This window comes from Crotalus tigris, unplaced genomic scaffold (assembly GCF_016545835.1).
Source record: "Crotalus tigris isolate CLP2741 ecotype Arizona unplaced genomic scaffold, ASM1654583v1 scf7180000017541.2806704, whole genome shotgun sequence".
NCBI classification, from domain to species: Eukaryota; Metazoa; Chordata; class Lepidosauria; order Squamata; family Viperidae; genus Crotalus; species Crotalus tigris.
The window spans coordinates 2,730,679-2,802,767 of NW_024096462.1; positions in this window are offsets into that span (position 1 = coordinate 2,730,679).

Sequence of the window (72,089 nt, forward strand, 5' to 3'; positions counted from 1 at the left end):
CAAGCAAAACCTCAGAACCTGCACAGCAACAGCACACTGGCTCTCATGACTCATCTGTTTCAGAGACTGAAGACCAAAAAATAAAAAAAAAAATTCATTTTGTCACTTTCCCCAAAAGGTTTGTCCCGCCTTAGTGCTTGAATGGGGTGCCATCAAAAAATCCCATCAGACAGTAGATTAGATTGGGAAGTTGAAAAAAATGACTCAGAAAAACTCAGAAGGCACGAATGGCAAAGCAGTTCTGTATGGTTGCTGAAACAAAATTCTATTAACCTGGCTCAGGATATTCACTGTCAGTTGAACTGATTCAAAAGAGTATTTACATTTATATGAATCATCATATGCTTGGGGAATTTGAATGTTTACAGGAAGTCGTGTGTATATATATTCTCCTACTATTTGCTATAATTACTGAGTATAAAATCTTTGGATTCAGAAATAATTTCAAACAATAAGGTGAGATCAGTGACCAAATGGCTTTAAGTTTTAAAATTGTTTGCTTTGGCCTGGTGTGTTGTATAAACCCAATTAATTGTGCATTCAATAAACTGCAATTAAACAAAGTACGGCATACTCCAGTGTATGTAAAGCTAGTCACTATGTGAGAGATCAGATTACCCATATGGTAGAAAGCCTTGTCTGTGCTTTAATATAGGGATGAATAATATACCTGATAACATCTGTAAAGAACTTAAGAGAGGCAGTTTGTCTAGTGATTAAGGCACCAGGCTAGAAACTGGAAAATTGTGAGTTCTAGTCCCACTTTAGGCATGAAAGCCATTCTTAGTGACTTTGGTCCAATCGCCAGGCGATTGTGAGTTCTAGTTCCACTTTAGGCATAAAAGCTGGCTGGGTGACTTTGGGCCAGTCCCTCTCTCTGTCAGCTCAACCCACCTTACAGGGTTGTTGTTATGGGGAAAACAGGAGGCAGAAAGAGTATTAGGTATGTTTGTCACCTTACCTATAAAAACTTTTAATTAATTAAAAGCTTTGATTAACTAAAAACATAGAAATACCTAGGACTTCAAAATGATTATTGAGTCCTGAGCCCTGTGCATAAATGAAAGATCATTAACATTTTATTTCTCTAATATGCGTGTCTGTCTATCTGTCTGTCTGTCTGAGTGTGCATTTCTGACTGGTGGCAGAGTAAAATACACAGCAGAAAATGATGTTGTCATTGGCCTACGATCAATTCAAGGCGCAACAGAGCTTCCCTGTTCGCTCTACAAGATGTAACCTATTTTGCAGAGTCATTTAATGTGCAAACAATTTCCTGATTTTTTGCATGTGTCATTTTGTAATGGAGGGTCAAAGAAATAGAAGACAGATTACACTGGGCAAATGACATTGCCCCGGCTGTTAAAAGATAATTGGCAAAACGGTATGAGAAAATAGCACTAGAATGGCAGGATATTATCTGCATATGTATAGAGTGAGAAGTCTCAGGAGCATTGGGGAATGGTAATTGATTGATTTATTGCTGGAATTGCAATCAGTTATAAAGCCAACAGAAATGTCTCATCAATAAGGAAATTGATAATAATGTCGGGGAACTGGTACTTATTCTGGAAGGTACATTTCTTATTAGTTGTAAGGGGGGGGGGGAACCAGTAACAGCTATGCTTGACAAGCAGGAGGGAAGTAGAAAAAGAGAACTCAAGAGGTAAGGTAGACAGGATCAAAGGGATTATAAAACTGTCACTGGAAGATCTAGAGGTTATTACTAATGACAGGTTGAGAAGATGAGCTTTTGAGCATGGAGCCATCAGGAATGAGTTCAACTTGATGGCCCTAACTAACTGGCTAAGACAGAAAGACAAGATTCATTACAGTAATTTACTGGAAACATTGCAATACGAAATCCTACATAAAATATAATCAGGCAGATTTTTCTCAACCAATGTATTGTACAGAGGTGTGAAATTAAATTAACATACCCTCAACAATGATGGCCCTGGATGGGGAATTCTGGGAGATGAAGTCCACACCTTTTCCTAGGTTGAGAAGGCAATCCTGAGTGGAGTATCAGATCAATCTATCGCCGTACTCAGCGAGTGGTCCTCAATGGAACTGCATCTATATGGAGGGAAGTGTGTAGTGGGGTGCCCCAGGGCTCTGTTCTGGGCCCAGTACTCTTCAACATCTTCATCAACGATTTGGATGAAGGGATAGATGGGGAACTCATCAAATTTGCATATGACACCAAGCTGGCAGGAATAGCCAACACTCCAGAAGACAGGCTTCAGATACAGAAGGATCTGGACAGACTTGAACACTGGGCACTAACTAACAAAATGAAATTCAATGGTGAAAAAAGCAAGGTTCTACATTTAGGCAAGAAAAACCAAATGCACAAGTACAGCATAGGTGGCACCATGCTCAATAGTAGTAACTGTGAGAAGGACCTCGGAGTCCTAGTAGACAATCACTTAAATATGAGCCAGCAGTGTGCTGCAGCTGCCCAAAAAGCCAACACAGTGCTAGGCTGCATTAACAGAGGGATAGAATCAAGATCACGTGAAGTATTAATGCCACTTTACAATGCCTTGGTAAGGCCACACTTGGAATACTGCATCCAGTTTTGGTCACCACGATGTAAAAAAGATGTTGAGACTCTAGAAAGAGTACAGAGAAGAGCAACAAAGAGGATTAGGGGACTGGAGGCTAAAACATATAAGGAACGGTTGCTGGAATTGGGTATGTCTAGTTTAACGAAGAGAAGGACAGGGGGGACATGATAGCAGTATTCCAATATCTCAGGGGCTGCCACAAAGAAGAGGGAATCAAGCTATTTTCCAAAGTGCCTGAAGGCAGGACAAGAAGCAACGGGTGGAAACTAATCAAGGAGAGAAGCAACCTAGAACTAAGGATAAACTTCCTGACAGTGAGAACAATTAATCAGTGGAACAGCTTGCCTCCAGAAGCAGTAAATGCTCCAACACTGGAAGTTTTTAAGAAGAGACTGGACAGCCATTTGTCCGAAATGGTGTAGGGTTTCCTGCCCGAGCAGGGAGTTTGACTAGATGACCTCCAAGGTCCCTTCCAACTTTACTACTATTACTATTACTAAGTATACAGTAGATTTTAATGGTAATCTACACATTTATAATGATAGCTGCATATTTTGAGCAAGAACAATAATGCAACGGACAGGTAATCCTCGATTTACAGCCATTCATTTAGCGATCCTTCAAAGTTACAATGACATTGAAAAAAATGACTTACAATTGGTCCTTGCATTTGCAACTGTTGCAGCATTCCCGTGGTCCTGTGATCAAAAGTCAGGTGTTTGGCAACTGGTATATATTTACCACAGTTGCAGCATCCCAGGGTCACAAGAGAACCATTTATGACCTTCCAGTCAACTTCCAACAAGCGAAGACAATAAGGGAAGCTGGATTCACTTAACAACCATGTGATTCACTTAACAACTGCAGGGATTGACTTAACTTGGGCAAAGAGTTGTAAAATCAGGCATGACTCTCTTAACAACTGTTTTGCTTAGCAATAGAAATTCCCAATTATGGTTGTGACTCAAGTACTACCTGTAATATATCACACACAGGTTCAAACCGGAGCTACAGCTTGTCCAGGGTCTGAACTTCAACCAAACCATGGGGATATCTGCCCACACATCATTTGCTTCTAGGAAGAGAATGTCCTCTTAGAGATCAACACTCTGCTGTCTCTTCCATCTCTTTCATCCTTTACTTTCTCCAGTTCCTTTGAAGGTACGGGTCACTGAGTCCTGCTGCTAACCATTTGGGGGGATTGTACTGTACAATACATATCTGGATATACAGATTTGCCAACTTGGCTTCAAAACCAGGAATAGCAGGACTAGCCACCTGTTTAATTGTGATGCTTCATGAAGATAAATGCCAGGATGAAAAATTTAAACTATTACTGAAAAAGTAACACAAAATCAGCAGCAGGGACTGAATACCCTTTTTGTGAGACTATACGTATAAACTGAAGTCAGTGTTTCCAATTTAATTTGAACTGTTTACTGGAAAATTCTGCATTTATAACACAATAAATCTGAATTAAAAGTAAAGTCTCTTTCTGTCAAGCTCAACTCATGCTAACTTCACTTGCACAACCATGCAATTTTCTTGACATTATTATGGAAATATTTTTACCACCTATCTTTTTCTTGGATTGTTTTTAAATTTCCAGCCTTGGATTTTCTTGTTATTTCCCATCTGGACTAACATGTGTTGGCTTATGTGTCATTAACGAAAAACATTGCTAATATGATTCTGGTCTTCGTAGGTGCAAACACTGAAAATACACACAAATAGGAAAACTTAGCTTTTGACATTTTTAATGTTCAACTAAGGCATATTAAGTGTATTGTAAGAAATATCCAGAGATATGCCCTCCAAAAGATTATTGAAGATTTTACTTGATCTCAAATGCACACCTATAGCAAATACGGATCGATCCAGCTGAGCTTTTAATTATATGGCAGGAAATATGTATTCAAAAGAAAAAGATAAGTTTCTTAGAAGCCACCTAGACAAGTTGAAGTTCAACCCTCACAAATTAGGGTGTAGCTATTGTATCTGAAAGCAGATCTTCGTTTTTCTTTTCATGTACAGAGTTCCTCCCACCCAAAAACAGTCAAAATCCACATTTTTACAACAGAGCGGAACTGCAGCCATTATTATTCTATGCCTGTGTAATTTGCGTCTGAAAAAGATAAGAAGATTTTAAGAGGCATAATCAGACATCAGATATCTGACTCAAAAGATGCCTTTTTTTAAATCTTTGCCAGGATAAAAATAACTGAAAGTGTAAAAAGTACTGGTTTTATACATTCCTTTCACCAACACTTTGAAACAGTTGGCTTAGTTGTTTTCATAAGCTATTCTTAAACAGTAGCCAGTTTTTTGCCTGCTATGTTCATCTTTCAATTTGGCAATGTTAGCCTTTTCTTTTCTTTTCATCACTCTATTACTTTTTCATTTTTTAGTCCAGAACTCTGCATTCTTTCCTTTCATCCTTCTATCACACCCTTCTCCTGATGAGAACTTGCGGATTTCCTTAAATTATTTCTTCGGGAATTTACTGGTCTTTTATTCCCTCCCCAATCCTGCATAACCTTTTTGTCTGTGGGGAAAAAATGTACGTGCAGCAAACTGTCGTGCTTCCCCCCCCCCAAACCTCATAACCTTTTGATACCCTTTGTCCTAATGAAGTAGCCAGAAGGTCATCCACTTTTGACTTAATGCCTCACCTACCTAAACAGATAATATGCTTAAGTTCCTTCCTATCTCTTCCTGTCTTTGTCAGTTCTTTCTCCTTTTGATCTACCTGTATTTGTTCTTACCTGGTCTTTGACCATGTAATGTATTACTAGAAAATAATTGCTTATATGAAGGAATTTTCCAATGAAGAAACTTTATGTCAGCATCTCATGGTTAAATTTATGAATGTAAAATGTCAGCATTTAATGGTAAAACCTATGCATGTAACAAGTATATAAGAAGCAATAAACTCAGAGTTTGTCAAGCTGTGTCCTGCAGCTTCAAACCTCTGCTCAAGACATGCCTGTGTCTTTTTCTTAGCGTCTTACATTTGTCTTTCTTCAAAGCTCTTTATCATTTTACCACTCCTTTGTTCCTGTATTCAGATTTTAGGAGTTTTTAAGTGATGAGAGTAGCTTCAAAGTCTTGTCATTTAGCAGTAAATGGGTTGTCTTGATTTTTTTTACTACAACAGTTAAATAATTCAGATAATCTTTCAAATAGCCAAGATTATTTTATTCAGAAATAGAATCTAAGGTTTAAAAATCATGGTAAAAGAGGCAGAGGAGTGGGGAACAGCTTTATCTCTGGATCTTATTCCCATGGATGCAGAGTCATTTCACACAATAAGACTTATTAAACTGTTATTCATTCACGGCTAGGTTCACATACTGCAGTCCATTAAGCAATGATTTTGCCAGTAGTGTTTTGAGTAAGCCATAATTGGCTGAGTTATACACATGGTATGCCATGAACTATGGTTTACAAACCACAAATCCTGATCCATCTTCAGCCACTGGATCCCCTCCTATTCACAAAAATATCTCCATCCATCTTGCCTCTGTAACTCTCTCCTTGAAAACCATTTTCCCAAGCCTGATGTTCTCTAGGTAACTTTTGATTAAAACTTGCAAAATTCCTTGAAATGCGTAGTGCCAACAATCAGAGGATCTCAAAGTGGAGAAAACTGAGCTACATGAGGCCATCTTTTTTGGAATGTGTGTCAAATCCCTGCTTGTAACCATCTCCAGACTACAATAAAGAGTGTTTTTGTCACCAGACTGTATGAAGCATAGAGCTGGAAAGGATAAATTAAGACCGAGTCCAATCTCCTGTTCCACTGTCGTCCTCCACCTCCTCCTCCTCCTCCTCCTCCTCCTCCTCCTCCTCCTCCTCCTCCGTCCATACTGTCTACTGTACTATATCAGTACTACTATCAAAATGATAAGCTCCTTGGGATTTGAACTTGCCTGCCTACTAATGTTACCCTGTAAAATGCCACATCCACCAACAAGGTCTAAGAAGCAGACTTGGAGAAAAATCAAGGTATCAGTCCCACAATGCATCCGTGACAGCTCTCATTTAGGCTGCACTTCTGTACTGACTTGGGAGGCTGGTTAGTCAGGCATAGCAAAACCCGAGGAGGGAGATGGCCCTAAAAGCCAGCTGCATCGCCCACTTTTCACAGGCCACGAACCCAGGACTTCCCAGAGACCAAGGTAGAATCAACGCCGCAATTCCAAGCAGGGGAAGAGCAAAGAGGAACGACCCAAGACTTGGAGGCGATGGCGTGGCCTCTGTCGGGGGTGTTGGGAGACTCAGCTGGAAGCAGGGCTGGGGGCTGGGGAGTCCAAGGGGTGGAGCGTAGCGATGGGTGGGGATGAACCAAGCGAGGTGGAAGGTGGCACCTCGTTCATTCCGGCCGGCGGAGCTTGGCATGAAGTCGCCCCAGCCAGTCCGGGAGAGCGAGGGGCGAGCCCGAGGGGGGGGGGGGCATCTCGCGCCCGGCGGCCGGCAGACAGGCGAACGGAGCGAGGCCAATTAGGAGCGGAAGGCGGACCGCAGGCGGAGACCAGCCAGCTCCGGTCGGCGGGAGACCCCTCTGGAGCTGAGCCCGCGGGGCTGTGCCAGAGCCGCCCGGAAGAGAGGAAGCCAGAGAGGAAGAGGAAGGGGAAGGCGGCGCGATGGCTCTCCGGCGCGAGAGCGAGGCTGCCCGGCGGGTCTGAGGCTGCAGCGCCAGGGAGGGCTCGCCATTGTTACCCCTACTTTGGAAAGGCGAGGGCGCGCGCGCACGGAGACGCGCGCACAGACACGCGCCTCTGCCGCCGCCGCCGCCGCCGCCGCCTGCCGGACCTGGCGCTGGCTGCCCGTCTGTGGCTCTCGCGCGCCCTGCGGACTCCTCTCCCCGCGCCTCGCCCGGCGGGCGGGCAAGCGGGCTGCTGGCGAGGCGGGCGGCGGCGGTGGCGGCGGCGTGACGGCCCCGCGCCGCCTTCTGCTTCAATGCCCGCCGCTCTAGCCCCGGGAGGAAGGTGCGGCGCCCTGATGAGCGGCTTCTCCCGGCTCTGGCTCTTTGTTTTACTGCTTGAGGTAAGAGTGAGCGCCTGTCCGGGAGGCCGAGCGGTCCCGCCGCCGACTCGCGGCCACTTGCGCGGAGAGAAGCCAGCCGAGGCTCTCCTCCCCGCTCCCTCCCGCCCGGAGAGTCCGGCTTCGGGGCCACGGCGACCCAAACCCGCCACTTGGGGGGGGGGCACTGCGATTACAGTATTCCCCGGCGTGTCCTCCCCCCCCTTTTTTTTGAAGCGTGGCTAATGGGTTGGGTTCGGCTTCCCGGGGTGAAATGGGGTCTTTCTCAGCACCTGACTTCATTCTCTGACAATAAGGCCGATGGAGAGCCGGGAGGGGAAGGAATGGGGAGTGAAGAACCGCCCGAAAAATGAGCCCAGCGATGAGGCTGCTGCTGCTGATCCAGAGGGAGACAAGGAGCTGGAGGGACGGTGGGAAGCTGAGAATATTGGGGGGGGGGGGAATCTTGGGCTTCTCTCCGGACCTGTTTTTCCTCCCCTTGGTCTGTAGTGAATGAGTAGGTGGGTGGGTGGGTGGCAAACCGATGTATACTGAGGTCAGGGAGAGCCAGCAGTTGGCTTTCTGGTGAGGCGAATCAAAGTTTGGAATCTGGCTTTTGGCCTGTTTGTGCTCAGCATCTTTTTAGATCGAGAGCTACTGTTTAAAGGGAGGAGAGAGGGGGGGGGATGGATGGAGGGAGAGAGAGAGATGGAAAGAGGAGAGAGAGAGATGGAGGGGAGAAAAGAGAGAGAGAGATGGAGAAGGGAGGGGAGAGAGAGATGGAAAGAGAGAGAGGAGGGAGAGATGGAGGGAGGGAGAGAGGGAAAGAGAGGAGAGATGGAGGGAGGGAGGGAAAAAGAGAGATGGAAAGAGGGAGGGAGGGAGAGAGAGATGGAGGGGGAGAAAAAGAGAGAGATGGAGAGAGGGAGGGAGGGAGGAAAAGAGAGAGATGGAAAGAGAGGAAAGGAGGGAGGGAGGGAGAGAGAGGGGGTGAGAAAAAGAGAAGTCTCCCTGGAAATGAACTTAACCCCCGAACACCATCCTTGCAGTTTTCTGGACAGTGTTACGGAAGGAGTTTGCTGATGCCCTCCTACCCAGTCCAGTCTACAATGGTGCGATATCTAGTAGCTTCCCTTCAAACAATTTCTTTTATTTCTATGGATGTGCTCCTTATCTTTGAACTGTGAATAGCTAACACTAACACAACCATCAACAAAAGATTAAAAATTGTAGAATTAAAACTTCTATATATCAAGCAAAAATATGATTAAAAGAATCACAGTGCAATAATTGGAGCATTTTTGGTTTGACTTGGTTAGTTTCGGTTAGTTCTTGCTGGAGCCCTAGACAAAGGAAGGGTGCATCCAGTTGGACAATCTGGCCACCTCCTACAAAGCTATCTTCCAGGTCTATTGGAGTACCCCTCCCTCATTTCCAGCCTAAATTGTTATAGGAATTTGGCCAGTGGATTTTCGCCCTCCCAGTTAAAGCTGGCCAGCTATTTATGTACCTTTCCCCCTTGCTAACCCCACCCTCAGTACTTTTGAAGAGAATGCTCTTGAAGGTTATTTGACATCTAATGAAAAAATACTTTCAAATAGGTGATTTTTACTTTGCTATCTAACATCTGTCCAGATTCCAGAATGTAAAAAAGGTAGGAAAACAGATTATCAATAAAGCAAAGAAAAATATTTGGGATTATTTTAAGACTCACCTTCAGTTTATATTAGCTGTAGGATTGGTACAAATGTTCACATATGCCATGCAAACCAAATACACACCCGACTCTTTGCTTTCTCTCTTGGTGCTCAGTTGTACATTTGAAAGTTCCAGAGTAGTTTCTTAATCTCTCCAGGATCGGCAAACATGCCAAGAGAGCTGTCAATACATTTCATTAAACAGAATTACTGAGAGGCAATTTCTTTGTGATGGAAGTCAAATTGTTTCAGGAGTTGAAGGATTTCTTTTGTTGCTCTAGTACTGTTTACTGTTGTTGAACGGCAACGTATGGCAAGTTGGAGTGCTGAACGGATAGCTCCCTGATCTTAGTTCTTCCTGCTGATAGAGACGCTCAACACAATTCATCAATTCTAAGGGCTTTGCACTAGTGTTTGCCAAACCTGGGTAAATTAATAATTTTTTTTTGTAAAAGTGTTTTTTCTTTGGGTATTGTTATACAAGAGCCCGTTGCCCAATCATAACCGGGACATTTAATTCGTTAGATTGTTTTACTTTGTTGTTGTTGTTAATTGCGAAGTTGTGTCCGACCCATCGCGACCCCATGCACAACGTTCCTCCAGGTCTTCCTGTCCTCTACCATCTTCTGGAGTCCATTTAAGTTCACACCTACTGCTTCAGTGACTCCATCCAGCCATCTCATTCTCTGTCGTCCCCTTCTTCTATTGCCCTCAATCTTTCCCAGCATTAGGCCCTTCTCCAGTGAGTCCTTCCTTCTCATTAGGTGGCCAAAGTATTTGAGTTTCAACTTCAGGATCTGGCCTTCTGAAGAGCATTCGGGGTTGATCTCTTCTAGGACTGACCGGTTTGAACACCTTGCAGTCCAAGGGACTCACAGGAGTTTTCTCCAGCACCATAGTTCATAGTTGTTTTACTTAAATTGGGTAAAAGGGACTTTCTGATAAACTGTTTTAGGTAAGGAAGGAAAAAAGTTTGGGAAACTCTGGGTTCACGCATTCAGATACGAATTCATTCTCTGCAAACAAATTCAGTTAGATACAATAGAAATTGTTTGGGATTAGCTTGTGAAATTGCATCTATAAAGTCCATCTAAGAGAGAACTGTTTAATTACAGCTTTTTTTGAGTTTCAGTTGGGATATTTCCTAGCCTTACCAAGAGATGGTAAGGATTGAACCTGCTGCTTTTTGAATGCAAAGCAGGTCTTCTGAGATAGGGTTCCTTTGGTTATCCCAGATGAATGAGATAACAAAGAGTGCCTATGGAGGTGATGAAGACTGAACAAGTATTGCCTTTTTGAAGTATAATCATCAAACGCTGTCAGTGAATTCGAGTGTAAAAACTGGTGTTTCTAGAAATGTAAAGCACTTGTGACATTTGGAATCCAGGATGTGGTTCCTTAGGTATATTTATTTACTTGATTAAAGTCTCATTTGCTTCTTGAGAAATAAGCAACCAGAGTAAAAAAAAAAAAAAAAAAAAAAAAAAAAAAAAAAAAATGTCAGGGAAGAGAGAGAACTGTCAACTATGGAAGTGAAATTCTATTTAGAAAATATTAGGATTTGTATGGTTGATAAAGGTCAATAGAGTTGCTGTATGAAAAATCTCTGAGGCTAAGCTCGGAGGGAGTTTTCTTAATCTAAAAGAGGCAGGCTAAGTGGTGATTTATCTCGGGCTGCTTTGAATCTCCTTGAGACTCGTACAGTTTTTTTCATATATCAGCATATTTTTTCATAATATTGCAGTTTATTAGATTCCAGGAACTGATCAGTTTGGGAATATGGCCATTATAGCCCTTGTAATCTATGGCCACCCAGCAGCAGGATTTTTTTCTTCTGAGTCATCTGTCTTGTAATTGTCCCTGATTGTGTAAAGTGCCATTTATTTTATGGGATAGTCACTCCAGGGACATCAGAACCAGTATTAATTGCCTTCCATTTCCCGTTCAACTTCTTTGCATGCCCAGTTCCTGAACTGTTTTTGGGGCAGTGTATGTGTTCTTATTCTATCTTTTTTTTTTAAAAAAAAAAAAGTAGATAATAATAAGATACAGATGATATGTGGAGTGTATTAGGGATTGTAGCATTCTAATTTTTTGAGCAAGGTAAAACTAAAACAAATTCAAGCTTCTGAATTTTGCATATTAATAGATAACAGGAGCTCTGTTCTTGTATAGGGCTATACATAATCCTAGAGAAATAGCTCCATCTTTGACAATAGAGTTGCTTCTGATTCTGCCTGCTTAATTCTATGAATATGCAAAAGGATTTTGCGCACCACATCAGCTACTTACTTATAGGCCCCTTGACTGTATTTGCAGCACATATTTATACAGGTTCCTGTAAATAAACAATCGCTTATGTGGAGTCTTTCAACCAAACTATATGCACAGATGTCAAGGATACAGAGGCAGCTATGTATTCATGCTTCTTCTGGATCAAATTAATAATATTTACACTTTTAGTCAATGGCTTTGACATTCTTTATCTCTGTTTATAAAAGAGAATATACTAAAAGCATGTTTAGCTTGTTGTGGATGTTTTATGCAACAGAGAATCATGCTTTATCTCCATGGTTTAATTCTCAAAGCCCTCAAACCACATTCATCCCTTTAAAGCAGTGTTTCTCAACCTTGACAATTTTAAGGCATGACTTCAACTCCCAGAATTCCACAGCCAGCATTGCTGGCTGTGGAATTCTGGGAGTTGAAGTCCACATGCCTTAAAATTGTCATGGTTGAGAAACACTGCTTTAAAGCTTTGTGTGCAGTTTCAGGAGTCTTTCTCTCAATGGTTACAAAATTATATCTTTTAATATGATAGTAGAAAAGATTATTAATTACCTTGAGAGTAATCATTGAATGGATTCAATTGATTTACTTCAATTAAAATTACGCTAAGTGCATTCAATTCTTTTTCTAGCCTTGCCCAATTCTTTATCCTGGACTCCATGTAGCATCTACCTGGAAATATTTGGATATATTTAATTGAGATGATAATGCTTTATTGTTTGATTAATTGGTTCTTTTGTCTTTGGGAATTTGCCTAAAAGAGTTGCATTTCTCAAATTTAGAATAGAATAGAGCTGAAAGGGACCTTCTAGTCCAGCCACCTGCTCAAACAGGAGAATCTATATATACCATCTCAGACAAGTGACTGTGTATACTCTTTTTAAAAATCTCCAGTGATGGAGTGCCCATGATTTCTGGGGGCAAGCTATTCCACTGATTAATTGTCTTCATTGTCAGGAAGTTTCTCCTTAATTCCAGGTTGCTTCTCTCTTTGATCAGTTTCCAACCATTGTTTCTTGTCCTGCCCTCTGGTGCTTTGATGAATAAAGTGACCCCCTCTTCTTTGTGGCAGCCCCTCAAATACTGGAATACTGGTATCATGTCTTCCCTGTTTCTTCTTTTCTTTAAACTAGCCAAACCCAAGTCCTGCAGCTGTTCTTCCTATGTTTTAGTCTCCAGGCCTTTGATCATTTTAGTTGCTCTTTTCTGAATTTTTTCCAAACTCTCAACATCTTTTTTGTGATATGGTGACCAAAATTGGCTGCAGTATTCCAGGTGTGATCTTACTAGGGTTTTATAAAGCGGTACTAATACCTCGCATAATCTTGATTCTATGCCTCTATTTATACAACCCAGGATTGTATTAGCTTTTTTGCCTGCTGCTGCACACTGCTGGCTCATGGTTAAGTGATTGTCTACTAGGACGCCAAGGTCCCTCTCACAGTTACTGTTTTTAAGCCAGGTCTCACCCAGTCTGTACTTGTACCTTTGATTTTTTTCCTGCCTAAATGTAAAACTTTGCTTTTCTCCACACTGAAACTCATTTTGTTGGATAGGGCCCATTGTTCAAGTTTGTCAAGATCTTTTTGGATCCTGAGTTTGTCTTCTGGGGTGTTGGCTACTCCTGCCAGTTTGGTGTCATCTGCAAATTTGATGAGTTCCCCTTCAATCCCCTCATCTAAGTCATTGATGAAGATATTGAAGAGTACTGGGCCTAAGACGGAACCTTGTGGTACCCCACTGCTTACTTCTCTCCAGGTGGATGTAGTGCCATTGAAGACTATTCATTGAGTAGGGTTTGCCAGCCAACTACAGATCCATCTGGTGGTGATGTTGTTTATTCCACCTTTTTCTAGCCTACCAAGGAGTAGATTGTGGTCTACTTTATCAAATGCCTTACTGAAGTCTAAATATGCTGTGTCCACAGTATTTTGCTGATCTATTAGTTTAGTCACTTTGTCGAAGAATGAAATAAGATTGGTGTGGCATGATCTGTTTTTAACAAACCCGTGCTGGCTACTGGTTATAACTTTGTTTGCTTCTAGTTGTTTGCAGATCTGTTTTTTATTATCTTTTCTAGGATCTTCTCAGGTATTGATGTTAAACTGATTGGTCTGTAGTTTTCTGGGTCCCTTTTTCCCCCTTTCTTAAAGATGGGAATCACATCAGCCCTTTTCCAATCCTCAGGTATTTCCCTGGTGCTCCAGGATTTTTGAAAGATGTGGTGCAGTGGTTCTGAGGATAACATCTGCCAACTCTTTCAGAACTCTGGGATGTAATCTGTCGGGTCCCTGTGATTTATATTCGTCAAAGTCGGATAGGTGTTTTCTTACCATTTTCTTGCTTATTTTAATTTTTGTTTCTAATTTGCCTTTTGCAGTGTTTTTTTTTGGGGGGGGGGTTATGTTGGGCTATAGTTTCTTTTTCTGTGAAGACTGATGCGAAGTATGAGTTAAGCAGCTCTGCTTTCTCCCTGTTGCCCGTTACTTCCTTGCCATCTTCTCTCTTTAGTGGACCTACAGTTTCCTTGACTTTTTTCTTGTTGTTAATATGTTTATTAAATCTATTGGTGACCCATTTACCACAGGATAACTCTAAGTTTCAGAGTGCCTAACTATCATGCCACAAAAGGCTTGGTGAGCGCCAAACCCTACAAATGCACCAGTGAAAGTAACGCTTGACAAGAGAAAGATCTTGACCCCGTGGCATCTATATTACCTTCGCCATTCTAGCCAACTATTTCCAATTATTGAAGAGTGGAGTCCAGGTAGTCCTTGACTTCTGACTACAACTGAGCCCAAAAATTCCATTGCTAAGCAAGGCAGTTGTTACGTGAGATGCCCCATTTTATGACTTTTTTGCCATGGCTGTTAAGCAAATCACTACAGTTGTTCACATAAGTAAATCATGTGATTGTTAAGTGAATCTGGCTTCCCCTATTGATTTTGTTTGTCAGAAGCTCTCTAGGAAAGTTGCAAATGACAATCCCAGGATGCTGCAAACATCGTAAATACTTGCTGGTTGCCAGCACTTGAGGTTTGATCACTTGACCATGGGGATACTGCAACGGTCATAAGTGGGGGAACGAATCATAAGTCATTTTTTTTCAGTGCCACTGTAACTTTGAACAATCATTAAGGAATGGTTGCAAGTTGAGGACTACCAATATTATAGGATATATTCTTGATGTATTCAGGCCTTCATGTTCTTCTTAACACCACAAGCTTGGTTGCACATGACATTTAAGTCAGGGTGCCTGTTGTCCCTTCTCTTTCTCTCTCCCTCCCCCCCCCCCGGGGTACATTTCTTATGCTTCATGAAACATTGTTAAATACAAAGCTGACAACCATTCAAGCTTTGCACCATTGATTCCAGTGAAGATTGTGCTCAAAGGATAATATCGTTAGCATCTTGTGTAAGCAAGAAAGGAAGAACCCTTTCATATATATTTTTGCAACATAGTTGCAGTCTCTATCCTTAGAGAAAAATTGGTTTGCAATTTTCATAGGACTAACTTTACTCATTGGAAATGTTGGGAAGTGCATGGTGGATTCTGCCATCCTTGAGTTACTGCCATCTTGAGGTAAGATGGCTGGCCTATAAATATTATAAATAAATAAACCCTAAAATCTTCGGATCCTCTGGGGATCTCCAAAAGGCATCCATAGTTATCCCAGATTAAATACCAAATAAAAATAAATTAAAATTTACCCTGAGAGTGAAATGGGTGATTTCTAAATTCAATAAATAAATAAAGGACTAATCTTTAATGAAGTCACCAGATTTTCGCCTGAAGTTGGGTGTTTACATGAGATTTTGAAGGACGTATTTTGTATTTATTTTGGGAATGGTTACAAGCTAGTACCAAGTTATCCAAAACACACTATTTAATTTTATTACATACATATGTTGTACATCTCACTCTGTAAAGTGACCGTTATAGTGATCATGAGAAGAGCCATGGTGGTGCAGTAGTTAGAATACAGTATTGCAGGATAACTGTGCCAATTGTCAACAGTTCGATCCTCACTGGCTCAAGGTTGACTCAGCCTTCCATCTTTCCATGGTCAGTAAAATGAGGACCCAGATTGTTGGGGGCAATATTCTGATTCTGTAACAACTTAGAGAGGGCTGTATAAAGCACTGTGAAGCAGTATATAAGTCTAAGTGCTATTGCTATTATCACCAAGGAAGAATTTGCAGAATTTTCTGCCACTGCTCCTTCAAATAACCTATCTAGACTTCAGTTATTATGCATTTTACTTGGAGGAAAGGGAAAGTTGATACTAGACCTCACATAGCAGAAATCTTTGGGCTAGACTTATTAAATCATATAACTAAGCACAGTCTAATCTTAAGATTTGGAGGGAGATGGTTTGAGATTGAAGAAAAGAAACAAGTTAGATCAAGAGGGGAGAGATGGGGACACAACAGAGTAGGACATTTCTGCTAAAGATGCTGATTCTTTGGGATGTATTTTCTGCCAAATGGAAGGCTAGAAGAAAAATTGAGGAGAGTGTTTTGTTGTATTTGTCATTTTAACATTTAGCCTTGAACAGCTCAATAATCTATGCCAAAGGTAGAATTCAGGGCAGATTAGAATTGAATGGGTAGAAGGTACCTATGAAAAATATTACATGTATTCACACAATTTGCTTAACCTGAGTACTGAATTAATCATTTATGGGTTTGCACAATACACTAAACTACCAGTTAATCAAATGAATAAGATTGCAAGTAACCAAACTGCAGAATGATGGAGTACTAATTATATTTCTCTCTTCTCAATTCTATCGTCTGTAATTGAACTTTAGTGTCCATTGCCTATAATTGAGAGCTGATATTTTATTTCATGTTTATTAACAGCATTAGGTGACAGGCAATATTCTCTATTGCTGAGAATACTGTATACAGGTAGTCCTTGACTTACGACCACAATTGTACCCAAAATTCTGTTGCTAAGCAAGGTAGTTGTTAAGTTAGTTTTGCCCCATTTATGACCATTTTTGCCACAGTTGTTAAGTGAATCACTGCAGTTGTTAATAACACGGTTGTTAAGTGAATCTGGCTTCGCCATTGACTTTGCTTGTCAGAAGGTTGCAAAAAATTATCACATGACTTCAAGACATTGCAACCATCATAACTGTGAGTCAGTTGCCAAGTGTCCGAATTTTGATCATGTGACCATGAGGACGTTGCACCAGTGGTAAGTGTGAAAAATGGTGATAAGTCACTTTTTTCAGTGCCGTTGTAAATTTGAACGATCACTAAATGAACTGTTGTAAGTCAAGGATTACATGTACATTGTGTGTCTCTCCTCTCCACACAAAATCTCTAGCTCCTAGCTTTGGTTGACTCACAGCTTTGATTTTCTATTCATTAGTCAGAAAACAATTCTGTGAAATTCGATTGCTTTGTGTGAACTGAGGAGCAAAAGAGTCAAGCTGTATCTTTGCTGTGAATAGCACAGCGTGTGCCTCGAAGTGTAAAGCAATGGGCAGAAGGGCTGGATATATGCTGAAGCTAGCACAAAGCTGTGAGTCCGATATCCAAGCAGTCAGTGTCAAAATAATAACATGTGCATTTCTCCCCATGAACTAAGTAGAAAAATCTCTCTCTTTTTTTCCCATGGAGGAGACAAGTGTTGGAGAATTAGAAGATGTGTCAAGCTCTCTTAGAAGAATCAGCCACATTCTTTCGGCAGGAATGTGCAGTCAGAACATATTAAAAGAAGAAGCCACATGCTAGCATGTCACTTGTGAGATTTATAGTGTTTTCTTTTAATTTGTCCCAGGTCCTGATACTTGTCAGAAATGCTTATCAAGAGGACTGAAAATTCAGAGAAATATTTAGCATACCTTGCTGGGTGGTCTATATCATTTGTGTTCAGAAAGAGACAAGAGCAACTTAATTGGAGAGAGAGAGGGAGGGAGAGGGAGGGAGGGAGAGAGAGAGAGAGAGAGAGAGAGGGAGAGAGAGAGGGAGAGAGAGAGAGAGAGGGAGAGAGAGAGATTATAACAGACAAAATGAAATCAATTCTAGGTTTCTGTTGGATGTGAAACAAAGTAAGCCAGAAGTATACAGGTAGTCCTCGACATACAATCATACTTCTTGCTTTCAAAACACCCAAGAATCTTAAAAATCAAGAAATGTAGGATGTGGGATGGAATTAGGGTTTTTTGGGGGGGGGGTGGGCTCCTGTCCATTGCATACAATATTATTAATATTGTTGTTCTCATAGTCATCTTTCAGAAATGTTCTAGTGGATAATGAACAAGGTTCCTTTCAATATTTCTTTAAAATCAGTGATTTTGTAATTAATTAATTAATTAAACCAATTTATATAGTGATCTATCTCACAAACAGTTAAAGCAGTGATGAAAAAGTAGGACCTTTGCAGGTCTGTAAAGCAAAGGAAAACTGAAGGAAGGTCATAAGCACGAGTGAGTTGCCGATCCAGTTGTGGTCACTAAACAAGGATTGCCTGTAGTTGGCAAAATCTACTGGCTCCAAAGAGGATTTCTTCAGAAGCAAACAGACTATTGCCCTTTTTAAGGCTGATTCTGGATCCATCTAATTCATTGCATATAAACAGAGAGCAAACCCCACTCCCTTGCATCTTAAGAAGACAGAACTCTTGGAATATTTCTTCCAACAGGCATCTTTATTAAGAGAAAAAGGTTGCAGGCGTTCTAGACAGGATCTGGGGCCCAAGCCCTACAGTTCAAGATTTTAAGGGGTCCCCAGTAGCCCCCCCCCATCATCTTCCCAGCGACAATCCCAGGCTCTACATTTCCACCCCCTTTTGCTCACTGCCGGTGGAAGGGAGATTTCAGAGAGGAACAGATCAAAGCTGATGGCCCCCATTCTTATGCTTAGTCCTTTTTTGGTGATACCCACATTCAAGTCCTTTGAAATTGTACTGAAGGAAGTGAGGGCCATAAAACCTCTTTGTTCACCCCCCTTCCCCTTCATCGTATGGCAGAATCCAGAGAGGGCAGAAATGGGGTTTTCCATAGTTGATAACTAGAGATGAAATATAATTGGATTCTGACAATGTTACCTAGTTGGGTAATGAAATGTCTGCAAGAAAACAACCAAGCTCAGAGAGTATCAAGGGTGTCACAGTTCAACCCTGAGCTATAACTTTTGTCTTCTGTTGGCAAAGTGAGTTTTCTTCCATAATTAGAGAGTAAATGTTAGTTGTAACTGTATTTATTTTTCTACTAATATATATCAGAAGCTTCTATTCCAATGTTTCTTGAGAAACATTGGAAGCCATTCTCTTTCTGCACTATTTCCTTCCTTCCTTCCTTCCTTCCTTCCTTCCTTCCTTCCTTCCTTCCTTCCTTCCTTCCTTCCTTCCTTCCTTCCTTCCTTCCTTTACTTCTTTGAATCTTGTGTTAGTTTTTATGTTCTTTGTAAAATGTTTAAAAATTATATACATACATTATATATATCACATATTTTCTCATTCCCTTACTCCCTTCTCTCTAAGATTTTTTCCGTTTTATTTTTTAATTCCTTCTCAAGACTTCCCTAAAGAGCTTTTGTTTTCCTTTCAACTTATTTCTTCAGGGGGTTGAGAGCGCCTTTAGGAGAGATTTGATTAAGCTTTTTCATGAGAGTCAGAAGTCTTTCCATATTCTTTCTATCAATCAAATCCTGCCTCTCCCAATCTTTGTGGAACTAGACAAATTAGATGTCTTTTATACCAGGACTTGTTGACAGCCCATAAAATAGATTTTCCCAGCATTATCCTTCCAGTGATACCAGTTAACATCACTGAAACTGATATCAATCAATAGCAAGCTTTGAAAAAAACACTCTTGGATTTGCAGCAGTCAGTACCATCTCTATAAGAGTTTCTAACTTAAGCTGGCTATAATAATAATAATACTTTTGCTAGAATGAAATTGGTATGTCCTAGGTCAGGGGTAGGCAACCTTGGCTCTTTGAGGACTCGTGGACTTCAACTCCCAGAATTCCTGAGTCAGGCTGGCTCAGGAATTCTGGGAGTTAAAGTCCACGAGTCCTCAAAGAGCCAAAGTTGCCTACCCCTCTCCTAGGTCTTATCAGCTGCTAGACAGAGCTCAGGTTATGGATTTAACATATACCTTTATGGCTGATACTGGAGGATTATGCTCTGCAAGGATGCTCCATGGATGACTTTTTGAAGTTATGCCTTTTAAATCAAGGCAAACATTTTGCAGCTAGGCACTGAATTGTTTTTTATTTTAAAATAATTGATACATAATTGACAGTGAGAACAATTAATCAGTGGAACAGCCTGCCTCCAGAAGCAGTAAATGCTCCAGCACTGGAAGTTTTTAAGAAGAGACTGGCCAGCCATTTGTCCGAAATGGTGTAGGGTTTCCTGCCTGAGCAGGGGGTTGGACTAGATGACCTCCAAGGTCCTTTCCAACTTTACTACTATTACTATTACATATAGTAACATTTGAGATATCTATCATCTGTGTATCAATCAGTCCATCCATCCATCCATCTGCAGTCCCCAGCTTAGTTCTGATATCACCCCCCCATGATCATGTGACCACATTTTGCGCACTTGGCAACTGGCCCACTTTTATGGATATTTGCACACCTCACAGTCACATGACCATGATATATGATATTTTTGCTAAAAATTTCCTTTTGGTTTCTGGAAAAACTGAGCCATAAGGAACAATAGGTCCACTTAATGGCCATTGCATTCACTTAATGACTGCCACATTCCCTTAATGACACTGCAGAAAAGGCCGTAAAATTGATGTGGTGATGTGGTGACTCATTTTACGAGCATTATGATTTATGACCATAATTGCCAGGCTCAAGTCTGGTGGTAATTCAAGGATCACAGTACTGAAATTGGCTCTCAGTCCAGCAGTGACTTTGTGGGAGGTAAAAATTATTTTAACTAACATTCCCCCCTTCCCTACAACACACACCTGTCCAGGTTTCTTTTCATTTTTGGAGAGCTACGCTTTCCTTATTTCACTCCTTCTTATAACTTGGCATCTTTTAATGAAAAACTTCTGTGTCTTCTTATGCAAAAGGAAGTGATTTATAATATGTGTCACTGGAATGTTGTCATGCAGAGAGAAGATTAAAACGCATAATTTCAGGAGCAACAGTATTTAGAATTCAGAATGGCCCATTTAATGCTAATGTTCTGACTTAAATATTGTGCTTTGTCTTAATTAGACAAAATAATCCTTCAATGCTTGGATAGTTCAGTAAATTGCTGGCTTCCTCCTTCAGATTTGGGAACATACATTGCTTAATCCTCACGGATTCTGAAAAGAATGGGAAATGGAAAGAGATTAATATATTTGCTCATGTTCACGCTCTGGGCCCATTATGTATCTGTGTTTAAATCATATTGCATAATCCAGATTAAGAAGGGTAAAAACAATATCTGATTTAAGGGGCCCAGCCAGAGGAAAAATGGTAACTGAATTTCTGCTAACACCCAAGCTGCTTATGACAGCCTGTGAATTATTGGGGACTAGTTAAGGAGAGAGGTAAAGAAAAGTTATCTGTTTCCAAGGTTTGGGTCTTAAGTAAATCATAATAAAACTGCATCAATTTATTTTTCATTTTGACTTTTACAAGTAGATTTACATGTAAATTATATGAGAAGTATATAAGTATTTGTGTAAATTCTCCCCATTTGTTTTCTCTCTTTCCTTTCTATTTTTTTTTTTTTTGCCTTCAGCCATTAATAATCCAATTTTAAAATGAAGATAATTATTTGGGTTAAGTGAAAATGACACATAGTAATGAAAGACAGAGATGGAAAGGAATGAGTTGCAGATGGGTGAATTTGGAGAAGTTGAATTGAGTTAATTTATACTTAAACTTATTTTTTTTAAAAAGCCCAGAACATCAGAAATAAATGATTAATTTAAAAAAAACTAATCAAAGCCTAATCCTAATCCTTATTCTGAATGCATACAAAAAAATAAGGGCCCTGCTAGTTGGGAATTAAAGTGTCAAATGCAAGAAGTCAGGAACCAGGATAGAGTACAAAAGTAGCACAAATTTATTTTACGCTATCTATGCACAAGAATCTGAACTATTAACAGTCAAGGTGAAATGGAGTCAGATAAGAGTCAACCTACTTCAAGGGGGACTGGACTTAAGTCTCGTATGAGGATGTAGAGATTCCAAACTGATGATGCATTTGACCCCACCCTCTGGCTCAGCTTGGTCATCTCTACATCAAGAGCTACAGTCCAGGGTGGGCAAAAACAGAAAGGGATTCAAAGGAGGTTTTTCAGATGTAATCTGAATGGAGGTGATGTTCATTGGATGACCAGTGGGCAGTTATCTAGCTCAGGAATAAACAACATTGAAAGTGTGCAGTCCAGCCTTATCACCTTCTGAAGGACTATAAAAGGAAATCCATTGATGAAATGGTACCACTGAAACAGGCATAGCTAAATAGATTTGGTCGTTTTTAACTTTCTTGGGTGGTTTTAAAGATGAGGGTGAGGGTAAGAGGTCTTCAGGAGACAAGGCAGTTTCTTTTATATCTTTAAAGCCCCTTGAAAGCTTGAAAAAGAGTTGGCCCATTTTGCTGTCAAAACTCTGTGGTGACCTTGAGATGCTGGACAGGACAGAAATCAGATATTAGTGTATATGTAGCTCAAGATGTAATGGGTTGCTCAGTTGTAGTGTATCCAGTGGTGGGATTTAGCCTGTTCGCACCACTTTGGCAGAACTGGTAGCTAATTTTTTGTTGCCCAGGTCCAGAATGGACTTCCGGAAGTGGCATCCATACAGAGAACCGGTTGTTCACATATTTGAATCCCACCACTGAGTGTATCGATATACAAAACTTTAGAAATGTGGTCTTCTGTCCTATTACTCTTCCTATCCTTGTGGTCTTCCTTATTTTTCAGGAAAAAAAGTTCTACTAGTGAAGGATTTAAGACCATTGAATTTGTTCAGGGAATATAGCTGGCTCTCCACTGCATTCATTTGGAATCTACTGTGTGAAAGACTGTGGGAACAGATCATAAACAGCTGAAGCCATCAGATTAAGCTCACTTGAGTATGAAATTCTAATTATGGCTAGTCCAATCTCCTAATCTGCTTTAATTGTGGTCTGTGAATAAAATGAGAGTGGGAGGGTCAGGCATGCTACTGTAGAATTGTTGTTACTGTTACATGGCCCGTGATCCAGAGACTCTTGTGACAAATTATAGTTCGTCATTCCAGCCAAATAGCCTGTATTGGAGGGCAACAGTTTGGGGATGTCTACCTTAAGTCATCATTCTGCTAGATTGCCAACTGGCAGGTAACTATGCAAAGAGCTGCAGTTCTTAGGCTTGTAGATCATGGCACTTCCTGGCAGGCAGACACATTTACTTTCAAATAACCGCACCATAAATCTGACTTTGTTGTGCAGCCTGAGTTGAAGTTGATCTCATTGCTTGGAATAACCATCACATTTCATTGTTTCCAATCAGATCTTCTGGGAGTGATCATTTGTGGATAAACAAAAGGGCTTCCCATTACACTTATTTCTGATACTCTCTTCTGTGCTGAACCACTAAATTGCCAGCTTGCAGAAAACATAAGTGTTTCACTATCTCAGATATACAAAGCTCTGTAATTTCCCAGTAATGACTGCTTAACAGAGAAGACCTGCACAACCTGTATATCGGAAGACTATTATCTCATATTTAGAATATAATATGATTATCTGTTCAGTGCTCTTCTAATTGATTGATTCACAGGGTGACTCAAGAATATTTCCACCCTCCATTATTGCTAATAATCCTCAAGTACACTTAACATCTAATACAATCATGTTTGAGATGGGGGATGGGTGGGGAAGAATGAAATTTCCATTGAAGACATTTTTGACCTATATCTTCAACAAGGTTTAAAAAATATTTTGCAGTTATTTATCAGAGCATCCTCTGGGTTACTCATTGTCCTTAAATCAGTGATTCTCAACCTTTCTAATGCCGTGACCCCATAATACAGTTCCCCATGTTGTGGTGACCCCCAAGTGGGTGTGGCCACCAATAAGAGAGAGTAGGACAGCTAGGGAAAAAGGAAAAAAATGGCGGACAGCATGGTTTGGTGACCCTCATGAAATGGTCATTTGACCCCAAATGGGGTCCCGACCTACAGGTTGAGAACCACTGCCTTAAATGAAGAAAGCAAGTTCAATGAACTTTTACATATACATTTGTTGCTAAAGAATGCAAAAAGTATTATATGGCATGGCTTAGTTCATAACAATACATCTAATTTGGTTAATGGATTGAGCCACATCCCTACAATACATTGAATCAAAGAGGAAACAAACAGGCTGGTATTGCCCAGCCTTCTAAACCACAAACATTTTAGCAAAACTAGACAGTAGCAAAATTTAACAGACTGTCTAAATGCGGCTAATGGGTATTAACTGGTCTGATTTACTGTAGTCCATGAATTTAGTCTGTGGGGTTAATTGAGTGCAGAAAATGCTGGCCCTTTTCCCATGAAATACTTAACTGAGTCGTGGCATGGGTGAGTGGGGTTTAATGTGACAGAAATAGCGATAAGGGGGAACTGATTTAATAATTAATCCCAAAAGAGTTAAATCTAGTCCTACACAGATTACCTTGTTTATGTTTAAACCAACTACATTTAATGAGCTGCACTAAGGAATATCAATACTTAGTCAGCTGCCCCATTTTGCCTTCCTAGCCCACCAGAAGAAAGAGCTGAAAACAAAGAATGGTTAAAAAAAATAGAAACTTCTCTGTTGCAGAATTCTTTGCAAGACTTAATAGCACAGAACTTACTTATCAATGCTGAATCTGAGATCAGACTTCTTAAAGAATCTCTCAGATGTAAGAAGGGGAAATGTCCTTCCAGGTCAATATAAAAATGCAGTGGAAAATAGAAAACTAACACTGATGAAAGATGGTATCGTTGACTCCAAATAATCTCAAAGATGGTAGCATAATGATAAAACATGGTGGATAAATTCAGCAATGCCACCATGATGGCTGAGACAAACCAAGTCAAGGACTACTCAATAGAATCACTTCCAGGGTTTGTTAGTGATTCAAGTCAGGGTAGATTGAAATGGGGAAGTAAGATTTTCAGACAAATAGAGGAGGGATTGAGAGAGAAAAACTTGCTCAATAATATTAATAAAATAGTAGAGATTGAACAAAAACGAATACAAACTGAAGCATTCAATGAACTCTGGGAAGAGTTAGAGCAAAGGCCAGGTATATTTCAGAGAGTATGGAAAAAATACCTTCTCTAAGAGAACAATTAGGCAACCTCATGACAGAAAATAAGGTTTATAAAAAGTGGGTGGGGAATCCAAAGGACCATAGCATAGGGAACTACTGAAAGTTCAGCTTCCTCCTCCTCCTCCTCCTCCTCCTCCTCCTCCTTCATTTTCATCTAAATCAAACTTTAAGCTGCCAGAATGAAGCCACCTTCTTGGCTTTGTTGTTGGCCCAAAATAAATAATTATCGAAACATGTTTCTGGTATTAACTGATATATCAGCAGATGGGCCGGGCTCTGTGTCTCTCCACATTCACACAGCATGTTGTTATCTGCTAAAAGCCTCCACTTGAGCATATTGGTTTTATATTTAGGCACTCCAACTCTCAACCTATTCGGGGTCCTCCAAGTGGTATAAGGGAGATCCTTCAGCCATATCCTCCTTTAATGGTATTCCTTGCTTCATGTCTCCATCCTCCATCTTTTAATTTGATTTTGTTCTTGTGTACACTTAGGAATATTTATTCTTGCCATAAAGCTGTTCCTAGATCTGAGTGGGTGGGTGGGGGACACATGTCCATTTAGAGGATGTTGAGGATCGCTCTCTTGCTTAGTTCCCTCAGCATCTGCTGGTACTTCTCTCCTGATCTTAGGTGGGATAATGCCAGTGAGAAGATATATTTTCTCATCTCAATTGGTGTAGGCTTGAGACAACCTGTCACTAAGCGTATTGCCTCATTGACCGTGATATCAACTTGTTTTGTATGTACAGATGTGCCCCAGACTGGAGCAGCATACTCTGCTACAGAGACTTCAGCTATCACCCCTGTTTCAGTAACCAAAAATAACAAAAAAGTAGATGAACACTTACTTGGAGAATGAAAATGAAGCACAAGGCTTGCATGGTCGAGGAAAACTTGGAGTGTTTAAGTTTTATACAACAAATGTCTTACAATATCCTCATGTCAGCAAAGAACCATTGATAGCAACCACAGACAGAGATGGCAATAACAGAGATTTGCAGAATGCTAACTAGGGACTTTGCTTGAGTGGGAATTAAATTAAATAGCACTGTTTGCCTTGCTCCAGCAAGGCAAAGCAGTCATGATAGCTCTTGACCATGTTAGCATAATTGTGGGGTTCCAGAACCTTGGATAAGGAGATCTGACTAGGTTAATGGTGGACTATATTACAAGTAATCTCAACTTACATCTGTCGTTTAACAATGATCTGGAATTACGATGGTCATTGCAAAGTACCCCCATGGTTACATAACCCAGCAACCTGTTTGCAGTGATTGCTAAGCACCCTGCATTCTTGTGATTGCCATTTGCAATCTCCTGTGCCAGCTTCCCCAGAAGGATGCTGCTGGCAGCCATCGAGTAAGATTTCCTCCTGGCAGGCAGCTCTTTGAGAATCTCAGCCAGAAGGAAATCTCTGCAGTCATTAAGTACTCTACACATTAAGCAAATCTGGTGTCCTCCATTGACTTTGCTTGTCAAAAGCCCCCTGCAAAGTTTGCAAATGGTGATCAAATGACTTGAGGATGTCACAACCATGGTAAATACATGCTGCTTCCCTCAAGCACCCAAATTTTGATCACATGGCTGAAGGAACACTGTGATGGGTCAGTCATGGGTCACCCTTTTCAGTGCTGTTGTAATTTCAAACAATCGTTAGATACCTGGTTCTAAGTCCAGGACAATTTTATTACTTTTAGTTTTGGGGAAAACCTGCCTCCAAATACTGCAGGACGGTAACTTTGGCAAAGAATATGCCTCTATGTCTTATTTTATGAAGACCCCAGAGACATCTGTTTGGCTACTGTGAAAAATAAAATGTTGGTCTAACATGGTCTACGCCAGCAGGGTTACTTTAAATGTTCTTATTAACTTGAAAATGCACCATAAATTGACAGGTGGAAAGAAAATGCTTCTTTCTCCTTTAATGTACTTCTGAGATGGAGTGTAAGCCAAAGGCTTCACAATTAATTATCCCTCTCAGTTGTGTGGTAATACAAAAGGTCTATCTCAGGAGAACCCATTACTCACTAAATTCTGATGTGAAATTATTGTAGTAGTGGATAAGAAATGCCCAGAAGAGCAAATTGTAGCTTTTCAGAAAAAAAAAAAAAAAAAACATTTAAAGGTTGGTTTGCTTCATTTCCTGCTAGTTACAATTCAACTGAAAAGCATCCAAAAACATCTGGAACTAGCGGAAATCAAACAAATTGCTTTCTTTGAATTCCTTACTACAACTCAAGGAAATTATTGTTATTAAAATTGGAATTTCTGCTGCTGCTTTTCCTAAATAAAACTGACAAGTCTTTTCTCTGATTTATATATTCAGTTGTGATACTTCCATAACCTATTGGAATTGGGTTACTGCTGTGTTATAGCCCTCAGTTCACCGTCTAAAGAGATCAATTAGCTATTTTCAAATTAATACATGCACCCATAAAGCAAGTCTGTCTGCTCTTAGAGGATAGCCATCAACTTTCTCCAACAACCTATACGTTATAGCAGTGGTTCTCAACCTGTGGGTCGGGACCCCATTTGGGGTCGAACAACCATTTCACGGGGGTTGCCAAACAATGCAGTCCGCCATTTTTTTCCCCTTAGCTGTGCTACTCCCTTTTATTCTATTGGCTTTTGAAAGCCAATAGAATAGACTCTCTTGAATAGAGTCTAATTCTATTGCTTTCAAAAGCCAATAGGAATTGTCCAGGCTGTCTCTGCCCTGCTGAGCCCGCCAAAAGTCCCATTCTGCAAACGGTGCTGCACCAGTTGAGTAGTCCTCAACTTACAACTGGTTGAGTAGTCCTTGACTTACGACCGGTTGGGGGTCGCAGCATTAAAAAGGTTGAGAACCACTGCATTATAGGTTTTTTCCTTCCTTCATGGTCAGTTCCAGTCAATATTGATGGGGAGAAGAGGTTATCCCCTAGCCCTCTTCTGTGTGGGGTGATAACAAAATCTGAGGCTTTCTCACCTCCGGATTAACATCTACATGAAACTGCTAGAAGAGGTCACCTGCTGATTTGGAGTTCAGCATCATCAATGTGCTGATGATATTCAATTATATATTTGGACCTCCCGCCAGCCAAGCAAGGCTCCTGTCTGGAGGCTGTATAAACCTGAAAGGGGAGGAACTGGCTCTGACTTAATCCTGCCAAGACTGAATGGTTGTGAATACAAAGACCTCCTGCATCTGAGAATTTTCTTCCTTTACTCTAGCTTTGGTGGACAGTCAGAGGTGGTACACAATTAGGGGGTCCTTATAGACTTATAACTCCTGCTTAAAGAGAAAGTGGCAGCTGAGGCCAAGAGCGCCTTCACACAGCTTCATCTGGTGGTGCCAGAGGCACCATTTGATTGGAAAGCCCTTCAGACAGTCACTCATGCCTTACTCAAGGCTCAACTACTGTAATGCACTTGACATAGGACCACCCTTGAAAACCATTCCGAAGTTTAAACTAATCCAGAATGTAGTGGTGTCAGCAGTGACAACATGCCTCAGTATGTCCATGTAACACCTCTGTTTCACAAGCTGTGTTGGTTGCCAGAATGCTTCTAGGTGTGGTTCAAGATGCTGGCCATCGCTATAAAGTACTACTGGCATAGGGCCAGATCATTTAACACTCTGCTATCTCCCATGGTTTCTGCCTGGTCAATATATGCTGGCAGAGTTGGTTCACTCCATGATCCTTCAAAACACAGGGTGATCTGAAATCTGTTTAGCTCTCACCCCAATGAACCCTGTAAGGCCTTGAAGTTGCAGCTGTTGTGCCTTTGGTTAAAACGGATAGTGCCCCTTATAGATTGTATTTTTGGCTATTTTTATATAGAGTAGCCAAAACCCATTTTACAGAATAACAGAGTTGGAAGAGACCTTGGAGGTCTTCTGGTCCAGGAGACCCTATCCCAGGGATAGGCAACCTTGGCTCTTTTATGACTCGTGGACTTCAACTCCCAGAATTCCTGAGCCAGCATGGCTCAGCTTGGAAACCTCTCCCTTTCCCCTCAGCATGGCTGGCTCAGGAATTCTGGGAGTTGAAGTCCACCAGTCATAAAAGAGCAAAGGTTGCCTATCCCTCCCTATACCATTCTGGACAAATCTATTACTTTTTGTCCTCAGGTGCTTTGGAGAATAGGTTGACCCCCTCTTCTCTGTGATATCCCCTCAAATATTGGAACTGTCATAAATAGGAGTCAGTCACCAAGCATCTGAATTTTGATGACGTGACCATGGGGATGCTGCAATGGTCGTAAGTGTGAAAAATGGTCATAAGTCACTTTTCCCAGTGCTGTTGTAACTTTGAATGGTCACTGAACGAACTGTTGTAAGTTGAGGACTACCTGTATATCCTCATTTGGATACAAATACAAATATAGATTAAATCTCTGGAAGAAAGAACAGGTTTAAAAACGTTTAGGCAGAACAGCATAATTATCCATTCACTGCATTCTATGCTGTCTTGATATGATACTTTTCCATAGTATATTAATAAAACTCAGTGCATATGATAAATGGTCTGCTTTTCAGTGAAAAAGATGGGAAAGAGGATAATCGCCCTGCTTGCTCGTCAGCTCAATGGGGTAAGAGCTAAAATGGGAGGCACGAGGCATGTGAGTGTCTCAGAGTAATAAATGCTGAAATAATAATTGGCAAAGTAGGGTGGAGGAGAAGAATGTACATGTAGTGCTCTCCCTCCCACCCTCCCTCTCCTTTCCCCATACATATTTTCCAAAGGGTGGCTGTGGGGGAAATCTTATTAAAAAGCTACTGTCTGCTGATCAAATATTTATGCAAGGCAGATCTCAGCCATTGGGTTAAGCTTTCTTTGACCAGACAATAAGATTTTGCTGCAGTGCAAAAGGATGAATAAAACAAACAACGAGGGGGGACATGATAGCAGTGTTCCAATATCTCAGGGGCTGCCATAAAGAAGAGGGAGTCAAGCTATTCTCCAAGGTGCCTGAAGGCAGGACGAGAAGCAACGGATGGAAACTGATCAAGGAGAGAAGCAACTTAGAACTAAGGAGAAACTTCCTGACAGTTAGAACAATTAACCAATGGAACAACCTGCCTCCAGAAGTGGTGAATGCTCCAACACTGAAAGTTTTTAAGTAGAGACTGGACAGCCATTTGTCTGAAATGGTGTAGGGTTCCTGCCTGAGCAGGGGGTTGGACTCAATGACCTCCAAGGTCCCTTCCAACTTTATTATTATTATTATTTGAAAGGAAGAGAAAGTTAAGAGTGAAATCTAACTAAAACCAAATTAATTTGGAGGGTGAGAGACTAAGGCAGCATTGATTTCCTATTTTTTTTTTTTTTTTGTATTTTTGTCAGCAAAAATGGTTGAAATGAATATCTCATACATATTTGCTCCCCGCCTTACTCCAAACTAGTAATTAATCTGAATCAAGATGCTTTGGAAATTATATATTGGTGGAATATAATTGTGCATAAAACTAGCTCACTATATCAGTGCTTTTCAACTTTGGCAAGTTTAAGTCCGCCTATCTTAAGTTGCTAAAATTGAGAAAGACTGATGCTTTTGACATCATTTTGTGGGTCAGGAGAAGCATAATGAAGTCCATACCTTAATCCAATAACCATCGTAGCAGGTAGTTTTAGGCTCAAACAATCCTGGGAGAATTTAGAGTTACAGCACTTCCCTTGGTCAGTATGTCATACAGGGAAAAAAAGGATTGACACATCGGTCTTCCTTTAATTAGCACAAAGTCCTAGAGCAGCTCTGTAAAAATGGGACTGCTTCTAGGAATTCCTCTTGTTGATCATCTTACATGTCATGCCCCCTGCAGCCATGCAACTGTGACAAGTTTTTTTTTTTAAGTGAATCAGTTGGTTGTCCATGATGGCATCTATCTGCATTGGCCTCCATAGAATTTTGTTCATAAAGGGGCAATAAATAACTTTTCGGCCCCATTTGTAATGCCTGCAAGGTCTCTGAAAGGTAATTATTGATCGTTTTAGCAGGTCATCCCTGAGCATGCTCCATCACAGCACAGGAGTGAATATTTCCTGGGAAAGTTGTTGATTGTATATCAATTATATGATTTGAATATAGCCAAATTGTTGCTCAAGGCTTTAGAATCCCCAGGATATTTTTTTCATACCAAAAAGAGGCACCTGTACCTGTAGGGGAATTCTAATGTTCTTTGTCTCAAGATAAAAACAAGTGTATAACTCAGTTGGTGGGAATGCTGAAGATTTTGAGGTTTTTCGGATTCCTAGCATGATTCACTAAATTTTATGACCATTTTATGGTGGTCTTTAAGTGAACCCAGCTTCTCCAATGGGTGTTTTTTTGCCAGAGGTTGGCAAAAAAGGTGGCAAACTGCAGTCCCATGACTGCAGGGTACTTCAGCTAGATATAAATGTTGCCAAGTGCTCCACTTGCAATTTTAAATATAGGTCATAAATCACTGTTTCAAAGGCTGCCATAACTTTGAACCATTGTTAAACAAGCAGTCATAAGTTGAGGTCTACCTTTATGAGGTTCTTGTCTTTTGCTTGCAAGGGAACAATTTAGGTTTTATTGGCTCTCCATTTCAATTTAGGAAAAAGGGCTGCTTTTCATTTTCTCCTGTGTCAATCCATCAGCTTTGTGACTGCAGCTGTTGTAGTAAAAATTGCTTAGGGAGATGGAAAAGCGATTCTAGATGACATCAGTCATTGGACTACAGTAACATGCATTGTGGCCTGCACAAGTTTAGTTCACAATGTTGTTAAATTTCAGGGTGCTACAGAATTCTTTTTGTTGTGCTGCTAATACAGTATGCAATATTTTTCTTTGCAACTGATAGCTCCTGGTTTGGTTTTTCCAATGTAGAAGAAAAATAAAAAACAAGAATAAAGATATTATGATGGCTCAATCAGGGAGCAATACATGGAAGTCAAGGTAGAAGACTAAGCTTACTTTCTGCACAGCTTACTCACTCTTGTGTAATTACTGTGCACATCTAAAAAATAAAAAGAGCATTACCTGTTTTTCCAGGTCTCCTCTAGCCTTTTGCTTAAGTCTCCCTCAGCATTTGAAAGCTGGAAGAGAAATTAACCTTCTCTTCTAGAATCAAGTAAGGTCAGAAGGCATTGGTTAGAGCAAAGGTGTTCAAACTTGGCTCTTTTATGACTTGTGGACTTCAACTCCCAGAATTCCTCAGCCAGCGTGCCTGGCGGAGGAATTCTGGGAGTTGAAGTTCACAAGTCATAAAAGGGTCAAGTTTGAAGACCCCTGGGTTAGAACAATTATCCAAGGATTTCACTTTGGTACCCTGGAGATTTTTTTAATCCTAATCTTCATACCTTTATGATTGGGCTACAAGCTTCAGATGATATGCCAGACCTTTGATTGACCTAGCTTGGTATGTTGCATGAATACAGCTGTTATAACCATCAAAACACATCCAAATAGTGGAATGAATTCTCTTGGGTGTTAGATTTGGGTCCTTCTCTTTCTGCTTTTCTGGTAAGATTAAAAATCTTTATCTTCAGGAATACTTTTTCAGTTGTGGCAATAACTTTTGTATTTCAGTTCTTCGTTTTTTATTCTTGCAGTGCTCTTACGATGGCAAAAAGCGGGGTACAAATCTAAATAATAAAGAAATTGCAGTCTTGGTTCATTTTAACTTGTACCCATTTCCACTTCATTTATACCTATAGACATGAATATTATGTCCACGTTCATTTTTTTCTGATGCTAAAAAAACTGAGCTGGATTACAGGCTCACGCATGCATAAATACTGCATGATGGACTCCAGCAGAAGAACATAATGACTTCAGTGCCTTGCAAATAATCATGGACTTGATCCTGAGGGATCCTTGGTGCTCTCTGAGCTTGCTTGTTTTCTTGCAGATGTTTCATTATCCAAACTAGATAACACCATCAGTGCTATAAAGAGTATTGTTTTCTGCATTCCTTACTAGCATTGATGATGTTATCTAGTCTGGGTAATGAAACATCTGCAAAAAAACAAGCAAACTCAGAGAGCATCAAGAAACCCTCATGTTAACTCTGAGCTACAAATGTACAAATCCTTTAGTAGGGCTTGATCCAGGAAATCAGTAAATAAGGTGAGCAAATACCAGCAATATATGGAGCAAAACAATTAATCTGGCTACAGGAAACAATTGCTCTGCCTATTAAAAGAAGGCTTTATGAGGGCTGTGTTCCACTCCAACTTTGCTTGAGAGAATTTTGCCATTTCTGCTTTTTAAAAAAGACGAAAGGCATCCTCCTCCAATGACCCGACAATAAGAAGTAATTAACTCTCCTACCCACTGTTTAATCACACAAGCATTTTGCACGCAGCAATAGCTGTTCGGCCAACAGAATGACAACCTCAGTGGAAAGTGGAAGGCAAACATTTGAGGAGATAATGGATCGTCATCAGCCTGATCAGCAATCCCTTCGGCAGACTCAGCATTCCACAGGATTAGGTCCTTACCAGAGATGGATGGAAGCAAAGGGAGGGGAGGGAGGGGGACAGCTTTCAACAGCTCCTCCATCATTTCATTTCAGCTTTCTCCCCCTCCTCTCTCCCTCTAATTTGTTCACAAGACAGCTGTGCCTGCCTTTGACGTGTATCTAATTCTTGCTTCTTTCTCCTTTACACTCCTCTACCCCATTTCTATCTGATTGCTTTGGACAAAGAGAACAGCAAAAGGCCATTTAACATGGTTGTAAAAGAAGAATAATCCGGGCAAGCAGAGAAGCTCTACTATAATATAAACCAAACTGCAATTTTCGCTCCTTTGTTTGAAAACCATCTGAACACCAGTAATTGGTTTGCCAATGACTAGATTGTCCCCCTCTTCTTGTAAAGAAGATGGATGGCTGCCTCTGAGGGCTTGAGGCATTGTGTTGGGTCTCTCAGAGAAAAGAGGTCAAGTGTTGGCTCATTGTGCACTTTCTTGGTCTCTTACTGAAGTAGCCTGCGAAACTAAGGTTTCTAAGTGTCAAAACTGTATGAAAACTCCCCAGTTGAAAATGGATCCATCTCATCTGTCATTATGTTTCCAGTCATCTTGTGAGATGTCCTTGAACAAGTCCCATAACAGGGTTGCTCAACTTTCATACTTCAGAAGTATCCTGCTTATAAGCATACCGATTCTGTTGACAATTCTCTGTATAAAAGTAGGGAAAGATATTTCTGCCTTTATGACTCAATCCATCCATTCACCCATCCCAAATTGGATTCCTTTGTAAGTAGAAGATGGTATACTTATGGGGTACAGAGACAGAAGCAAAAATTAGTAACAGAATAACAGAGTTGGAAGGGACCTTGGACGTCTTCTATTCCAACCCCCTGTTTAAGCAAGAGAATCTCTACCGTTCCAAACAAGTGGCTGTCCAGTCTCTTCTTAAAAGTCTCCAGTGATGGAACACCCACAACTTCTGAAGGCAAGCCATTCCACTGGTTAATTGTTCTCGCTGTTAGGAAATTTCTCCTTTTGGTGTTTTGGAAAATAGGTTGACTCCCTCTTCCTTGTGGCAGCCCTTCAAATATTGGAACACTGCTATCATGTCACCCCTAATCCTTCTTTTCATTAGACTAGCCCAGGGGTAGGCAACCCAAAACACTCAAATATATATATATCTTGGGAATATCCATACTCTTAAAACAATGATCACCAAGAGAATGCTTTAAGAGAATAAAATTACATACACACAAAGGTAAAAAAAGGATATATGCAGTGTTATCTTCATTTTAGATGTCAAAAGGGTCTCTTTCTCTCTGTCTCTCTCCCTCCCTCCCTCCCTCTCTATCTGCCCTTGGTCTGCCACTCCTCTTCCCCCACTCTCTTTCTCTCTCTCTCTCTCTCCCCCTCCCTCTCTCTTTCTCCCTCTTTCTCTCTCTCTCTATTTCTCCCCCCCTCCCTCCTATCTGCTGCTCACCTGGCAAGCTTCAAGCTGTTGTCCAACAAGCTCAGGGGTAAGCAACCTCATCTCTTTTATGACTCATGGACTTCAACTCCCAGAATTCCTGAGTCAGCCTAGCTGGGCTAGCTAGCTCTCTCCTGCCCTTCCTGCTTCCTGCAGAGACACAGCAAAGGGAGGAGCTCCGCCCAGTAAGCTTTTCAGCTCCTCGGAGAACACTGTGAGTGCACTCTCTTTTTTACACACACACACACACACACACACAGAGAGAGAGAGAGAGAGAGAGAGAGAGAGAGAGAGAGAGAGAGAGGCAGGGAAGCGCAATTGCCTCTCTCTGTCCTGTCTCTCTTTGCAAAGGCAGAGGAGGCTGGGAGCCACAGGGGAAGGCTCAAAGAGCCGCATGCGGCTCCGGAGCCGCAGGTTGCCAACCTGTGGACTAGCCAAACCCAATTCCTGCAACCGTTCTTCATATGTTTTAGCTTTCAGCCCTCTAATCATGTTGTTGCTCTTTTCTGGACTCTTTCCAGAATCTCAACATCTTTATTATAATATGGTGATTATTACAATATATTTTTATATACACATTATATTATTATATATAGTAAGACCAGGGATTCATACTCCTCTTGAGTCTCCCTGTGCTCCTCCATTTGCTCTCCCTTCCCCTAATTCTTGCTAAACCTAACCATTGGGAAAATCATGACATGGATGACTGAGAATCTCCATAAACACTGCTGGTAAAGTTGAATCCTAGAAGACTTTGAAATTAGGTTGACATCCACAGTTCATCACACCCGGCTATACCCTAGCGCACTGGTTCTCAACCTGTGGGTCGGGACCCCATTTGGGGTCGAACGACCATTTCATGGGGGTCACCAAACAACACAGTCTGGCATTTTTTCCCCCTTTTCCTTAGCTGTGCTACTCCCTTTTATTCTATTGGCTTTTGAAAGCCAATAGAATAGACTCTCTTGAATAGAGTCTAATTCTATTGGCTTTCAAAAGCCAATAGGAATTGTCCAGGCTGTCTCTGCCCTGCTGAGCCCGCCAAAAGTCCCATTCTGCAAACGGTGCTGCACCAGTTGAGTAGTCCTCGACTTACGACCGGTTGAGTAGTCCTCGACTTACGACCGGTTGGGGGTTGCGGCATTAAAAAGGTTGAGAACCACTGCCCTAGTGGCAAGTTTCATTCTCAAAATACTCATTTATTTGTGGGTGTGGCCAATATTGAACCACTTTTCCATCAAAAGTTATTAGCAGATTCTGATAATGGTAATGGATTGTAAAAGTGGAAATAAAGGGGGAAAGGGGGTGGGGTGGAAGGGAAGGAATTACTATCAAAGCATTTTTTTTCACAAAGCTCAAGTCTACCTGGATTTTAAGGATACTGGAACCTTATTTCTATATTTTAAAATTTAACTTTCTATTGGCTGTAAACACTTTGATCTATGGGCTAAAAGGGGAATAAAAAATTAATAGTCAGTAAAATTGGAAACAAAATCCTGATTTTGGGTGGGACAAGTTTTTTACTCTTTCCCCCCCTCTTTTTTGACAAAATAAACTCTAACATAGATGCTTTTGGATTCAGGAAAGCGTAACACGTTTATTTTGTGAAAATTTCTCCAAGCCCCTCTATATAATAAAAATGGTCATTAAATCATTGTTCCTCATGGGATCTGAACTGTAAAAACAGCAATATCAAAAGCATTGGCCCAGCTTTAAAAATATTGTTTAGTTCTTTAATGGCAAGCTGCAGAGAAAATATTGGTACTTGTATTAAAATAATGGATAATTTAGTTTATTATCATTCTATGCCACCCATCTTATTAATACAGTGACTTTTGATGGTTCATAATATAATAAAGTTAAAAAGTGTTAAAAACATTAACATTAGAATAAAACAATTGAAAAATCAAAGTGGATTAGAGATAAACCTGAAATATTTTTTTTTCTAAACAGTTTATAACCCAGCTGTAAAAAAAAGATCACGTATAAAATTAAGCATTTTTCCTCATTATATATGAAAGAAAATCTCTATGTGTTTAGTAGAGTTTGCTCCTTAACAATTTATGATTATAACTGCAGCTCTTGACATAAGGATTTAAGAGGATTGTGGAAATAATATCTTGGCTATGTTTACTTTAGGCTGAAAGAAAATGATCTATCGGAAGCTATGAAGGAATCAAATGAGTAGGCTTTGAGGAGGAAGCAAAGATAATAAAGAGAATAAAATGAAAGTTTGCTGTAGGGATTAAATCTATCGGAAGATATGAGTCACGCTGCAGAGACAGAGCCATAAGGGATGGTGGCAGATATAGCAATAAATTGCACTCCTCCATAATATGTAGGCTTCTTGGTTAAAATTTAATGAAAGCAGGAAGAGAAAGATCATTCTGCTTCCTTTCCATTCTTGTTCCACATATAGTTTGAATGTGCCAACAAGATTTAATTGAGTTCTCTTGCCCGTTTCCCATGGTGCTCATACATAGATGGGATGGTCTGTGGCAGGCTGGACATTTTATGTGCAATATAAGACTTTGGTGTTTCTCCAATCTATTCACCCAACTCTTCCTTTTCCCTCCCTGAGGTGTCAGTTCTCATGTTATTGATAAAGGTAGTCCTCAAATTACGACCACAATTTGGCCCCCAAATTTCTGCTAAGCAAGACATTTGTGAAGTGAGTTTTGCCCCATTTTCCAGCTTTTCTTACCAGGGTTGTTGAAGGAACCACTGCCGTTGTTAAGTCAGTAACACAGCTGTTAAATGAATCTGGCTTCCCCATTGACTTTGCTTGTGAGAAGGTCGCAAAAGATGATCACAGGACCTCGGGACACTGCAACGGTCATAAGTATGAGCCAGTTGCCAAGCATCTGAATTTTGATCATGCGACCATTTGCAATGGTTGCAAAAGTGAAAAATGATCATAAGTCACTTTTTTTCAGAACCATTGTAACTTGGAGTCCTCACTAAACAAACTGTTGTAAGTCGAGGACTATCTGTATATGGTAGGTTAAAAAAGCTTTTAGGAGAGAATGTTTAATTCCCAAGAAGCACCAAAGCACCAGAGGGCAAGACAAGAAACAATGGATGGAAACCAATCAAGGAAAGAAGTATCCTAGAACTAAGGAGAAACTTCCTAAACAGTGAAAACAATTAACTAGTGGAACTGCTTGCCTTCAGAAAATGGTGGGTTCTTCATCCCTGGAGTTTTTTAAAGAAGAGACTGGATAGCCATTTCTCTGAAATGGTATAGCAATAGCACTTAGACTTATATACCACTTCATGGTGCTTTACAGCCCTTTCTAACTGGTTTACAGAGTCAGCATATTGTCCCCAACAATCTGCTACCCAATTTTACTGATCTCAGAAAGATGGAAGGCTGAGTTAAGCTTGAGCTGATCAGAATCAAACTGCTGGCAATCGGCAGAATTTTTCTGCAATAAAGCATTCTAACCATCACAGCACCCCGGCTCTATACAGGGCATAGAGTTTCCTGCTTGAGCAGGGGGCTGGACTAGAAGACCTCCAAAGCCCCTTCCAGCTCTATTCTATTCTAAGAAACTGCCCACCAGTGCTCGTCCTCATTCAGAATGAGGAAGCAGGGCAGAAAGAAATTTGTGAGCTGACTCTTTGTGCTTTTCCTTCTATAACCTAGCTTGAACCTAAAAGCAACTTCTTAGTTGGAGACCGCAGAGTGGATTTTGTTGCTGGACTGTCTAGTAAAAGTTAAGTTTCCTCTAATTAACTGAAACCAAATGCATGAAATCTTAGGCAACATTATTTGGCTTTCAGCTCAAGCAATTCTCAGCACAAGAATAGTCAAGATGGTTGTTCTTAATTAGAAGAATGAAATACAGCATTTCCATTTCTATTTTTCATCTAGAGATTCTAGATTATGTAACCTTTCCGTTGTATCTGTTGCTCCTCAGTTCCCATGCACATCACTAATGGAATTACCACCCACATCAGTTTTGCATCAGATAATGAGTTGGGTTAATGACCTTGATTCTCAGAAGCAAATTGGAGACTTTTTGCCAGCATGGTGGGTAATTAAGAAACTCAGCTGTTGTAAGCCAGTGAGCTTGAACTGTCAATGAATCAGATCCGATGAAAAAGTAATTACAGTTTGGTGCCTGAAAAATGCAGAGCCATGTGCTATAATTATGTTCTACTCCAAGTTGTAGATCTTTCTTTCTTTCTTTCTTTCTTTCTTTCTTTCTTTCTTTCTTTCTTTCTTTCTTTCTTTTTCTTTCTTTCTTTCCTCCCTCCCTCCCTCCCTCCCTCCCTCCCTTGCATGCCAGAGGGGAAGATTCCAAGATAAACAAATTAACTTAAGTTATGCTGAAATGACTTTTTTTGCAATCAAAGCAAAATGCTACAGGATATTAAAGAATACACTTGCAGCTTTGAATATGTGGAGTATGGCAGTCATCACATTCACACATGGACATAGAGCTGGGTAGTCAATCAACTTAAACAAACAAGCAGACATGTTTTGCTAAATAACCCACAATTGTTTAAAACTGTTCAACATTGCTAAGTCATTATTCATGATTTACCAACTACAGTGGCTGGATTCATTGCCTCAAGGAATGTTATGGCTTAAAATGATATGTTAGAACTTGTTTTGAAGCATAGAAAGCATTCTGGCTTTTTATTGTTGTGAGCTGCCCAGATCTCCTTGGGCAAGATGGGTGGCTATATAAATTAGAAATAAATAAAATAAAATAAATAAATAAATTTTCAAATCAGGGCTGCCGAAATTTGAGCAACCATTAAATGGTTTGATAGCTATCCATTTTTTTATTTTTATTTTTTTGTGGCTCAGGTTGGAAGTCTTACTATGAAAGTTTATGGAAGCTTGTTGAAGAGTTTAATTGAATAATTATATTGTTATAGTATAGCATCATAGAAATGGAATGGCATCCTGGCTGGTCCTCTTCCATTCTTCTCCTAATCTGATACATTGGAGGAGGAGGAAGAGAACCTCAGCTATCAATCTGTGATGTGGGGGTTCCATCCTATCCTTCTTATAGAGCAGGGATGTCAAAACTTGGCAACTCTAAGACTTGTGGATTTCAGTTCCCAGAATTCCCTAGCAGTAATGCTGGCTGAGGAAATCTGAGAGTTAAAGTCCACAGGTCTAGAATAGAATAGAATAGAATAGAATAGAATAGAATAGAATAGAATAGAATAGAATAGAATAGAATAGAATTATGGGATAGAGTAGAGTATAATAGAATAGAATAGAATAGAATAGAATAGAATAGAATAGAATAGAATAGAATAGAATTATGGGAGAGAGTAGAGTGGAGTAGAGTAGAGTAGAACAGAACAGAACAGAACAGAACAGAACAGAACAGAACAGAATAGAATAGAAGCTAGAAGGGACCTTGGAGGTCTTCTAGACCAGCTTCCTGCTCAAGCAGGAGAGTATCAGTATTGGCCCTTGCTATGCATATTTCAATATGTTCATATATACATATTCATAGTCTCATCTCTCCATTCTCTAGATCCGTTTGTTTATGGCACCACTTGTGTCCATTCATTCAACAACTAGGTTTCCAGCTGCATTTTTATATCCTTTCCTGGTTTAAGCAAAACTCTGCTTGCTACCTGAACCAGAAGGTGTGTAGTTATTGACTGATGAAGTGCCATCAAGTTCACATCAGCTCACAGTGGCCATATATCTTCTCTAGGATGATCTGTCCCTCAGATCTCCCAGTGCTGTAATCAATTCTGTCCATCTAACCCCAAATTATCCATTTTTGAAAAGGCAGCCTTTTCTACCAATTAAAGAAATGTAATATATTTCCCTTTGACACAGATTTCATGACATTTTACAATAATAAACTTTCATTTTTTAAAACAGAAATTTCTATACAGTGTTTATATTTTTATATAACATTCCCCAGCCAGCAATTCTGAGAGTTGAAGTCCACATATCTCAAGAGTTGCTAAGGTTGGGAAATACTGTACTAAGTGCTCAGGGAAAGAAACAAAATGGTATCATATAACAAAGAGCGAGCAGAATTCCAGTTTTGGACAGCGGTTTAAAAGTGTTTCAAAAACAATTGAAAAAAAAGTTCAGAGAAGAGAATGAGGATGGCCAGGTAATTAGAAATTAAGAGAAATTGAAGGGTCAGTGTATGCTTAGCACTGAGAAAAGATTGCAGAGGAGGTGTACTGTATTTTCCGGCGTATAAGGCAACCCGGCGTATAAGATGACCCCCGACTTTGGCGCCGAGTCGCATGCCTAGAAAGTCATCTTATATGCCGGAAACTACCGTTATTTCCAGCGTATAAGACAACTCAGCGTATAAGACGACCCCCAACTTCGGTGCCGATTTCAACGCTTTCGAAAGTCGTCTTATACGCCGGAAAGTACAGTAATAACAATAATGAGCACTAGTGGTACAGTGGTTAGAATGCAGTATTGCAAGCAAAACTCTTCCCACAGCTTAGAGTTCGATCCTCAATGGCTCAAGGTTGATTCAGCCTTCCATCCTTCCAAGGTCAGTAAAATGAGGGCCCAAATTGTTGGGTGGCAATATGCTGACACTGTAAATTACTCAGAGAGTCCTGTAAAGCAGAGTGTATGTGCTATTATTATTGCTATCCATCAAAGTATGTTACATACCAGAATGTCAACACCTTTGTTATTCCAGAATGGATTTGATGGAATGGATTTAAATTAGATTATGGTTATATAGAAAAAAATTCCTAACAATAAAAACAGTTGTTTTGTGGAATCAGTCCCCCAAAGATTATGCTATTGGTGGGCTGCTCTTCATTGCCTGAGATCAAGGCAAATCTAGACAATTCAATTTGGATTTCTGTATTGATCAGGGAGTTGGACTTAATACCTAAATGCCCCCTTTGGACTATAATTATAAGGGTTGCAACCTGGGGGGGGCATTTAACCCTTTCCTCTCTTGTTAAAGCCTAGAGAAATTTTGTTTTTCAAAGTAGACAATTGTCACCAAAGGAGCTTTTCCTTTGGTGCTTCAGAGAGAAGATCAGGGGTGGGAAAGGATTAAGCTCCATCTCTGCCTTCTTCAGGGCAGATCTTCGCTTTTTTTAAAAAATGAGCCATTTCCTTTCCAAAGTGTGTGTATGTGTATACATATACATACACACACACACACACACACATATATATATATATCTTAATTCAATGATATAGGACAGACATGTCAAACACAAGGCTCGGGGGCCGGATGCGGCCCGCGAAGTGGTTGCATGTGGCCCACGAAGCCATCCTGGAAACAGTGAGGGAACAGCCCCCACTGTCTTGGCCCTGGCCCAGGCCGGCCAGGAGCCAATGTACAATTTTGTGGTGGCCATCTAGGCTGAAACGCAATCAGTCTTAGCTCCACAAGGCCATCTGGAAACAGCAAGGAACCAGCCCCTGCAGCATTGGCCCCACCCCCTGGGTGCATGCTGGGGAGGTGTCACCCTTTGTGAGGAATGAAGAAATGCACCATCGCCTGGAAGTGGCCAGCAAATGGCCCTCGCCTACTTCACTTCTCCGGCTTGATGGGCTACGAGGGAGGGGTTTCAGCAGGCAGTGAGGCTCCTCCAGTGGACCATGCCTTGGCACTTGCCCCGGTCCCACTCCCTTCTGCCAGGGAACCTCAGATCTGTCCCACTCCTGCCCAGGCCCCCACAGGCACCCTTGACACAAACAATGTAGAGTGGCCATGCGCATCCAATAGGCCACACCCACTCCATCCACCCCCACCCAGTAGGCCACACCCACCCTGGCCATCTCACCCCCGAGGGCAACCACAATGCTGATGCCGCCCTCAATGAAATTGAGTTTGACACCTCTGATATAGGAAGACATAAAAGAAGGATGTGCCCTCAAAACTAGCTGTTTCCTACCTAGTCAAAGGCAGCTCTACTAACTTAGCAAGTTTCACTCTGGGCAGCGGGAGGTGCCCTGTGCCTCAATTAAAGATTCAACCTGAGCTCACATCTCCAGCTTGCAGTAAATGCTTATCTTGGCTGCAGCTGTCAGACTTTTCAGTTGCAGGTGCCTTTGTGCAGATAACAGACAATTACATGTTATCATCTCGGTTAAGATATGACAGTTCAGCAGAATTACAGTTCTGCAACAGGTCCTGTAACATCCTCCTAATGTAAAGCATATTGGTTTGACAGATCTTGGGAGGACTGATTAAGTGGTGATCTTTGACAAGGGGTCAGGCTGCTGTGCAGTAATCAGACTCCTGGGACTTTTGCTTTTCAATCCCGCTGCAATATATTGATCACAAGGAGAATACTTTAGAAAGGAGTGGCCACAAAGAGGTAACTGGTACAGCTCAGCCTCGGATTTAGGAAGTCCTTGATTCAAATTTCATTTATTTACCCATTGCAATTAACAATTAATAGTGCCTTAAACACCAACTCTTACCCGTTTATCTTTCCTGATCTGAATGCCTGAATTGGACTTCAGTAAAACTATTGCCAAGCTCTGACTGGGTTCATAAATCATGAGCTGTCGTGAGATTTGTTAGGTTTTAGCTTAGCAGAGAAAACAGGAATTAAGAGCTTTGGGTTGCCAAGGCATCCCCAGCAATACACCCAGATAATAGCACTATGCAAAACTTTTGAAGGATAATAATAATAAAGTGTTGTAGTATTTTCTGGATCTTCCTGTTTTTGTCAGAAGGACAGAAATGCTGTGATGGTATTCATACACACATGTATGAAGCTAATATATGAAACTAATATCATAGCTGCTCAAAGCAAGCTATTCAAACTAAAGCGAACAAGGCCAGAATTGAAAAAAAATCATCAAATGATTCAAAGTGCAGATTGCACAAAGAAGCAGAAGAAACAGTAGATCATATACTCAGCTACACTCGCTCAGGAACTCTGGGAGTTGAAGACCACGAGTCATAAAAGAGCCAAGGTTGCCTGCCCCTGTCCTAGACCTTTCAGCAGTTGTGCAGTTCAGAACCACAATATATGCCCAACTAGATGCATAAGACATCACTACTAAAAATATAAAAAAAAACCCTGCTAAAAGTCTTGTTTGCAGGATGCTGAAGACATCTCTGGGATATCATGGAATTAACTTATCAATTTGTCAGATGACAAATTTCATCTGAAATTTGTTATTGTGGTCATGTACACAAATATGCATCTTATTTTTCTCTTTATCAAAAGCAGCTTGTTCATCATTTCAATCCAAAGTCAAAGCAAAAAAAAGCAATTAAAAACTAGCAGAGCTTATAAAATATATCACACACAGAGCCTTCAGAAGTAGTAATTGCTCAGATCAAAAGCCCATTTTTTTCTATGTTGGGAAAGAACTGATTTGCACGTTTCTTTAATATTTGGGCATTCTCCTTGCAGCTCTCAAAATGTCACTCAAGATGAAAAGCTGTGTATAGAAATGAAAGTTCATTACTATTATTACTACAGTTGTATTTGCTATAATAATAAGACAGGAGGATGGTTATGGAAGATGTCGTTAAAGAAGATGATTGAAGAAAAACGTGACAAAAGAGACAGATGTTCAAAATATCTCATTCCTCTGTCTGAAACTTAAGTATCCCCATAATATAAAATGCTCTTAAGCATATTTATCAAAGTACTTTTCATTTACTGAAAAGTAAGTTTGCATTCTTCTAACTAATCTCAAAAAATGAAGCAAGGTCAGACCATATTAAGTCTGACCATACTTGGACAGAAGACCACAAGGAAATCTCAGAGGAGGAGACTGGAACTGGGAAGTTGCATCAAAACATTCTGCTGAAAGACAGTAGCAAATAATCGTTGCCAAGAAAATTGTATGGACATACCCACGTAGCCCCCAGGAGTCCAGTTCAAGTGGATTTAATTTTTTCATAAATATAATTAGAATTTCAGCCTGATTACCTCCTGTCATTTGTTAGAGGATGAATGTTTTGTCTAACCATAAACTAACTATTCATTTAGCTTTGGATAACAGAGTGGACTATGTCTGCAGAATATTTAGTCAAACCAAGCCATTGTTACAGATTGCAGTTAATGCATTTCTTTTTAATTGCAAGTTGACTCATTGCTTGCTAAGCCAAACCCCATTATGAATTAGCATGTTCTGCAAACAAAGGCCATTTCATGATAGGATGCAGATTCCACCCTTGGCTGAGTCGGCCCCTCAGAAATTTAGAGTAGGACTCAGCTTCTTCCCAATTGCAATTTTTTGGGGTACTTATACAAAAGCAGTAGGTTTTTTTTCCCCCTTTGGATGTGCCATAGGGCCATAAAACGGGTACTCTGGTTCATCCCATCTCCTGATTCCTGCTTTTGTGACATGCCAGCTAGACTTCAGGTCTGTGTAAAGAGGCAAAAGTATAGCATGATACACAGCTTGGTGGCATGTCATCATCACAGTTGGGATTTTAGTTTTTAGAGAAGGCTCAAATATTTCTGATTCTACCGGCTGGAAAAAAAAAACTGGAGACAATCTAAAGCCCCCTTTCCTCTCTCCAGATTTTTATCCTTTACAGAAATGCTTCTAAGAAATTTCATCATGAGATTCAGTGGTAGCCCTATCATACAGTGTTTGTTTTGCTTCCTTCTTCTCACTTGTTATTCCACGAACAAGGTTGCTCATGTTTTTATGACAAGTTATTCAGTGTTTGTTGAAAGTGTAGAGGATTCTCTCTTTTTTTTCATTCTGATTTCCCCCCCCCCTCTTTCAAGCAATCATTGATGGGTTCTGGCTAGCACAGACTCACAGATGCAGTCTTAAGTATTTTACAGTGGAAAATGTTTGATAGTTCAGTGTGAAACCTAGGCTCTCCTTGTTGGCTGGCAAAGAAGCACTGACTGACACTTATGTGATTATCTGTTGACAAGACTGGACCAGTTCTGATTGATTGTTGCTTCTCTGCCAGGACTGTAGAGACATATAGAAACAGACATGCCTGTTCGTGTAGCCAGGTGAGCATAGTTAGTTAGCCTCCTTTGTTTTAACTATGAATCCAGAAGATGTTAGTAATGAAAAGGCTGGTAAATCTCCAGATCAACAACAAACTCAGGGGGTTGAGTTTCTACAGAAAATTAAACAAGATAGTTGCAACTTCCCAGTACACATAAGTAAAGGATATCTTGGGTTCCTTTCATTTACAACATTCTTAAAATATTTTGCAGCTTTGCATAGTGCTAATGTAATGGATGGCAGGGGAGACCTTGAGGAAAGGGTCACCATGGTCAACTCATTGCGGAACAACTCACCACAGCCAATATGTCGTGAGACAATTTGCCGCAGGACAGTGGAACAAATACAAAAGTTAAATTAATTTAGATGGAACCATAGCCAATGATAATAAAATAATGTCAATCCAGAAATACACAAGTTACAATAATTTTGATGGAAACATGATCACCAATAATAAAAGTAACTGAATGAAGTGATTAATGCAGCGTTGAATTGTCTCACAGTGAGTTGTCCCATGGCGAGTTGGCTGTAATGAGTTGTCCTAGATCAGGGGTAGGCAACCTTGGCTCTTTTATGACTCATGTACTTCAACTCCCAGAATTCCTGAGCCAGCCATGCTGAGGGGAAAGGGAGAGGTTTCCATGCTGAGCCATGCTGGCTCAGGAATTCTGGGAGTTGAAGTCCATGCATCATAAAAAAAGCCAAGGTGTTATGCTTCCGATTAGGGGAATACTTCAAAGAACCTTGAGGCTCTGCTTATCTTAAAGTCTCTTTATTAGTACAGCACCCTTCAGCACGAACATGGTGGATGCCAAGATCTGAATTCCCCTCCCCCAGCACATAATATTCAAGCACAGATCCCTCCTCCAATTAGCAGTCATAAATCACCTTCTCCAATCAGTTTGAAGAGCAAAGTTTCCCTTTAGTTCTGTAGCCTTAGGTTTCTTATCTTAACTAATCCCCACACACATTCTTTCTCCTCCCCTCCCAGCATCGTCTAATTTAACTCTAAAAGTACCACACAGCTTATATAGAGTGGCTGCCTCTTCATATTTTGTCAAAGCAAGAACATCCAATGTTAGCAGCGTTGACACAAGGTTGCCTACCCCTGTCCTAGACCCCACATAGAAAACAATGAGACAAGATGGGCAGGAGCCCACAGTTGCTTAACTTTCAGAAGAAGAAACTAAGGAAGGACCTTCCTTAATGGACCACGCAGTTAAAAGTGGAGGCCTGGAAATTTGTACTTTCAGACTTACAAGCTTCTGTTAATGTAGCCTTGCGATAAAGTAGAATTAGCTCATTTAGATAAGTTTCCTGTCTGGTTTATTCAGGAAGGCCTATAACTATTTTCTAAATTTACATTTATCTGTATTAGTGGTATCTATCTTACTAAGTGGCATATATAATCTCTAGCATCACCTCTTTTGCATCTAATATACTGGAATACCTGGCACAACAAAGCATCTGAGGAAGTTCTCTCCAGAATCCTGCTGTATGTAGCTTGGGATAGTAATTGATTAGTCTTTGGATGATGTGAAAATAAAATGTTAAGTCCTTCAAGGCCCATAATGGACATACAAACCTTGAAATGAATTATGATTGATCTTTCACAGTTTAACCGGCAGTATGAACAGTTGACATTTAATTACTAAAACAGCATGTCTACCGTTCCTGTGGTAAATAGGAATAAATAATGCAGAGGATTTCAAAGAACTTGGCCAATGTCCTCCTGAGGTCTAAAGCAAATATACTGCAGATAAAGCACTTTAAAAAAAAATCTCGCAAAGGATGGCATAAATAATTAAAGCCATGAAGGAGAAAAGACTTGTGGCCTTTTGACTGCTGCTTGCTGTTTGACTTGCTTGGGGGACAGAGAGAACAAGAGAGTAAGAACTCATTACTTAAGTAATTTTAAATAAATAAAATAAATTCTATAGTTTGAAGTCAGTTATGATTCCTGGCAATTGTCTGAATAAGTCTCTGCAGTTTTCTTGGCAACATTGTTGGAAGTAATTGGCACTGCCTTCTTCCTAGGGCTAAGAAAGAGTGACTGGCCCAAAGTCACCAGCTGATTTGTGTCCAACGCAAGACACAAATTGAACTCCTGGTATCTAGCCCAGTGTTTTTAATATTAATGGGGAGATTCCATTCAGTTTATATACAGTAATCCTCTGTGATCAGTAAGATTGAAAGCAAATGGATCAAAGACACCTAGTGAGGTCAACTGATGAATGGAAATGGATCTCAGTCTCCTTATTCTCAGTCCAATATCTTAATAGGTTCATCTATGTGTTTGTATGCACCATTGATTTTAGATGGTGTACAAGTCAGCTATATATGATTGTTTTATCTTCCCTTACTTTGCTCAGGATATCTTAGATTTCTGATCCAAAGTTCTCATAGATTACATTCTCTAGCATAGAAAACCAAACATGGTTCTGAATTAATCCATGCTCAGGATACATGCAATATATTGAACCAGATGTGTACAAAATAGGATTGGGGGGGGGGTCTTTACACATAGACATGTACAAATAAAGACATATGCAATATAACCAAGATTAATAGACTACACAAATGCAGCTGCTAGGTTTGTAACTGGCCTGATTAAGCATATTGTGTGAATGCTGCCATTGAGTAAACTACTGGTTTGGGGGATCATATTGAGCACTTGGCTTTCAGGCTGTCTGGTACACGCTGTTTCCTGAGCTGTTCTCACAATAAATATCCAGATCTTTAGTGGAATTTGTAGGTAACTTATTTCTCTTCCTTGTTGCTCCTCTCTTTCTGTCCCAAAACCAAGAAAGAAATGTGGGAATTCTTCTAAGTTGAATTATTTATTGTTTCACACTTACAGACATTATCTTGCTAGACTAAAAATCTGCATCTACAATACACTCCATGTACCATTAAGAAGGGGCTGTCTTCACCCTCTTTCTCTTACACAAAATATCTGGGCTGGGTTGCCTCTTAGTCCACTGGAATGCAACCCAAATGTTACCATATCAAGGTCTTCTGCAAAACGCACTCATAGAACTAGAATATAGTTGTTGTTACTAAGAGAACAAAATTGTGAGCACTTTAAATAAAACAATATTCCAAGGATATGGATGAGAACATGAACTCTCATGAGTTTTGCAATTTCATAATACTTTGCTCCTTTTTGGTGGTGTATAATTCTTGAGAAAGTGAGTTGTGCAAAATCAACACTAGTACTGCTATATCTAGAACAAGGCCCTAGGTTTAGCAGATTATTAAATCCAGCCCCTAAAATTACTTCAATGCTTTGTATTAGATTGTCAGATTTGCTATAAATACTCTCTAACCCTTCACCTATTCATGAGGGTCATTCTGTATCCTTTGTCTGCTATACTTAGGGCCTTCCAACTTAATATTATTAATTAAAAGGGGCTCATATATCAAAAGATTTAAAAAGGTGACTTGCAAGTTGAACACCGACTTTGAAATAAAAAATAAATTATATTGTAAAAGATAACAAGGGACAATATAACTGTCTGTAATACTTCCTTTGGTATCTCTTTTTGTCATTATTCTTTTCAATAAGAGGTGAAATCATGTCTCATTGATTATCATATGGTCTAAAATGCAAATGCATGTCAGCCTGCATTAAGCTAATAGTGTTCCTTATGCCATTCCCACTGGGGCCTTCCATGTTGCAAGTAGGTCACTAGAAATCTAAACATTGCATTTCCTTTCCTTTCTTCTCCTTCCCTTCCCTTCTGATATATCTGACTGCAGTTGGAATATATGTATTTGCAAAAACAAAGGGTCAAAACTGGGCTGGCATTCTGCCCTAATAAGGATGGATTGTTTTTCTGGTCTTTCATTAATGCCAACTAAGATATTTTCCTTTGAGATAGAGACGTAAATAAATAAACTGAAGTCTTCTTTTATTTGTTATCTGAATGATTATATACCTAGTCTATACTCAAGGCAGATTGTACCATAAATCATTAAATAATGTAAAATCAGACATGAAGCTGCATTATACTGAGGCAAATTATAGGCCTGTTAAGCTCAAAATTGCCTATAATTACTTTGGATGGTGCCCATAATTTAGATCACACAATTCTTGAAATATAAAGCAATTCCTGAAATTGGGAGGAGAAAAAAAATCTTACAGAAGATGTTTCTATTATGGAAGAGGTATACAAAGTGCAAGACAAAATTCCCTGTAAAATATTAATGTTCATGAAGTTTTTGAAAGGTACAAAAATGATTTAATTATGAGACAAAATTAATTTATGGTATACTGTATATGTGAACTTGTAACTGACAAGTTCAAGGAATATTATCTATTCCTAGGCTAGAAAATTGTCCCAGATCATGCTACAAATTTGGTTTCAGATCTACTAATTGAATTAGACATTTTAAATGGCAGCTCATTGTATATTGAACAAGATATGCTTAGCAGAAAGAAATGAAAGAATGGCAGAGCTTCTGCCTAAGTCAACAATTTGGCAGAGAAGCTTCCTAACAACTCCACACATTATATATACCTGTTAGAAAAACATTGTGGCTATTTTCATAGAACTAACAATCAGAACTAAGCTGAATGAAGAAGGCCAGATTTGTAGAACAAGCTTTAAGCTGAACTAAAATGTAGTTAAGTTATGGAACTATGGGATGCTTCTGACTTAATTTTTAAAAATTGCTTTGACAGCATTTAGAGTAACATCCATCTGCAACTCATTAAAACAGCCATGTCATTCCCATGGCAGATACAGGTAGCCCTTGACTTATGACCACAATGGAGCCCAAATTTTGGTTGTTCAGTGAGACATTTGTTAAGTGAGTTTTGCCCCATTTTACAACTTTTCTTGCCACATTTGTTAACTGAATCATTGCAATTGATAAATTAGTAACCAGGTTGTTAAGTGAATCTGGTTTCCCCATTCACTTTGCTTGTCAGAAAGTCACAAAAGGAGATTGCATGATATTGGGACACAGCAAAAGTCATAAATATGAACTACCGTATATTCTGGCATATAAGACGAACCCCGACTTCGGCACCGAGTCGCATGCCTAGAAAGTCATTTTATACGCCGGAAACTACCATTATTTCCGGCGTATAAGACGACTTGGCGTATAAGACAACCCCCGACTTTGGTACCGATTTTAACACTTGCAAAAGTCGTCTTATACGCCAGAAAGTACGGTACTTCCCAAGCATCTGAATTTTGATTACATGATCATGGGGATGCTGCAAAGGTCGTAATTGTGAAAAATGGTCATAAATCTTTTTTTTCAGTATCGGTGTAACTTTGAATGGTCACTAAATGAACTGTTGTAAGTTGAAGACTACCTGTAGAGAGAATGTGGCAGAATCTGAGAAACAAAGCACGGTTGTTTTAATAAACTGTAGACAGATGTTTTATTCATATTCCTGCATATGAATAAAGCATTTTTTCCAAATTATTTCCAAAGTGTTCTACAGACCCACGAGCTTATAGCTGAATGTGTTGTGGAAAAGCAAGCCATTGTGTTATCTTGTTATGAGAATCAGATATCACGGTGAGTTATAATATGGTTTATTTCTTTGGACAAAGTGTATTGCACAAGCGCAACCAGTATGTTAGCATGACAAAGCTTTGATGTCAAAATAATGCAATTACATCCTTTCTGGTTGAAGCACCTTCTTATTCGCAAGAAATAAACAGGACAGAGTAGTCTTTTAAGACTTGTTTATTCTGATTTAAATGCTGATTAAGTGTGAACCCCTAACTGCATTTTCACAATATAGAGGAAGAGCTGAAAAGAAGCATGGGAAGAGAGGAGGTGGAAAATGCATGAATTAAGCCGTGCCCTCTCTGTTGGAATCCTGATGAGCATACAAATAATTAAATTAAATTAATCTATGAATAAACAAATAAATAAATAAATAAAATAGAGCAATGCCTAAGTTTTTGGCAAGGGGAAAATCGTAAACAATGAGATTAGAGCAAATGAATGATAATGGTCATTAGGCTAAATGATGCCATTTGCAAACATTGCTGCATGTTATAGAATTCCTGACATTAGACAATTAATACATGCCAAGGATAAATTGTAGTTCTACCAATGATGAAATCAAGCTTCTTGATAAATAGTAATCAAGCAATCAATATACTGCAACTTCCTTTGGAATTTCTTTTGTTTCACATTAGCTGTATTTAGGGACAATGTATCAGAGGAAGCTGACACTAGTTTCTGAATATTGCCTTTTCTCCTCTTGGATGTTGGGTTTTTTGGTATTATTTTGCATCAAATTATTTTTCAGGCTGGTTCTATTTGTTCTATGCCCCTGTCAGTTGCAGCACCCAGACAGTCTTCACTAACCTTTGTTAAGCAACATCAGAGTTGATTAGTACTGGGATAGAATACAACAAAGTCTGCGGGCTACTTTAGGAAATAAAATGTGGTGGAATCTCTAGCTAGGCTGGAGGGAGGTGTTGACAATTTTAAGGCATGTGGACTTCAACTCCCAGCATTCCACAGCCAGCATTGCTGGCTGGGGAATTCTGGGGGTTGAAGTCCACATGCCTTAAAATTGTCAAGGTTGAGAAACACTGTGTTAAGAGGAGACCAAGCTTAAAGTCCATGCACTGCAGAAAGCAGCACAGGCCTGAACTCCACCTGAATCTTATTGTTCTCAAGGGAATGCAGTCAGATCTGATGAGATTCTTCTAACATGAGTGACTAATAATAAAACTGCTGCCTGAGACTATTCATGGATGGTTCTGGTTGCTTGAACCTAATATAAAAACATAAAATAAATTTAAAAAATAGAAGAAGGCTAATTATATAGCGTTTCCAGTACGTTTTCACAAAACTGTCTTTGATATCTCTAGGTGTCAAAATCGAGTCAAGGGAATCTTCATCTTTAGAATGATATTGTGGCAATAGTATCCTATGTCATGTATGTTTATAGCATCAGTGTTGTGGCTAACATTATTAGAGGACCTGAGCAGGGACAGAATTGGCCTTGTGTTGGTTTGTTTCATGTTATCACCCCTGTGTTTGTGTCTTTACAAGGTGCCTTGATTTAGTAGGTTGGTGAATCACAGTTTTAGGAAGCAGAGTATCTTAACTAATGCAGAGGTTATCAAAAGCATAATGAAAATATGTTTGGAAACATAATGAATCAAACAAGGTTGTCCTAAATCACTTCATTATTGTTGTTCAGCTCCTTTATTGTGTCTGACTTTAGCTAACCCAACAAGCAGCAGTTTACCAGGATTGTCTGTCAGAAACAAGTTCATAGATGTGTCATACTAGTTGGCCCTCTTATCTTCTATTAGCCTCTTTCTAATTCCTCTGACTTTTTCCCTTAAAAAAAAAACAGACTCTTTTCCAACTTGCTTTTGCAGGCTTTCAGTTTTTAGTGTTTCCAGCAAGCAGTCTGGTTTTACTTCCTCTACTATTAAATGATTTGTTCTTCTTGCATTCCAAATTTTTCTCCATAATGTCTTCCATCACCATAATTCAAAGACATCAATTTTTCTTCATTCAGCCTTTCTGATCATCCAGCTTTCAAGCCATATGTAACAGCCAAGAAATATGGCTTTACTTTCCCACTTTTACCAAGGAAACAAATTCGATCTTTGGTATCGAGCTACAGTAATGTAAAAGCATATGTCCATCACAGATCCAATTTGGGCTGCAATCCAATGCTTATGTATTGGAAAAAAAGTTCTGAGTACAGCATTCATTGAGCACACTGACTCCAGTGAAACATACTTGTGAATAAACATATATACAAGCATATTCTCAAATATGCACACAAGTCCATTCTTAAATGCTTTAGGGATCTCTATCTATGTAACTCATACCATTGTACGTGATTCTCACCAGAATTGGGTTCACCCCAAAATATGTTACTAGATTCTTAATGACTTCAGGATGTTGTGTTATTGTTTTTATTGTGTAAGAATTGGCAGTCAATATTGGACCGAACCCAGTGCTGTTAAGCATAGCTGACACACTATAATATAAAAATTATGCAAAGCTGACAGCTAAATTTCCTAGCGAAAAGAAGACCTGCATGCAATTAACTTGCTAAAGAATTACACAGACAATTATCTTATATTTGGGGTAATGAGGAAATACCGTCTCACTAAATTGATGTCTTGAAGAAAGTAAACAGCTACTTTCCATTTGAACCTCATTTATGTAATGAATTGTATCTGGATGTGTAATAAGTTTTGAAGGTTGATGGATACCCTCTAGGGCATGTGCCAATTTAAAATGTGTCTATAGTTAAAAGCTTCCATTTAAAGGGCAGTGTTGACACAATGGACATATTCCCTCTTGGGAATAATTTGAATGTTAATTGCTACAGGACTGCACTCTAAGCTCTAGTATTGTGTTTTGCTGTCTGTTCTGATGCCAGCAAGAAGTATGTTTCTGAACCATAAATCCAACAGAATTTGTTATCCTGTGGAACAGTCTTGAAGAATTTGGTACCAATTATTACTCTCTCTTGTAAATCTCAGGTCTCAATGGTATTCAACCTTCTTTAGATGTTCAGGGTAATGTTATGCTGAAAATGGTCTTGCAGTTTCTCAAAAATGTTCTGGTCCTTCAAAGAGGGCCTTTGGTTTTTCTACCTTATTCTTGGAGTGAAAAGGGGTTTCTTTGGAATGGTTTTTGTGCAAACTACAACAACTTGTGGATCGATTTCACAATTAGGTCTCAAAGGTGCTTTTTCAAAAGGCAACTGGACTATGAATTTTTCCTTGAGGAAGGTGAAGATGTTTTGCTTCTTATCTCAGAAGCTTTATAACTGATGAAACCTCTTGGATGATGTTCATCCTCAAGGAAGAACAAAGTCAGTTGCCTTTTGAAAAAGCACCTTTGAGACAACCGTGACCTGGATGACTGAGAATCTCCATAGTCATTCACAATTAGGTGTTAATATTTGTATATGATGTAGTGTCCTTTTGACAATTGACATGTAAAAGCATTTACTGTCCTTGTTTCATACTTAATTAAATAAGCCATCAACCGCCTCACATGTCCATATTGCTGGTTCTGGCTTAACACAGATGTTCCATGGGTCAAGAATCATTATTTTGGAGTCCTCCCAAACATCCTATAAATCCTTGTACCAAGACAGCACTGGAAAGGGTGACTCACATCATCAGTCCCTTCCCCATAGGTCAGCAGCAATAGGAATTATATGCTTTTTCTGGTCAACCAGTGTTTGGAAACGGTTCTGTAGAAGCCTTGGCAGCGAGTTCTGTAATAGAAAAGTTTGTAGTTTTGAGCTACTTGGTCTCTCCATTACTTTTTTTGGGAGATCTATATGGGAGGAGTTAATTTACCTTGTACACAATAGGTATGTGTGAGGTGAAATTAATCTTCCTGTGAATTAATTGATTAGGTCAATTAAGTCCTGTTTAGTGTTCCCGGAACACTGTAATTCCTTCTCATTGGTTCTGTTCAGCATCTCCTAGAACAGGATCAATATGTGGAAATATGTCCAGGTTAGGGTTGATAAGAGGAAATTACAGCTCTTATATTCTTGTACTCAGTGGTGATACTTTTTGTCTAGAGAATAACAGGATTAAAGGATTGATTTTAAACCTGTTTTTTTTTCCATTGGAGTTTGCAATGGAAGAATATTTATAGCTGGAGATAAGTGCTTTTTGAATCTTTTTGGATTAAGAGTATCAAAATGAGCTTCTAAAGGTACAATGCAAAAAATTCTTAATTAGATCCTGAACTTTGTCCTGTTCAACTTCCTACTACTGAATCTAACTTAGGCAAGGAAAATCCTTTTTAGGATGTGAGATACAAAGAGCCAATGTGAAAGAAGAGTTTTTGCAGGATAAATACTAGTGTTGATTAATAATGGAACCTCCCAAGTTCAGGAAATCTCAAGAAGGGGTGAATTATGTCATATTCTGGAATTCAAAAGCTGTTGTATCTTCTAATCCAGCTATGCATTCCAACTCTCAGAATTTGGATTCTGTCCATTACATCAGGGCTTTTCAACCAGTGGTACGGGTACTACCTGTGGTACATTGGCACTTGGCAGGTGGTATGCAACCATCCTAGAAAAGTGATAGTGGGGGAGGGGAATGAGCTGAACCGGTGGCAGCGCCACATAAGCCTGAGCGAGAGATGGCTAGAGCTGCAGGGCTGTCAGGGCTCAACGGAAGCGCCAGGATCAGTGCCGCTTTCCAGCTGATTGGCGCTTCGGGGCTGTCAAGGCTCAGTGGAAGCGCCAGGATCAGCGCCAGGCTCCAGCTGGAGCTTGGCGCTGATCCTGGTGCTTCTGCTGAGCCCTGAAGAAGCACCAATCAGCTGGAAAGCAGCACTGTTCCTGATGCTTCTGCTGAGCCCAGAAGAAGCACCGATCAGCTGGAATGTTGCAGCATCTCCAGGGTCTTGTGATTTACATTCAGATGCTTGGCAACTGATTCATATTTATGACAGTCACAGTGTCCCAGGGTCATGTGAAGTGACCAAAACCTGCTGCAACCACCCAGCAGACGGGGGGGAATAAAAACCAAATACCCTCCCACCCCACCTCCGATGCCAATCCTCAACAGAAATGCCTCATAACAATGAAAACCTCAGACAGGAGGAAGCGTGCCGCAGGCAGGTGTCTTGCTCGGCTGTGCCTTGGGGGGGGCACTTTTTCCAGTGCTATTGTAACTTCAGTCACTAAGTGAACAGTTGTAAGTCAAGGACTACCTGTTTTTGACACCTTGCTAGGCGACTGGTGGTACTTGGATATTGCCATATCCTAAAAGTGGTACAATGGGTGAAAAGGTTGAAAAGCCCTGCATTACATTACATTCTACGAGGTCCTTTTTTCAAGAACACCGTTTTAACAATTTTCTCCATAAAGTCTGAATGATCAAGAGTCCATACAATAGTGCCATTTCCTGTGTGATCGTCTTGAGCAGTGGTTCTCAATCTTTCTAATGCCGTGACCCGATAATACAGTTCCCCATGTTGTGGTGACCCCTAACCACTTATACATCACCGGGTGCCAGGGGCGTGGCCAAAGAAAAGGGGAAAAAAATGGCGGACAGCCTTGTTTGGCGACCCCCGTGAAATGCTTGTTTGACCCCAAATGGGGTCCCGACCCACAGGTTGAGAACCACTGGTCTTGAGGGTGCTTTGCCCTCGGTTCTGATAACCATCTTTTTCGTTAGTGATCCTTTCTCAGCATGGACTTCATTAAATCTGGCCGTATTTCTTGTAAGATTATTAAAGAAACACAATACTTAGAATTCTCCAGTGAGTCAACCAAGTTTCTTTTTTCTTTTTAATGCATTCACTGAAAAAGCCATACTATGTGAAGAAAATTAATGTTACTGGCTCAGGGCATTCTTGGAAGCATTTCAAGGAAAAGACTTCAGATTAAATGTCCTTCCGTTTCATTGCCCTATTCTTGCATGATAAATGGGAGGCATTTAAGCATTTGTTTTCAGAGAATGGCTGATGAAATGGAGATAAAATGTGGAGAAGCAGAGGCATAGTAATGGCAGTAGTTGGGTTACCATTTTCTTCCTGAAAGCTCTTGCGTAGGATGCCATAAAGCAGACGTGGGGAGCTATGGCCCCTTTATGATGTGTGGACTTCAACTCCCAGAGTTCCTGAGCCAGCACAGCCGGCTTAGGAATTCTGGGAGTTGAAGTCCACTAGTCATAAAAGGGCCATAGTTCTCCACTCCTGCTATAAAGCATCGTCTTTGGCTGGCTTCTAGCAGGAAATAAAATGGAGATTGTCAGCTGGTGCCTGCTGAGAAGAATTCTCCTTGATAAAATTTTCCATCAGTCTCACTTTTTATAGCCTCCAGCATCTCAGGGTTGTTGTCAGGAGGGGTGTCAAAAAAAGTCAAGATGGCAGCTGTGAGTATATGACTGAAATTCTGCCCCTCCTTTTTTTCTTCCACAAACAATGTATGTTAAAGGGATGGGACTTTGATCATATAATCATGGTGCCTATCCTGACTTCCCCTCTTCAGATGTCCCTGATCTTTAGAGTTCCTGCAACACAGGTTTTAACTATACAACCATCATCATCACACACAGAGCTTCCAAAATACTTGAGAATGTGTTTTGTGAGTGGCCATGTTTGTTATGGCTGCCATTTTATGAGGGCTCAGGAGCTTTCCCATCCTCAAGAGCCAATTTGTAAGAACATACCGTATATAGTATGCTTTAACATTCCTATGTATCCACTGTTGTGTAATATTTAATAGGTTATAGCCTGATGCCATTTTAATGCTAGTCTTTGCTTGCATTATCATTATTACATTCCAGCTGATCCAGCAGGCAACTACTTGAAGAACAGAAAACATACTTTTTTTTTTTTTTTTTTTAAAAGAGTAACTGCGGATTACAGGTGGGGCTTTGCAATAATGAAAAAGTTATTAGTGTCATTTTCTTTTCATTGGCCACCTAAAGGCATCTGAAAATGGAATGTTTGCCTCAGCTGAAGAAAGGTTTAATCCAGCAATGCTGTGTCCATTTCTCATTTGTGGCTGGGATATGAGTGTGGATTAGGATCCTTATGAAAGAGAAGGAGGGAGAGAGGGCGAGAAAGAAAGATACAGTTTGGTTACCCATACTTCAGTTCCGACAGATTGTAAGATAAAATGAGTGCATTTAAAGTCCACTAAAATGATAGGCTTTTAAAATCTACCACTTCAGAAGCCTTTGTATGAGAAAATAAAAGTACGCATTTTACCAGTCTATTTTCATTAAAGTTCACTGAGACTATGAAGAATTTAGTGCTCTCCTACTACTAACTTAGATGTTCCCCATGTTTGCAGATACTGAATGGGGCAAAGACCTCAGAGACTCTGAGTGTTCCGGAGTTGCAATTCGATCTGGGATCGACTCCACTCTGAGTTCCTTTCATGTGCAAGAGAGAAAATAGCTCTGCGGCATATCAAGGCCTTGGTTAGAGTTGTTAGCTGATTAGTAATGCTCAATATTCATATGAAGAATGTTGTTTCTGCCAGGAGCAGAGAGAACTGAGCTGGTGGCATGGGGCGATCTATTTGAGGGACCGCTTCTCTCTAATTACATTTACTGTGCTATTAGATCTGGCAGGAAGGGCATATTCTGGGTCCCAGATGGCATGGTCTCAGTGCCATTTATTTATTTATTAGTAAAATGTATATGCCGCCCAATCCCTAGGGACTCAGGGCGGCGTACAAAGTTAAAACAACAAGTATAACAATTAAAAATGAATACATTCACACAGCATGTCCCAATCGAATCCCGCCCCCCCCCCCCTGGGGACATCAACCCCAGGCCTGCCGGAACAGGAGAGTTTTAATAGCTTTCTTGAAGGCCGGCAAGGTGGGAGTAGTTCGAATCTCGGGGGGAAGTTGATTCCACCACGTCGGAGCCACCACAGAAAAGGCCCTGGCAGGGCCCAGGCAAACAGCCTTTTTCTGTTGTGGTGCATGCCCTGTGGAACATGATTACCCCAGAAATTAGATTGGCCTCAATTCTGTTGGTCTTTCAGAAGAACTTAAAGACACGGTTTTGTAACTGGGCCAGGAGATCTCTGTGTGTACCTGGCTGTGCTGATTTGTGCTGGTGGTTTTTACCTGGCTGCTGATTATGGGGTTTTTTTTCTGGTTTTTTTTTTTATGATGAGTTGCTCTGAGCCATGAGTTTGAAATGAAATAACCAATCCATTTATCAGTTGTTAACGGATTGGTCTAGTTGGAAGAAATCAGTGATGGATTACCCGCAATTTGTTCAGGCTGCACCTGTGATAGATTGTCCTATGAAGGGGAGGTGTTAAATAATAGTAGTAAAGTTGAAAGGGACCTTGGAGGTCATCTAGTCCAACCCCCTGCTCAGGCAGGAAACCCTACACCATTTCGGACAAATGGCTGTCCAGTCTCTTCTTAAAAACTTCCAGTGTTGGAGCATTTACTGCTTCTGGAGGCAGGCTGTTCCACTGATTAATTGTTCTCACTGTCTCACTGTGTTGTGATAGATGACAATGAAGTGGCAATTTCCCAGGAAGGAGGGAGCACATTCCAAGGAAGGGGGAGAGGCAAGAGGCAATGTAGCCTAAAGCTAGATTGGAGACAGAGAGTTAGGATAGCCAGTCCTTAGAACAGGGGTCTTCAAACTTGGCCTTTTTATGACGTGGACTTCAACTTGCACGCTGGCTGAGGAATTCTGGGAGTTGAAGTCCACAAGTCATAAAAGGGCCAAGTTTGAAGACCCCTGCCTTAGAATCTCTCAGGGTGTATCCATTAAGGTGAGTGTGTATTGGTTTAGTCTGGCAAGATTCTGTCAATTTGGGTATAAGCAAGTAAAGAACTGAACTTTGGCTGGATTGTTCTATGTTGTTCTTGGGTTGGGCCTCACAGCACATGGCCCCAAGAATTCTCCTCCCACAATAGATAGGGGTGAAAATTTCAGATGTCATTTCCATTTTTATGGATTGTCCTTATGGAGCAGAATGGAAAGACAGAAGCTACCCATACATTCCTTAAAAACAGTGGAGAGCTAACCTCCAACTCCTATCCCCCAGTCTTGCAGAAAGTGAGTATTCTCACAGAAGTTCTCATAATGTCTCATGAGATTTAGAGTTCTCAAAGGTAATTTGAGGAAGAGGCTGAGAGACCAGGCATCTCTGCTTGAAATGGTTGGCAGCCTCGGTTCTACAGGTTTAGAGTTGGTATATATTCTCATGTTTTTGCCTGAATTTGTCTTTTTGCCTTAGGGAAATTTCAGTTTCCCCCCTTCCTTCCATATTGTCAAACAAGACCATGGCGAAAAAATCTATTCTTTTTTCATTGCTATCAAATGTTATAGTTTTTATGCAATCCTGTTTATCCTTTTCCTATTTTATTTAGCAATAAATTTATTTCCCCATATAGGAAACAAAGAGAAGATCTCTCATTGATGAGACTGAAGATGATTGAAAGAGATTGGTTGTAGTATGTAGTGAAAAGAATGGATCTCATTAATCCACTTTTCTTTAGCCCTGTCCTTGGTTTTTTTTTTTTTTGCTTTGCAACAGAAGACTTTTTTGATTCAAAGAATGTAGAGCAAGTCTATTATTAAAACGATTTCTGTGATGGAACTGGGCACACATATTTAAAACTGATAGAAAATGGTACAATTTTTTCTTTCTGACAAAGAAACATTTCAGTTGCTAGCCAATACAAAGAAGTTGTCTCTTGTCCATTGTGTTAATTCATTTCTATTTTATATTTGTTTCTGGCCATTAATATAGAACATGTAATAAAAGCAAGACACTTTTTATATATCAGGAGCATTTAAACACATTCTGCCTCTCTATTTGAGATTCTGGTCTATGTAGTTATAATAAGATCACTATAGTGGCTTTTACTGTACTGTTGATTTTTATTTAATTGGACTTGTCCAATGCTATATTTTTCATGTATTGCCCCATGCCTTTACAGCAGTACAGTAAGCTAAAATTAAAAGGCAACCTGTGGATACTCAGATATTTAATTAGAAGTTAAAATGGAAGACAAACTAGATGTTGCTCCTCTCGTTTCTTCTTCAATCCAATTATCTGCTCCGTTGCTTAATAACTTATGTGCCACATGGAGAGGGAGGCAAAGGTAGGAGTCATAGGACTGCAGGTGGAATCAGAGAAGGTTCCCAAATTGTCTGGTTTCTGTTGAAATGGCAAGCCCAAATTTAATAAGGCAGAACAAAGAAGGATTTCTCCAAAATTGATATTATTGCCCACAGGTTGAACTATTTTCATGTCTTGTCTTGCACATCCCAGATCCAAAGTAGGAAGAGTGTGTGTAGGAAGAGAGGATAGGAAGAGAGTAGGAAGAAAGTGTGGAAGAGAAGAGACACTGGGAGAAAAATGCATGTTCTTCTGTCAATAGCTTTGGCTTACTACTTCCATTTCAAATAATAGGGCCTGCCTGATCATGAAACGCTCAAGCAGAATGAAATTGCTATTAGTATTTGGTAGGGCAGAGGTCCCCAACCTTTTTGGCACTGGGGACCGGTTCTGTGGAGAGAGGTTTTTCCGCGGACTGGAGGGTGCGTGGTTTTGTGTGCTGCCTGCGTCTCGCGGATGGGGTTTTGCTTCTTTGTGTGGGCGAGTTGCTGGCATGCCGCTGTTTGGTACTGGTCCACGGACCGGGGGTTGGGGACCCCTGTGATAGGGGATCATCAAAACAGCTAAGAAAAAGGGGAAAATGTCTGTCTTCTGGGTATCTTGTATGGTTTAGAACAGGGGTCCCCAACTTCCAGGCTGTGGACCAGCCCTGGCCCATGGCCCACCAGGAAGCAGGCCAGGCAAGCAAGTGAAGCCCCATCTGCACACGCCGGATCCAGGCAGCGCGTGAAACCACACACATCCAGTCTGCAGAAAAACCATCCTCCACAGAACCAGTTCTTGGTGCTGAAAATGTTGGGGGATGCTGATTTAGAAGTTTGAATTTTATTCTCAGCTAGCACATGGAAGAAAACAAGACATTGATCCTTTCGGTTTTAATATTAATGTAGTATATTCATCCATGTAAGACAACTACCAGGCAAGGAATGCAGAATGCTTTCTGATGCTGCAATTAATTACAGTTGTCTCCGAAGCAAGGAGTGTACAAAGAGATAAGAGACTAAACCTGCCAAGCAGGGGAAAGCATGAAGCAGGACCACCTTATCACAATAAATGGATTGTTCAATCAGGTGCAGACAGAATGCCCAGCTTCCCTCTTAGTGGAACAGGCTAGGGAAATAAAAAAATTAAGTATTAGTCTCCATTTTTGGCTCCAAATATTTGCTTCATTTAGTGACGTACAATTGGGGGCTATATTATGCGATTAATTATGCATTATGAGTAGGACATTTTCTGTTTCTATGCTATCTTCCTTGATCTAAGCTCAGGACTCCCAATGCCCAGTGATCACTGTATAGGTATCTTAATAAAGAAAATGAAATAGTTCTTATTTTAGCAGAGTGAATTTTTCTTCATGACAATCTGCTTCTATATCGTTGGCAAGAAAACCACATGGATGCATCCATGCGATTACTAAAGCCCAAGTTTGACTCAAGGGAAATGTTCTTTTATTGCTTTATTTCTTAATCACATTTGTAGGCCACCTGCTCAGAATAACTCTTCCATTACTGATATTTTTGCCCTGACTTCCATCTTTAATGTGAGCCTACATTAGCCATCCCCATCTGGTGCCATTAGAAAGTTCTGGAATTGCAACACACAGAATTCTTCAGAGGGTCTGGCCAAGAAGCTATCTGGTGATTATTAATACATTTCATGGTCCAATTACTATACACTGATTCAGCCATTTTTCGGGATGCTGAGTCTCTCTGCCATATGGGAACAGAGGGATATTGGATAAGGTTTCTTAAGTGGCCCATAGTTTAAGGAATAGCTTCTATGTCAGAAAGATGCTTTTTCAAAAGGCAATTGGACTTGGTTTTTCCTTGAAGATGTTTTGCTTCTCATTCAAGAAGCTTCTTCAGTTTAGCACCTAACACACCTCCCAACCAACCACCATGCAAAAACTAATCCTACCATACAGAAAAGGAGAACAGCAATAGACCACAAATCCACAGCCACACTCTGCTAGGAATTAGCCAGAATCAAAGACAAGATACAGAAGGATGAAAGAAACAATGTAATCTACAAAATCAACTGTAACAATTGCAACCAATTCTACGTGGGACAAACATCACGTTAATTAAAAAGCAGGATCCATGAACACTGGCTGGGGGGTCAAACGTCACAATCCCAAATCCTTAAACTCTACCCACACTGATACCAAACAGCACCAGTTGTATTGGAGCAACACAAAAATCATTGGCCAGGTTACCACCCACCATGCTCATGAGGTCATCGAAGCCTGGCACTCCACAAGCAATTCCATCAACAGACACATTGACCTACAATCAGCCTACAAACCCCTCAGAATCCAGATCAACTGCACAGCCAACCAGAGACAACACTGACCCTCAACCAACCCATGCAAGCCCCCCCAACCAGCACTTCACCTCCCAGTGATGACCATCTGATGTAACTTCCCCATCAAAGACCCATCACAAGACTCTCACCGATGACCCACACCTCACCCATCACAAGACCCAATGACCACATGAAGCCATGAAGAACACTGACATCCCCTAAATTCCACTGAAGATGTTACCTAGCCTGGTAATGAAATGCTCGGAAACCAACCCACAAGCTTGGGGAACAAACCTTCACTCTCATCTTACAGCCGAGCTTCAGATATTCACCACTATTGCAAATGCTTACATTGTAAATCACCCAGGAAAGGCCTCTGCTGGTGAAATGGAGGCTGGGGGGGGGGGGAGCAATGCTCACGTCAACCTGAGCTCCATTCTGGGCTTCAGAGGCTTTCTTTTCCTTTCTTTTCCTTTCCTTTCCTTTCCCTTCCTTCCCTTCCCTTCCTTTCTCTTCCCTTCCTCTCCCCTCCCCTCCCTTCTCCTCCCCTCCTCTCCTCTCTTCCCTTCCCCTTTCCTTTCTTTTCCTTTCCTTTCCTTTCCCTTTCCCTTTCCCTTTCCCTTTCCCTTGCTTCCCTTCCTTCCTCTCCCCTCCCCTCCCCTCTGTTCCTTCCCCTTCTCTCCTTTCCTCCCCCTTCCCTTCCCTTCCCTTCCCTTCCCTTCCCTTTCCTTTCCTGAAGGTCTCTGCTGGCAAAATGGAGGCTAGGGGTGACATGCGTGAGGGTCGGTGAGCAGCCACAGAAGTGGGCCAGTGGTGGCCATGCAGGCTCCTGCTGGGTGGGGCTGTTTGTGCCACTGCCATGAGGCGAAGCAGGTGTCAGGGCATGGGAGGCCTGGTTGCGTTGGTCCTAAGGTAAGCAGGTATGGGGCACATGGGGCAGCTCCACTCTCCCAACCCCACCCTATCTTGAGTTTTATGCATGTGCCTCACCCAACCTTGTGCAACCAGACAGTGGGACAGAGTGGGCAGGGTCTTAACTAGTGCTTATTTTGGGATAGGGCTTTGGCGCACACATAAAAATCAAGCTAGGGCTTATTTTCAAGATGGGTCTTATTTTCGGGGAAACATGGTATTACTATTTCGGGCTGTTGCTACTCAGCACTGAGTGAGTGTCCACGGTGGTTATAAGGTTTATCACTGCATTTGTATTTTTTTAAAAGTATGAATTTATAAATCACTTTGATCAAGGCAAGTCTAAATAATGTTACTTTTCTTGAAAAACCAAGCATAATCTTTAGATATTTTGACTTGCTTTTGTGATCCTGTACAATAAAAGGTATTGCTATATGATTAAGGACAAGAAATATATGTTGGCCAAATGGAGCTTCAGAGCACTATATATGTACTTACTAAGTTTTATCTTTTTCACTTAAAATGCCAGACACCAATATTTGACTTAGGAATCATTTTACAAAACAGAGCATCAGGTTGGAAAGGAGTTGAAGGAAACTCTAGAGATTCCCACTACAGGGACCAATTATATCCTGGCAAAAAAATCCAAAAGATGATGTAATAATTACACTTGAATTCAATATTCAATTGTTCTTGCACAAGTGTGGAAGGTAAAACATTTTTATAAGAAATTATAGTTTCCTTTCACCCTGATATAAGACAGTGGGAATGACCAGGTGTGGCTTTGATATCATACTTGGATCAGTGCTACTCATCTGGGATCCTATACCATCATCAACACTGGGTAGGGGATTTTCCCCTGGCTGAACTGGGTTGCAGCTCAATGGCAAAGACTCTGTTTTCCATTGTGCAATACTGGAATTGGATGGATTTGGAGGAGGGTCAGGCTGTTATTGGTAACAATTCTGGTAAATCTCCACCTTTCATATCCTTGCTCTTCCATCTCTTAATTTTGTTGTGAGTTACACAATGACAATAAAGATATTCTTTATTCTATTCTATTCCATTCCATTCCATTCCATTCCACTCCACTCCACTCCACTCCACTCAAGAACAAGAACAAGATAACCTTTATTGTCATTTTTTTACTGTGGGCAGAACGGCACACATCAAAATGAAATTTGGTTGCCTGCTCTCAAAGTGAAACACATACATGACACATACCTAAACATACTATGAACAACATATGTACATATTCCATTCCATTCCCCTACTGTTAGGAATTCATAGCATAATAGTGTCCTTGTGCTGAGTTCAGAGCAAATTTGCAGCTAAAAGAATAATAATCTGCTGCAGAAATGCAGCATGAAGTGAAGATGGATGGGGTATCATAAAGACACCTGAGCCTCCCTGAGAAGTAATTACAGCTGGAACGCACCTACATTTCTCACCCAAATCAAAATCCCTGTTTTCTGTCCATGGTGCTGAAACATTCTGACACATTGTGGGCTGATGAATGGCCAGAGAAAAAGCTGCAATATTATAGCCATTCCTCTGAACCTCGAACAACATTGCTTGTGCATGAATTAAATGATTATATTGCTGAATAATCTGTATTCATTATTAGCAGGGAAACAGTTTATCTACAAAACTAATTACATATGTGTGTTTGATTCCTATAGGTACAGACACACACCTATACAATGCTTGGTTACTCTATGACAAAGAATAAACTTGACATACAGTTCTGATATCAGATAGCACTCAAGAACAGCACTACAGGGATTACTCTCGTTCTAGTAAGGCGATCCATTAGATGATGTAATCTGTATTCTCTGTTTGTATTGTCCTGGGTTTTCAATAAGACCTGCATGGGTAGGAACATTTCAGCTGAACTGTATAATTCATCTTGTACTTGTTTGTGTATTCATTTGTACTGAAGAACAGCTTCCCTTTAATTGTCAGTGCTTCGTAAGTAGCTGAGTAGGTGGGTGCCTACGGAGCTGATGTCATGCCCAAATGGATTATTTCCATTCAAGACAGATTCCTTGGCTGATCTGACATTACAGTTTAATATTTCTTTTCTCTTAATTGCTTGAATGAATGCTTCACATTTGTGCAGCACATTTTTATAAGCCATTCAAAATACTTTGCATGCATTGTGTCACCATAGAAGGAGAGCTAAACCCTGGTAGCCAAAAACCAGGAGAGTAGTATCACCTTTTTTAGATTAATACATTTTATTTTAAAAGGAAAAGCTTTGTGAGCTTTTATATATGTATTGTCACAGTAATCTTGATAATGACCTTGTGAAGCAGGAAACATTATTACCCCCCTCCATTATTAGTGTGAATGTATGTGGGAGTATGTTGGGGGGGGAGAGAGAAGTAATAACTGTATGCAGGAGAAGAGAATGTTGAGTGGAAGACCAGTCACATAACATTCCTGGTTAAATTTCTGGCATATTTGTTTGTCTAGTGGTTTGATCTGTTTGCTAGGTTTGGTCTGGCAGTTAAGATACCAGGCTAAAAAGCAGGAGACCATGTGTTCAAGTCCCACCTTAGCCATGAAGGCTAGCTGGGTGACTGTGGGCCAGTCATTCTCTCTCAGCCCTAGATATCTCACAGAGTTATTGTTGTGGGCTGAAAATAAGAAGAGGAAGATGTGTTGTACATGTTTGCCATCTTGAATTATTTGTAAAAACAATAAAAGGCAGGATAGAGATAGATAGATAGATAGATAGATAGATAGATAGATAGATAGATAGATAGATAGATAAGCTTTATTGTCATTTTTATGCTGTGAGCACAATGGCACAAATTAAAAATGAAATTTAGTTGCTTGTTCTCAAAGTGTACACCTACATAACACACATTTAAACATACTATATACAACATATGTATAGACCTACACCCTTATATAAGTAACATATAAATATTAATCATTGTCCATCTTGAATACATAACAGAAGGAGGAAGCTTGAGAGTTCACAAAGTTAATATTGTATGGAACAAAACTGTGATTGAATCTGGATGTTCTGCTTCGGATACCACAAAGCCTCCTCCCAGAAGGTAAAAGAAAAACAGGTCATGAAGAGGACGTATAGTGTCCCAATAAAATAAAATAAAATAAAATATAAAATAAAAGTGTAGTTGACAAAAGCAGATAGCAATTGAATTACTTATTTCTCTGCATGGGGTTTTCTTCTAATCAAAGTTGAGCTAACAACATTGGATTAGACTAGGAATACACAATTTAGGGCCCTGGATTGTCTTTGTAGCCTTTCAGAATTTGATCCCAAATTGAGATGCTACAGTACCAAAGAAGAAACATACTACATACACGGGAGCCTTGTAGAGGGAAAGCCATGTGAGTCTATGATGGGAAACAATGAGGAGGGTTCTGGTAGTACCTGTCCCAACTAACACATTGAAGACAAAAGTTTTCATGAGCTGCAGATCACTTAGTTAAATGTATATTTTATGATTTGTATTGATCTGAGAACTTGATATTCATCCTAAGCCAAGGAAAGGGATAAACACCTTCAACATTAAGACTTTGCTTTTTGCAACACATCAAAGTTTTTATTGGCCTTGTTTCTAGGGAGGTGATTTAATATGAATTGTTGTAATTTAATGTTTGTTTATTGTTTTAATCTTTTTTTTTATTCTTGGGAACATAGGAATCAGTTCACAATACACTGGCCTATGAGCCTGAGCAAATAAGAAATAGAAATCTAACCACATTCATTTATGTATTAATTTTATAATGGAAATGCATTGAAAATTAAAGTATTCCATAAAAAAGGTCAAAAGAGAAGGGGAATACTCTTTCTCTAAAGCAAATTATGATTTAATGGGAAGGGAATTGGGATCAGAACTGCCCCCTGATGCTAAGCATACAACCACTCAATTTTTTTCAGTGTTCTTATAATTTATTTGAAGTAACAGCTTCAGTAGGGTAAATACACATATCATTTTTGTTGGGTTTACACTCAGGTTTCCATTTGCCAAAGAGGTCATCTCTAGAAAAATCTGAACAATCAAATGGGCAATTTGGACAATTTGTGTGGGAGAACGCTAATTTGCATCTTGACCTGATTCACTTCTGCTGTTACTGTTTTGAGTATTGTGGAATCTGAAAGAGAAATTTGCATGTGTTGGTTTTTAAATAGCTAACTGCTCAGGAAAAATTTTGACCAGTTAGCTGAACAGGAATGAAAGCCTTACTTTTTGACTGTAGTTAGAATTAATTGGAACATTGGTTTCCACAATGGAAAGCAAAAGACATCTAACACTTATTTCTCCATATATTGCATGAATTAACTGCAATAGAAATGAATTCCATTCCTGGAATATTTCATGATTACAATGAATGACCCCTATTAATGATACTGCTGTTATAGTTAAGAAACTCTTAAGAAACACATGCATATGAGTCTGTATTAATCTGTTATTTATTAATAGGCACACATGAGAAGTTGCTTAAATGCTATGTAAATAATAGAGCTATAACTTTAGTAAATTATAGAAAAAAATGTCAGTTCACAATGCTTCTTGATTATTTCAATATGTTATTGAATTATAAAGTGAGAGCAGTCATTTTACTGAGATTCAGACAATGTCTGCCTAGGGGACTTTTTTTGGGCTCCGCTGAGTGAGAAAAACTACTACTTAGAGTTTCTCCACTAAGAGAGAAAAACTATTGTATTTCTGATACAGAAGGCAAAGAAATGAGTTATCTGAAGTTTCCCTCCTGCGGATCATCAAAGAGCAAAGTGGTTCAGTGGAGTTCAGTTATGGTGACTTCTGGAGCAGGAAGACAGGGAGATCTAAGCATCTACACAGCCAGTTAAATGGATAAGGAGGAGGAGGAGGAGGAGAAACTTCAACCCTAAAAGTAGTTCCTTTTTCCATCAAATTACAGCTGCATTCTGGAATTCATGCAGAGATAGTAGTTGTCTTTACTACAACTTCAGTGTCACTAGAAGAAAGATAATTCTATTTTCCTACTGTTGCAGCCAAATAGGTTCAGGTAACACATGACAGAACCATTTTATATTTTCTACCGACAAGTGAGCAATGGAGTTAACTAAAATGAATAGAATTGAAGGCTCACATGAAATAAAATAGAAGTGCAGGAAGGATTTATGTTTCTATGGATCTAGGAATGAGCAATGGGTCTTCTTTGCATCTGTTCCTCCGTCCCGTTTTCTACTTCTCTTGACTTCCAGTGTGGTTATAGTCCTGGCAAGATGTGGTGTGGAGGAAAACACACTTCTTACAAATGGGATCAAGGATTGGGTAGCCACTGAGGCAACATTTAAAAATAGAAATACGCTAACGTATAATGTATCCTATAATCTGTCTTGCCTGTTTGGATTTAAATCTGTCTGTCTGTATGCCTACCTATTAGTGTTAACACTTAGCAACCACATAGATTTTCTTCATGATGTTCTGTCCTTAATGGCAATAGCATTTAGGCTTATATACCTTCCCACAGTACTTGACGGCATTCTCTGGACAGTTTACAATGTTTCGCATATTGCCCCCAACAATCTGGGTCCTCATTTTACCGACCTTGGGAGGATGGAAGGCTGAGTCAGCCTTAATAATAATAATAATAATAATAATAATAGTAAAGTTGGAAGGGACCTTGGAGGTCATCTAGTCCAACCCCCTGCTCGGGCAGGAAACCGTACACCATTTCGGACAAGTGGCTGTCCAGTCTCTTCTTAAAAACTTCCAGTGTTGGAGCATTTACTTCTTTTGGAGGCAAGCTGTTCCACTGATTAATTGTTCTCACTGTCAGGAAGTTTCTCCTTAGTTCTAGGTTGCTTCTCTCCTTGATTAGTTTCCACCCGTTGGTTCTTGTCCTGCCTTCAGGTGCTTTGGAAAATAGCTTAATTCCCTCTTCTTTATGGCAGCCCCTGAGATATTGGAATACTGCTATCATGTCCCCCCTTGTCCTTCTCTTCGTTAAACTAGACATACCCAATTCTAGCAACCGTTCCTTATATGTTTTAGCCTCCAGTCCCCTAATCATCTTTGTTACTCTTCTCTGTACTCTTTCTAGAGTCTCAACATCTTTTTTGCATCGTGGTGACCAAAACTGGATGCAGTATTCCAAGTGTGGCCTTACCAAGGCATTGAAGAGTGGTAATAATACTTCACGTGATCTTAATTCTGTCCCTCTGTTAATGCAGCCTAGCACTGTGTTGGCCTTTTTGGCAGCTGCAGCACACTGCTGGCTCATATTTAGGTGATTGTCTACTAGGACCCCGAGGTCCCTCTCACAATTACTAATATTGAGCATGGTGCCACCTATGCTGTACTTGTGCATTTGGTTTTTCTTGCCTAAATGTAGAACCTTGCTTTTTTCACCACTGAATTTCATTTTGTTAGTTAGTGCCCAGTGTTCAAGTCTTTTCAGATCCTTCTGTATCTTAAGCCTGTCTTCTGGAGTGTTGGCTATTCCTGCCAGCTTGGTGTCGTCTGCAAATTTGATAAGTTCCCCATCTATCCCTTCATCCAAATCGTTGATGAAGATGTTGAAGAGTACTGGGCCCAGAACAGAGCCCTGGGGCACCCCATTACACATTTCCCTCCATATAGATGCAGTTCCATTGAGGACCACTCGCTGAGTACGGCCGGTCAGCCAGCTACGGATCCATCTGGTGGTGGTTCTGTCTACCCCACATTTTTCTATCTTGTCAAGTAGTAGGTTGTGATCTACTTTATCAAATGCCTTACTGAAGTCCAAGTAAATTATGTCCACAGCATTCCTCTGATCCACTAATTTTGTCACTTGGTCAAAGAATGCAATAAGATTTGTCTGGCATGATCTATTTTTGACAAACCCGTGTTGGCTTTTAGTAATGACTTTGTTTGCCTCTAGGTGTTCGTTGATTCGTTGTTTGATTATCTTTTCCAGGATCTTCCCAGGTATTGAGGTCAGGCTGATAGGTCTGTAATTTCCTGGATCCATTTTTTTTCCTTTTTTGAGGATGGGAACTACATCAGCTCTTTTCCAGTCCTCTGGTAGTTCCCCTGTGTTCCAGGATCTTTGAAAAATATAGTTCAGTGGCTCCGATATCACATCTGCCAGTTCCTTGAGAACTCTGGGGTGTAATCCATCTGGTCCTGGCGATTTGAACTCATCTAGGCTGGACAGGTGCTCACTAACCATTTTCTTGCCTATCTTAATTTGTGTTTCTGTTTTGTTTTTTATGGCACTATTTTTGATAGGTTGGTCTGTTTTTTCCCTTTGTGTAAAGACAGATGCAAAAAATGAGTTAAATAATTCTGCTTTCTCCCTGTTGCTTGTCACCTTCTTGCCACTTCCACCCACTAATGGACCAATCATTTCCTTCACTTTTTTCTTGTTTTTTACATGTTGAAAGAAGCTTTTTTTGTTATTTTTGACTTTGGTCACAAGCCTTAGTTCATTTTGAGCCTTGGCTTTTTTCACTTCATCTTTGCAGGCTCAGGCTATTTGCTGATATTCTGACTTAGTTATGTTCCCCTCTTTCCACTTTCTATACTTGTCCTTTTTATCTTTCAATTTGTCAGAGAGTTCT